Raw genomic sequence first — 72,089 nt, forward strand, 5'->3', positions numbered from 1 at the left:
AGTCAGTCCATCCACTCCCATGTTATGAGATGTAGAAAAACACATCTAGCTCGGGGGTATTTTCACATATTTAGTTTTTCTGTTGTCCCACTTCTTGGGTCCACTTGAAGAGGACTCAGTTCGGTTCATTTAAAAAGGGACATACGTAAAAAGACCTTAGTATAATTTGTGGTCAACATATTATTTCTGAACACAAGTGATTCTGTAAAGAAGCTTGCACAAATTGCTGAGGAAATAAGGAGGAGACAGGCAGGAACCACAGGTGGGAATGACAGCTGGGATTGTATTTATTGACCACTTGCTATTATTGACCACTTCTGCCAGCCTGAAGTGACTCCTGCCACGACAATTACCCATCCAATAACTATCAGAACTCTCTGACACCCTGTCCAGTTCCTGTGAGGTGTGAAAAGGACAAATACAACACTTTCCATTTGAACAAGACAAAGTATTGTTATTTGCAGGCCGATCCATAGTCCCACACCGGACAATGCAGTGATTGGGTATTTAAGGTCAAAATGACGTACTTGGTTTTCCGCAACACTTTGCCTTCCATAGGCGTGATTTATTCTTAGTTGCACGCAGGTGTCGTACTCTGTAATAGCAGATGTACAAGCTCACAATGCATCGCAATGCTTTGCATCGCAACACGGTGGGAGCATGTAGATCTGCTATTGTTGATATACATTTTAGAAAATGTATGATTATTATTTATTTATTTTTTACAATTTTTATTACCATTTGTTTTTCTTTTTACGATGACATGGCCCTAATGGGGATGCCAGGTTGAAAGTGATTCATGTAAGTGATCTATGTACACTAATTGCTAATTTATACTATGGCAGGTCATATGAAAAAAATACAATTGGGCTTAACAGATTTGAGCCGTGTGGCATTTTAAGTCTCTTCCCTGGTCTCAGACAGGCCTGTTCTGCTACAATGAAACTAACCATCTGTATCTTCACCCTGCTCTTCTCTTGGGGCTAGTGGTCTGATCTTCATAGCAATAGACTTCAGGTATACAGGACCCCATGTCCACCATGTAATACCAATATTACGCGTGTCACCAGCCCACACATAAACTCCATTGGGATTTGAATTATGACAACTAGCGTACCAGTGCCCCCCCATAAGGTCTTTAGCACAATGAACACCACCATGGGCATCCTGGTCTCGGTCTAGAGTGGAGAATCTCTGTCCATTGTGATAGCTTAGTGCGTCACCTGTGTGGAAACAGTTCAAAAAGGGAAGGTAAGTGCAGTACAACAATGTCCACATCATCATCATCATCATCATCATCGTGACATCATAATCAGTTTTTTGAATGACAATAATTGCATGTGTGGGTTTCAAGTGACTTGGGCTACTGTTGGGTGGTGTGGATTTATGGTTGTGAACTCAGTAAGACTAACAAAGAGGTAGCAAACTCAACTGTCATTTATGAGTATAACTGGGAAAGTCAAATGTGACTTAGTTGGCCACTTAGTTGGCCACCGTTACATATTAATGTTGTTATACTTTAAAAATCATTCTTTGCATGTATTTACACAGGAGATCACAAAAGGAGGGATATACTGTACGGTGTCATAACCAAAACAAACAATAATCAACAGTAAAAGACTGAGTGTTCATTTTAACTGTGTGTGCGTAAGAATGGACCCTTCATGGTCATTTTTTTAAATTGAACTCAATTTAACACTCAGGATTCTGCTGTGTCGGATTGCAGTTTGTGGAGATCACCTCTTCTACTTATCAAACATACCTGCTTCTCCATCTTTGAACAGATCAACGTGTAGCCTGTATCCATAGTCCTCTGAGTGTATGTAAAATGAGGTGTACTGGGCAAATGCACTCCTCCCACTAAAGTCCTCCATGTCCACTCTCAACTCGCATCTTCTCCGTGTAGTCAGACAGTAGATGTTCTCCAGCCCTACAATACATTAACCCATCTAGACCTGAGGCCGATTCTACAAATGCCTTCAAACACTTTCAAGATTTTTCAAAATCAGTGCGGCATGAAGTGACGCGCTGTGAGCTTGTACAGTATATCTGCTATTTTTGAATAGCCAACACAAAAATCTAAAATGTCACAGGTCCTTTCCCGGTTTTAATGGGTTAAGACATACAAGGACATGTGGCAGTTTAACAGTTTATCTTTAGCATAAAATATTTTTAACCCATGGACAATATCATACCAATGGTACATGAAATCTGTCACAACTTGTGTTGTCTTGTCTATCAGCCATTAAATATCGAGTCGTTTGTGGTTACATCTCAGGATATTTACTCAACTGTAGCTTCTCACCTAGCCAGTATTCTCCATCAGCATTGCCAAATCCTCTCTTGTAATCGTCCCAGGGTCTGTAAAATAACACGGTGCCATCCATCCGTCTTTGAAAAACCTTAGCAGTAAAACACAGAGAGGGGAAGTGAAAAACTGAAAGAGAGAGAAACAAAAGGAGGGAAATCCAGAGAAGGGACGGAAATATGATTGAATGACAAAAACTCTACTTGTCCAATAAATGAACACTGAATATTATTGCTCATTTTAACAACAGTAGGAGACAATGTGTATAATAAAATAAGTGGGTAAACTGAAGCAGTTTAATTGACACTCAAAATTCATATCAGTATTAGTATTAACCTGGCAGCCCAAGATCCTCCGACACCAAAACAAAATATGGGAGTAAGAAACTCATTACCACCCATGGATATGAAATTCCACCACACACAATCAATGCATTCAGTAAACATGTTCTGCAAGCTGAAATTACAGTGAACTAAACAAGCATCCTGAAGGACATTGAAATATTCTTACCGTCCACTTCCCTCCATCAGTGCCCATGTCACAGTAGACCTCTACAGCAGTATTAAACTTAACAGGATAGATGTTATAGACCCCACTGGGAGCACTGTTGTTGAGGTAGTGGATATCATCACAGTCCCTTGGCAGGGAATGCACAACCACGGGGGCCAGGAGACACAGGACAAATGCTACCTCATATAGTGGCTAGGATCAAAATTGGACAAAAAACGAAACAAAGAATGACGTATGCATTTTTGCTGGTCTGCCGAAAATTGCCACAATTACCAATAATTTATAACTTAGTTATAACAACAATTATGCCATAACATACATGATACCTACATTGTATAACGATACAATTAATCTCATGGTCAGGACCAATTGTTAGCTCTTCACGTTGAACTGACACAAATTAACATTACTCTATGCACAGAATTTGGTTGTACATGTTCAAATGAAGAAATCTTACATTTCTAGTCAAACATATAAATCCTCTTCCCTGAGTGAGTGAGAGAAATGCTGCTTACCATCATGGTTCAGAAATGACAGAAAGATGGTTTGTCTCCTTGGTGAGGGTCCTTTACAGGTTACATGTGGTGGTCACTATCATCCACAAATCGTAAATGTCAACATACATACTGTATTTGTGTTGAGCTTGTATCAGTTGGGGGAAAAATGTGTTTATGCCAAGTGCTGAGAAGTACACTTGTACTTTGCATCTGAGCATCAGGAGTTGGACTCATGCTCAGCCATAAGCCGTGGTTGTACGTAAATAACTGATTTACAAGAACAAGAAACAGTTACTGTTATAGAGCAACGCGGTCATTAGCTGCCCAAAAAAAGGACTAAATAGAAGAGAATACTGTACTGGTATTAAAATACAACACAATCCTTCTATGCAGTAGATGTCAACCATGTTAGTTTTATTCAGTACCATTGGTATTAACCCAGACCTGAGGCTGATTCTACAAATGCCTTCTTTTTTTTTTTAACTACATTTTTTATCCCACGATTTTGTAACCCACATTTTTTTCACCCAGTGCCAATTGCCTATGTAATCCTGGGCACTACCTACCCTCTGCCAGCCTAGGGAGAGCCCAAGCTGAAGCTCATGCCTCCTTCAATGCATGAGGAGCAAGCAGGCCGCTTCTTATCACCCGACAGGGGGGAGTTTCCCTGGTTGGACATAGCGCGTGGAAGGAACACGTTATTCCAACCAGTTCCCTTCTCCTCCATCAGGCGCCCCGGCTGACCAGGGGGTCAGCCGGGGCATTACAAATGCCTTCTAATCAGTTGTTCTCACACTTTTTTTTTTTGAAATAGCAGATGTACAAGCTCGCAAAAATAAAAAATGATAGATGCTTTCCCAGTTTTAATGGGTTAAGGGTGCCGTTTGGATCCTGGCCATGTCCCTCCGCAAGACACTGAACCCATAACTGCTCCAGGTTGGTTCTTTTCATATCATCAGTATGTGAATGGGTGAATGTAAAACTGTAAAGCATTGTAATGCAGACCATGCATGTCCATGTAAGAAATGTGTCACACAAAACATTTCATGATCCCCAGGTCAACAACAGATGCGTGGAGCTTCTAGCTGGATTACACACTCACATGCACACACACGTATACAAACATAAGTTGGTGTGTGCGTGTGCGTGCGTGCGTGTGTGTGTGTATGCGTGCGTGCGTGTGTGCACGTGTACATGTGTGTGCCAGCTTCATGAGAATTTGTTGAGTATACCATCTGGACTCGTAGGCCTTGTTTGTTCTAACTTATCATTGACCTCCGAGACATGGATTTCAGATTAAAGGACTTCATAGCACAAATTTAGGTCATACTAACATCTAAAGTTTACCAACAAGAAAATGGACACTGTTGTGTAGGTTTTGGCATATCAAACCAAGCCATGTATTCAACTTGGCTAAAACTGTCTTGATGTGGATTGAACCTGAAAGTTGTGCTGTACTGTACAGTAGATTCTGTCAGTAACTCTGTCAAGATGTGATGTACTGTACTGTATGACCCTTCCACACATACAACCATTACTCATTAGACACAATATTTCCATCTTTATGGGGTCTTCCAGAATGAAAGTGGTCTGATCTGCAGGTCTCTCTACGTGGTCCTCAGACGAGCCCTCCACCGGCATCTCCAGTCATCCGGGTTCTCCATACATTTGGCCAGCTCGTTGGTGCGTCTTTCTTTAGCACGTCCACATACTGTAGGTAGGTGTGGGACGTCCTACTGATCGACGCCTGTGTGTTGGTTCCCACAGTGCAAGCTTTCTGGCAAGGAGTTCATGTCGATAGAAATGACATCCTCCTGACTGCCATCTTCTCTGGCACACATGGTAGCTCCCAAAAAGACGTTTGTTGGTAAAGTGTTGGTCCTGTTTGTAAGGCCTGCGTCAGTGTCCAGCACTCACAGCCGTAAAGGAGAACGGACTCCACAGTAGCAGAAAAGAAACTTATCTTGATGTGTCGGGGGAGGTTGTGAGTAATCAGTCATTGTTTTGTGGATGATAAATATGAGTAAAACTTCTGACAGACTTTCAATAACCCCCTCTCAACTCAATTCAGCACTCAATGGAAGATTTCCAAACTGCACCTGAGACAAAATGAGACCCCATCTACTACTGTATTGTATACTGGTGTTGTCTTTATTTTGTGAACTTCTAGGACAAATGAGTGGAATTAACTGTAACTACAAAAAGGTGCTCCGTGGAGTGCATATCTATGCCAGGCTGAGCTCTGCCTATACCAGGGCTATCTATGAGTCGTGAGTTGCAGCCCTCGGTATCCAGGGAAGTTGTGGGGGAAATAGCTGTTCCACGACTTACAGTTCAACTTTTCACATTCATGGCAACCCCAAGGCTAGAAGTGAAAGCACTTTTTATCGTGTGCTCTACAGAGGTAATTTGGTGACAAGATCATTCATGTTCCTACAACAAACAGTGACATTTGTCGCTTTTGTGGCACCCCCTAAGGGTCTTTTGCTTTTGGCCTCTGTGGTCTTGGACTACTTGCACAAAAGGTTTGACACTGATCGGTGATCGCTCTAGTGGTTTGCAAGATTAGCATAGGATAGCATCTCTTCCAAACACACACATACACACAAACATAATCTCCGTGACCAGGAAAATGTAACCAAATGGAATTGTAAGGGTCCATTTGTACACTCTCAAGTTGAATTAACACTGAAGATTTTATAGCTGGTAAGACACTTAACCCCTAACAGCTCCCCACCCGAGTGTCTCTGAGCAGCCATTAGTTGCACGGGTGAAGTTGAAACTGGATTTCCTATGGGATTAATATAGGTCTACATTATATCATGAAAAGGCATCTCTCTTCAGCAGCTATTTCCACTAGTTCAGTGTGTCTCTGCCACCTCTCTCTGTGTATAGATCACAGCTAGTTCAAGCCAGTCCAAGCCAATCGACCAAGCTAAAGGGAATGCAAGCCATTGATCTGATCTGTAATGGACACATTGTTTTTAATTATCCCAGTGCTGGCTTTCATTGAATGATGCTGATTGGCCTTCAGTATAAGGTAAAGAGATGGTGACGTGCCCTTTGAGAACGACTGGTCTATGCACACTTAACCAACAAGTCAGACTTGTTGGTTAAGTGTGGCACTGTACATTTCCTTTCAATCCTCGATTTTTTCATTTTGGAGTAAAGAGAACGTATCATTTTTTATTCGACAAAAAGAACAGCACTGAATCAGCAGCTTGCCTAAAGGGAGGCCAGTGTGCCTCGCTAGTGCGCGTGGCACACCCCTCAGGCCTCAATACCCAGTGTTGATGGTGTGCCTGCCTTTAAACTTTGAGATGCAATGTATCAGTGGTTTGCAGAAACTTAACAGCAATGTTTCTTCTCTAGTGATTGGGTGTCTCAGATACTGTGAGCTTAAAGCGACAAATGAATCCAAATCCATTTGTTCTCAGGCCGAAACATCAGTCGAATAATAATAAAATTGTTAAACTACTCACTAAACTTTATTCTGGATTGTTTAAAACATCACTGCTAATCACAATTAACTACTACCCCTTCTCCTCCCTTTCTATCTTACACATTAAAGTCCTGAGAGTTAATTTAGTGTACGAATAGGACCTAATGGACCATTCGTACACTCCTCAGAATATATTACAGTGTACGAGTTGTCTCATCCCTGTACGCTCTCACCCTAAGTGTCCTTATCTGGCAATGTGGTGAGGACAGCCCTCTCCTATACCACTTCAATGTATGCTACAATGTATGTTACATAAACATTGTAAACTCAGAACATTAACATCGTTATCCATTTGTGCCTCCAGTGGAGGTCTTAGTGTGCACTGCTTTTATAGCTTTTAAAAAGAAGTCATTCTCATGTGTTTATGTACATTGTTTTATTGTATATTTCATAATTAAGCGATTTCAATTACCACGAGCCATTTGTGTGGGTTAGAGGTAGTACCTTCTGAATCCAGGATTGTCATTAGGAGAAACGTGTTATCTAATAGCACAGAGGATCAGCTACCCATTTATATTAAGGCTTCCCTGTCTGTATGGATTAGGTACCATGGATTTAGCTATAGCCAGTGGCAATGTAGCACAATGAAATGAGAGATTATCAATACGGCAAACACCATGCAGTCAGAGTGAACTGTGTCAACAGCAGGATTAAAACTAGTAAAAATGTAAGCATTAAAAATATATATTTCAAATTACCTTTTGTTTATGGAAGATGTAGCCAGTGTAAGATAGCCCATAATCATGTACTGTATCACTACAAAATAACATACAGTCTCTTTAAAAGGATTGCAATAGAACACGTTGAGACTAAAAATCCAGTCCTATAATGATTTTTAACCATATTAGCCCAGTCACAAAAAAACAGATCTACAAGCTCACATGAGTTGTGACTATTTTCTCTATTCTTTGTACAACAAAGTACATACTGTAGGGCTTAAGTGGTTAATTTAATTCAGTTTATACTCAGTGAATTGAGGGGGTGTGGCCCTCTGTTCACCAAATCATGTTTCACATATCATAAATAATAATACAGACTTACAATATAAGAAATACTTTAAAACTAAGCGGATATTTGCCGAAATAACACGTCATTGATTCCTTTGTCTTTAGGGAATCAATAGAAACTGCAACAAGCAAATGGACAATGTTGATGCAGCACCATAGTTAGCTGACACCTAACCTACTGTAGGTGGCATGAATACAGATGTGCAAAGCTTTTACTGGACAAACAATAGACAAATATAAAGTAACAAGGTGGTACTGTAAGTAGCCAACTACAGTATGTCATGAAATTGCACTCTAGGAAATAGTTTATACAGATTGATTAAACCACAAAGAGCTGTTTTCACAATCTAACTCCCCATCCGGTTCATTGCACAAGATGAAGTCAGAGACGTGTGTCATGTACAAAAGTATATAAGCTTTATTCTTTAAATTTGCAATCAAATGCAAAGTAGGATGAATCCTAGTGTTGTGTAGTCAGACGATTAGTGATCTCTGATCACTGAAATCTTATATACTGAATGAACAGTGACGAAAGCAGCTGCTGAAAAACACCTAATCTTTTAAAAAGTTGTAATACTATCACCGTCCCAATATGAAGGACTGCCCTAAAGTCTTTGCATTGATTCTGCAATGCTGTTATTTTTTATTATTTCTTTCAATTGTTTCCACACAGTTTTAGTCCATTCATTGAATTTAGATGTCACCGGATGTGTCAGTAAGCAGAGATCTCCGATTGCCAGCAGACCAGCTAGGAGGCAGCTGCAGTAGTCAATTCTGGAGAAGACTGAGGCGTGCATAAGGACCTGGGAAGACTCCTTTGTGAGGAAGCGTCTGATGATCCTCCAGATATTGTACAGTGCAAAGCCACAGGATCAAGAGATTGCTGCAATATTGCCTTGAAGGATAGCTGACTGTCCAGGACCACACCCAGGTTCTTGGCGATTTGAACAGGAGTCATCACCATTGGGATCCAAATGGTTGTTCAATGAGAGATGGAGAGACGGTTAAAAACAACTCATTCAAGAGCTTTGAAAAGAAAGGAAAGGAGTGATACTGGTCTGTAGTAGTAGATGTCGGAAGACTCTAGAGTCAGTTTCATGAGGAGCGGAGTAACTCTGGCTGACTTGCAAACAGATGGGAGTATTGTCCTCATGCGGGTGTCAGGCTTTCTCCCACCCATGAAAATACTGTACAGCCATCTTTAAGTTATTTAGCACACACAAACAAACGCGCACGCACACACACACGCACTCACTCACACACACCTTAAAAATACCCTGTCGTACATGTATTCGGGTAGGATAAATTGTAGAACTGTGTTCTTAAGATGTGTGTGTTCTGTGTTCGTAAATTTTAAACCACGTACTTTTAGTTGGTACATTAATTGATAGACTGTATGGGGCATTATAGTGATAGCAGCATTGTATCTTCCAACAATTCACAGTAGCATACTATATTTAAAAAAGGAAGCAAAAATATAATATACTGGATTAAAGTATTCAATTCCCATTTGATTCCATTCCCATACCTGTACTCATAGCATTGATTACTGAAGTACATTGCAAAACACAGTGATTAGTGTGTTCATTCTAAATAGGGACTAGGCTGTCGATTTGAATTATTATAATTGTGGATTAATAGTGAGCTCGTGCTGGTCTGTCAAAAAAGCGGATTACTGTTCTTGCCATAAAGTGTGAATTATTTACATAAAATGTAATTGTTCTGAGGGTATGAGATTTTATAGTGTAGCAGCACACTAACACATACAGTACCTACATAACTACACCTGTATTACAAACTATTAAACACCATAAGACTAGACTGCACATCAATATTTCCAAATAAAAAATACATCCAAGTTTAATTTCAAACAAACTTCACAAAAAATGCAATGTGAACAGTTTGTTTGTGTTTAACCTCAGTGATTACGAAAGCATCATAATAAATTAACAATATTACAATGTGATTGTCAGTTTTATTACTTAAACCCTGTTTTATACATCGGCGTACCCGAATGATGTGTTGCGCTGCGAAAATAGCCAAGAAGTACTCTTGGCTATTGCTTTTTTGTACCATTTAAACAAATATAATGACCCATTATAATTTATGCACACATATTCACAACCATTTTAACACAGATACAGTAAAATAATGATAATAATAACAGTAACAATATAATGCAATTTCTATAGAGGTTAATAAAACAAACCAAACTACTTTCAAGGGGGATTTAAATTAGCAAAGACAAGGTACTGATACACAGACATGAATGTTGTAAGGTTAAATTAATGTGGGTGGGACAGGCAGGGGATTTGGTCTTCCCCCAGAAAGTTTTTAACACAGCAGATGTAATGTCCTGTATTCTGGTGCAATTACAGGGAGTTTGATTGCCCCAAAAAATCTGGATAAATTCAGGATAAATTTCAATTTAGGATTCAAGAAGGAGACGGGGTAAAGATTCAGGAGTCTCCTGCTAAAATGAGGGGTGTTGGCAGGTATGAATTAGGTGGATCATCATCATACCCACCATTACAATTATTATGAATGCCATTATCTTCATTAGTCTCACTATGATCCTAATAAAGGTGAGAGTGATGGCAATCTTTTTAACAGAAGACTCAAATTATGGCTAAAATCATAACTATATTAGATTATGTGTTTCATTCTAGTGATTTAAATCCCTGTATTCTGATTTGTTTATAGATTACACAGTATATATATTTTTTAATTTTGTTTAGAAAAGCCTTCTGTGAACAGGTGTGTAAAATTTGCACTTGTGCCAGAACACAGCAATGCATCTGGTCTGTCCAATGTGTCCATGTCAAATATATATGAATGACTCTACCTGATGAGTATTGTGTTCTGTATCTCGGCTACATTGAAAATGAGGGCCTGTCCCTAAACTGTACTCAGAGTTGAAATAAAGGCTATGATGAAATAAATAAACATACCGATAATAAGGACTATTGCTCACTGGCTGAACTCACTCACCCACAACAAGCAGTGCTTTGGTATTGAGCTTGTATCATAGCAGACCACAAGGGGGCAATCTTTAACAGCATTAAACACATGCAATAATGGAGACTTGTCTATGACAGCAGACTGTCTCTAGATATAATACTCACTTTAAAGCTTTCTTTGACCCAGTGCCACTGTCCATCGCTGAATGATCAATTGATGAGAATCCTAATATACTATGATCCTGGCCAAAAGAAAGTCAGAGAGTGACCAGTAATTATTAAGCATTATGATACTTGACCTTATAAATCATTATGTATATATATATATATATGTATATTGCATACACATCATACATTATTAAATAGCATGATGAGTATATATGAGTTCTCATAACTATAACTATACTGTGTTATAAGCAGATGATAATGCATTATAAGTATGTTTATAACATTATATATATAGGATTAATAGGAAGTGTTACCATATCATAACAGGTGATTTACAACATTCACCTTAACCATTGTATAATTTATGTTGTATATAGCATTTATTTGGCCAATTATTGATGGTTTTGCATCGAATGGGATGTCTTTCTATGCTGCATAGTACTGTATCTATGGTACTTTTTACTTGCCCAATAACATGTATCTTAACTGCTGCCTTTGGTACTGAATTTCCCTCACAGGAAGAACAAAGGTCTTATCTTATCTTACCATTCTGACGGCAAAGGATTCTGGGGCGCAACGAGCTAACACCTGTCACAAGCTTAGAGGAGACTATTGTGAACCTTCAATAAATAAGTAGAATAATTATTAGAATATTAAATCCCTTTGAGTTGCAGATGACCGTGTTCTAATCTGAGTATCTGACACAAGGTGCTTTACCTCTTCTCCCAATTTTCATGTCTCTCTGTTCACTGTATCTATCTGAATTAAAGCATTACATGCCCAAAATACATCTAAACAAACATGACGAACCAGTAGCAGCACAAAAATCAAAGTTAAACAAAACACAAAGGTCTCAACGTTTGCAGTAATTTTCCTCTCCCATTCCAAGTCTTTACAAACATCTGTTTCCTGAAGTCCACTTCTAAACTGGCCATTCCTTTGCCCAAAGAATCTCTTTGCTGGTCTCTGTGTCTCTGTGTCAAACACGTCGATTTTGTAGTAGTTCCCGGAGTCGTCTTGGCCCCCAAATACAAACATCTTTGTCCCAATGATGGTGGCAGAGTGATCTACTGAAACAGGTGCCAGAATGGCTCTGGTGATAATTAAAGACAAGACCATTGTGGCGGTGTCCAACTTGTAGATGTCATTACTGCATCCAATTTTGTTTTTCTTTTTAACAGATTTCTCAATAGACATACTATCTGCAAGTCAGCGTCTCAGAGTGCTTTAAAAACAAACAATCCTCTCTGTCGATTTACTCCGGCATACCCCAGTTGTCATGCTCATATAGAGTGTATTTGGGATGGCATGTGCCTCTGTTGGGACATAGGGGATTGTTTTTTACAGGGATGCAGGTTATTGTCTACTCTACATTGTTTTTTACAAGGATGCAGGTTATTGTCTACTCTACATTGACCCCACCAGAGAGGTCCTGAGGCAGCCGGATACTGTGACCATTTTTTGATGACCTTACAGAGTCCGACAGGGAAACACGGTGATGGTAACTGAGAATATAACTTAACTTAACCTGTCCTTTTCTCTGGAAATGTAACCACTTAAACCCTATACACTTCCGTTGACTGGGCCCCCAAAGGGGTCTATACCTCGTCCCCTACTATTTTTCCATAACACCAAATCTCTTCACAGAAAATAGCCAATTTACAAGCGCACGAGGCGTCGCAATGCGATGTGTTGTGAGCTTGTGTTCATCAAATGTTCACCTATCCATGTGACATACAGTATGCGGTAAAACAATATTTTGCTAAACATTATACTTAAATATGTCTGTCCGTCTTTCAACAGCAAAGAGTTTGTCCTAAATACCAGCTGGCTGTATTTGCATATATGCAAGCTCTTATAGCTCACCATTTAAAATGATGTACTACAAAATTAAAGAATCTTATTTATTTAAATATATTTAAAAGTATGCAATGATTCCCTTTTTCTGTGATTTCTCTGATTTAAAGTTGAATGAAGAATACAAACAAAAAATGAACACATGTTTGTTAACTGCTCTACTGTACATGACTATGGAATGTGTATTATCCATTTTGTTTCATTGTGTTGGTAATTCACCATGACTTTTGGCCTGGTAGAATTCAGCATTAACAGTCCATATAGACATAAGGCATTAATTACAACACATTTTGGTTTGTCGTCAGGGGATAAAACCTGGTTAAAATATTGAGTCATTAATGCATGATGAACACAATATTAATGAAGATGTACTGTACATAACATTTAGAGCTGTATATTCACCTGTTCATTTCATTACTGGTGTGTTACTGAGGCTTTTAACAAATCATACAATGTGATTGTCAGTTTTACATTATATTTGACATAAAGCATGGTATCTCGATCCTTTTTATATCAGGATTTAGAGTTTCTGTGTAGCCTAGTACCTGTCTAGGCTCTCCTGATGTAATTAGCAGTTGTAACTAACAGGACACTCTCACAACAAACATTCTTGTGACACCATACAGTAACTGTAAATTAAGGAAGTAAAGTTGATAAAGTATGTTTGCAGTTCTCATGGACACAGCTTATGAATTTCATTAGAAAACGGTGGATCATCCACATGCACGTTTGCAGTTTTGGGTGGTAATAACGCGTGTTTATTTGTTATTTTGAGCACAATCGAAAAGGATTTACATATTTATATTGCTGTCAACTTTTCAGAAACCCTTTTAGTGAGATTTGATCATATAAGCGTATTTGAAGCAAGTAGCGTGAGCCTCACTCTCAATGTGTGAGAGTTGGCCCCACTTTAAGGAAGTGTTCTCATCGGCTCTTGAGCAGGGGGAAAATACATGACAAATATTCTAACACAACTTCCTCATGAACAATTAAATACAGTAAAAAATATGCTGTGTAATGATTCCCTTTTTCTGTGAATATTCCCATGATTTTCCAGATTTAAAGGTGAATGAAGATTACAAACAAAAAATTAACGCGTGTTTGTTAACTGCTGTACAGTACATGGCTATGGAATATGTATTAACCATTTAGTTTCATTGTCTTACGGCCTGGCGAGAGAGTATGTTTTGCACCCTGTCCGTCCGTCCGTCCGTGGCCAGCTAATCTCTGGCACCGTTGGCTTGATCGCAGCGAAACTGTGCACACACACTCCCTGGATGCCGCTTTTTGCAAAACATTTTTTTTGACAGTACTCCTACATATTTTGTCCAAACGTCACACGAATCGGTACACAGTATCTCTATAGTCATTAAACGAAACGCGTCTTTCAGATTTTTCATATTCCATCCTGATTGGCTAAAATGGCTTCCAAAGTTTGCAGGAGTGCTCCGTTTTGAACAAAATGCCTCAAATCATGAACACAGCATGCAATTTCCATGAAATGTTGCACACAGATTCTCACTAGGCAGAGGAAGACATTTTTCAAATCAGCCTCATGGTGGGGCTATAATAGGCCGATTTGTGCTTTTACCTACAACTGCACCGATCTGTGTAAAACTTTATATGTGCACTCCTAGAGGCCAAAGAAAAAAAAGAAGTCAGGTTTTACTACAGTCCATATAGACATATAGTAAGACATTAATGACAACATTTTGATTGTCGTCAGGGGATAAAACCTGGTTAAACTTAATTAATTAATTAAAGAGTCATTAATGCCTGATGAACACAATGTTAATGTGGTAGTGGTTAAAGTAGCCTATTTAATTGTATTAATGTTTTTGAAGGCCTGTATTAAACTGTTACTATGCTCTTGAGAATGCTACTGTGTCATTCACTGATGTCGCTCTCTTAACAACCAATATAACTACAGAATTCCTGAACCACCACAACCAGTCCACAGCTCTGAGTTTCTGCTGATCACTACAGGTAACACATAATCACGTTGCTCACTCTCTTTGTATCTTAAAGCTGATATGTTCAGCTTCTTTTCTATCTTTGCAACCATCCTCTGTTGTTCACTTCCTCATGCATTGATACAGAGGGCGACCTGTCACCATTCTAAATGTAAAAATGTGTGAGAGTTGGCAACTTGGCACCACTTTAAGGAAGTGTTCTCATCGGCTTTAGAACAGGGGGAAAATACATGACAAGTATCCGAACACAACTTCCTCATGAACTTTAAATCACCTCACAAAACAGACGATCTACAAGCTCACAACGCCTCACACTGCGAGGCGTTGTGAGCTTGTAGATCGTCTGTTTTTGCCAAAGAGGTTCGGTGTAGAGGGGGAAAAAAGAGCAGACCAAGTACAGAGTGAAAGGTTAAGATTACTTAAGACTATTAGGTTTTAAGTGGTTGAATGTCTGAAAATACACATTAACATGAATCCAACATTTTAATGATGATAGTGCTGTCCAACAAGTCTATCTATGAAATACACAATGTTATACAATGTAGTGGGGGGTCCCTGCTTCATCTCTCTCTCTCTCAGCTAGGGGGTCCTTGGCCTGAAAAACGACTTGTGATCTAAAGTGTGCTCATGACCTGGTGCTGCAACCGTTAACACTTAACAGGTTTCCCACCAGCGGACTATTTCCCTAACGCGCGACATAAGAGGTCGAGGTAGGTTGTTGCACGTTGACGACGGTGACGTTGGGGTTGTTCTTGCGGTATTTGACCTCATGGGCCATCTGACAATAGGAGCAGCAGACACAGCAGCAGGACGCCATGATGTCTTTGCAGAGAGTACCCTATGGGAACCACATAGAATCAATTACACTCTAATAAAACACACCGTGGGTTGCTAAACTATTAGGCTTTCTTCTTCTTCAATTCATTTTAAGATTAATTAAGATTTCAATGTATGACAAGTATATATATATATATATATATATATATATATATATATATATATATATATATATATATATATATATATATATATATATATATATATATATAAGAGAGAGAGAGAGAGAGAGAGAGAGAGAGAGAGAGAGAGAGAGAGAGAGAGAGAGAGTTGATTATTTCTCCCTTTCAATAATACCATTTGGTATACTATTCTATAACCTTTTTATCGTCACCTTTACAACGAGGTATAACTTGTAAGGATTGTGCAATCGTGGAATGAGCAACACAACTACACGTGTGGGTAGCACGCCCCCCCCCCCCCCCCCCCCCCCCCCCCCCAAGAAAAAAGCCGAAATCCCCAATATGCTTCTGATGGTAATCGCTCTCGTTTTGAGCGACCTGCCAGCACACACCTGCTGAGAGGTGTGTGCCAGTCACCAGTGTGTAGCTGGCACCTGAGCATGGGTCTTGCAACTATGTTGAGTTTGTGTATGCTCCAAGCAGCAACACTACCCCCATGGAAAGAGTACCATTGTACAAATCTTGCCTGTACATCTCTGGAAGAAAGCCTACGGTTCCTCAGTGAAGCAAGGGTGAGGAATCTCATCTTCCTGGGGTGTTGTCTTCCTTTGACTTCACCAGTCTCACGGAACTCCTATGTTTGGAAATGGTACTAGGGCTGACACCAAATAATGCTGCCACTCTGCGTAACGGAACACCAGCTTCCACTTGCCCTATTGCAATGTTTGCACGACAAACGTGGCATCTTTCCATGGGGGAAGCAGTGTTGCTGCTTGGAGCGTACACAAACTCAACAAAGTTTGCAGGACCCATGCTCAGGTGCCAGTCACACACCTGTGACTGGCACCAGAGTGACTGGCAGGTCACTCAAAACAAAAGCGATTATCAACAGAAGCATATTGGGGGATTTTGACACATTTATTGGGGGGCGCTACCTACACGTTTAGCCGTGTTGCTCATTCCACAATTGCAAAATCCTTACAAGCTGTACCTCGTTGTAAAGGTGACCAATAAACGATAAAGAAATGATATAAAATACAATACTAATTGGTATTATTAAAGGGGAGAAATAATCAATGTTAAGTTTGCCTTTTTGTAGGCAGTTTATATATATTTATATATATCTGCATACATACTGTACTACATGTATTATAGTGCACCACCAGACCTTGATTCTGTATTTGTGTCGTATGGCAACCCGAAGCGACAGTGCAGCAGGAGCCACACACAGAGGGAGCCCAAACAAGGCTGCCACCACACCCGGTGTGCACATGTCACATAAGGGGAGACAATTAGCATGTCCCAATTCTGACGAGGTCTTGCAGGCAGCGCAAGGACAGCAAAATAATCCCAGACAACCTGAAAAACACACAAACATCTCTTTACACATTCAGTAAACATGCTGATACTGTACATTGGTCTATTTCTTAATGTATATATAATATAAGCTTCAAAACTTGTTGAAGCTGCAATGTGAAACTTATTTTAATGAATATTCAAAGTTATTTTAATCAATCTTTATGGTAGGGTATGTTAAGCAGTGCGGTGGAAAGTAACTAAGTACATTTACTAAGTTCTGTACTTACGTACTATTTTTAGGTATTTCTAATTTACATGTATTTTTAATTTACATGTATTTTTAATTTACAAGCTCACAACACTTTTGAAAACTTGTGAAATGGGCCCTTCTGCATACTGAGTACTTGTACTTTTGGTACTTTAAGTACATTTTGATGCCAATACATTTGCACTTTAACTCAAGTACATTTTTAATACCGAACTTGTACTTGTAAGAGACTATTTCTGCAGGGTATTGATACTTTTACTAAAACATCTTTCTTCCACCGTCCACTGTTAACTAGTACATCTGCAATGGTTGAGGTTAACTCCCTATATATACTCATTCCCTTCCGAAATGTAGACCCTGGTGTCGGAGAAGACACCTGCTGGTTGACGATTCTACATGTCTCCTAAATCTCAACAGTTTTCTGAAAAACGTATGTTTCTATACCAGTGGTGCTCAATCTTTTTCATGTCAAGGACCCCCAATATTATGTATTGGGCCGCGGACCCCCATCAAAATAAGTTGTTCCAGGGACCCCCCAGAGGCAACGATTTGAGTTAAAAATTGTTCGCTTTGAAAATATATATATTCAAAGATTTACACACATTTTCACGATTTTTCAAAAATAGCAGATCTACAAGCTAATAGCCCAAAGTGTAAATTAATGCTGTTTAGCTCAAATCTAAAAATGACACAGTTCCAGGTCTTAATGGGTTAAGCCTGGAACCAAGCCAGTGAATCATGACCATAAAACATTTGATTCTGTGTCAAAAATTTGAATATGTAATTATATCACGTTTAATATCTACCCTTTATTTGGCAGTTTTCACAGAATCAAATGGTCATGATTCACCAGGAGCCTTAAAATAATGAATATAAATATTTTCGGAAATCTCTATGGGAAACATGACTGGGCTTTCGATCTGTGGAACCGCAACATGGCCGCCACTGCTATGCCCTATAAGGAAATAAGCCTCTTGGCTTTGCAGTAGGAAAGGGTTCTCTCATGCAGGAGACCCGAGTTTGAATCCTGTAGAAGTTATGGATTGCAGCTTTGATCCAAATCCAATTCAAAATTCCATTCAATGCAACAACGAATTGTCTGTTTCAGAAGACTGTCCCCAGAATATATTACACATACTATGATTACAGCTAATAAGAAATATGAAGTTCTGATATTGATACTGACAAGAATTGCAGTCAGAACAGCAGCCCAAGAGCCCAGCAGTCCAGTCCGTTTCTCTGGATTCCATCGCAAACAGTCAACCTGCAAATACAAAACATAGAATAGAGCAATAAAACACAGTGAAGTGTCTCAAGCCTGTTTCAACAATCTTCAAATGCTACATGTAGTCAGTAACTCACAAACGTTCTGCCCAGTAAGCCATCATCTGTTTGTCGTTTTCTATGCATATATTTACACAACACGTTTTTTTATTTCCGTTTCTGCTAAGCAGCAAGCTAGATAGGCTTCAACTAATTTGGTTAGGTCTTATTTGCAGTGCAAACGCGAAATGGAATGAGGCTAGTCTCTCTAGAATGACGATAGTCTTTCTAGAGTCTAGAACATGTCTGCAAAATGTTATGGGCCACTCTCTAAATTACATTTGGCATAATCTCGCAAACTTCTGATAGCAGATTCTGCACTACAATTTGAGTCATTCTAAAATGTATATTCCACTGTCTAATCTAATAGTATCTAATAGTATCTATCTTTCATGAAAACTTGTGAAATGGGCCCTTCTGCATAATGAGTAGTTGTACTTTTGGTACTTTAAGAACATTTTGATGCCAATACTTTTGTACTTTTACTCAATGAAATTTTGAATACCAAACAGACTATTTCTGCAAAAGGGTATTGATACTTTTACTAAAACATTTGTCTTCCACCGTCCACTGTCAACTAGTAGATCTGCAATGGTTGAGGTTCCCTATATACTCCTCCATTCCGAAACCTCGGAGACACCAGGGATATTCAACAGAGAGTTGAATGTCCAATGACATTTCTCCTATGCTTTATTCTTAGTTGCATGAATTTGATGAGTTATAAATGTAATCATTTCCAATGATAGTTGAATGGCGCAAGAGATAATATGTGTCTTGTGTACACAAGTGATGCACCGATTAAGCCATTCAAACCGGGTAAGCGTCTGTGTCATTTTAGATTTGAGCTATATGAGTGTGTGTCACGATTTAAAAAAAAAAGCAGATATACAAGCTCATAGTGTGTCACTTTGCGCCGCACTATGAGCTTGTATTGAAATTTGAAAATGAAGAAGGTTTATTTAATGCTGCCATGGAATTCCAGTTTCCCTTAAAGCGATGAGTACATTCTAATTTAGAGTGGCTAAAGTAAAAGAGCACACCCCTTTTCTTTTTCTGCATACAGTACAGAAGTAAATAAAATTAGCTAAGACACTTGTAAAACCAAAGATGTTGATTACCTTGCAGCAGCAGATTACAATACCATCCAGCAGAAGGGAGAAAATTAAGTGAGTTGAGTTTCTCAGGTGCGTTGCACTATACATTAAGTACCCACCCATCTAGCACAAACATGCTGCCAAACCTGAACTTAATATCTTAAGATCTGCCATATTCTTTTTTCTGCCTTACCTATAAAGTTGTAGTTTGAAATTGTGTCATTTGAATTGTGCGTGGACGGATTATACCAGTGGCAGTCCACTTTATGTGGATTATGCGGTCGACATGCGCTGACATTTTGCACCTTAATCCCATGTACATCGCACTGACTTTTGTCTGTTTTTGTTGTGTTTTCTAGTACCTTAACTAACGTCCCCAAGCGAGTAGATGTCATTTCCTGTCTTCTTGGGAGTTTGATCAGGCTTGCTGTACTAGCATTGGAAAATGATGGGTACATTTTGAAATTTCATCCATTAAAAAGCTAAAACTAGGCCTACAAAAATGTATTTGATGACTGAAGCAAATAAAGACCCATCTTTAATAATAACCATATATAATGATAACCACCATTACTTAAAAATGAATATCTCTATGATTGCATGCACTGACCTGCAGTATGTGCGGTATTATTATAAGGGGAGAAATAATCGATGTTAAGTTTCCGAACTTTTTATTTTAATATTACACACGCACGCGCACGCACGCGCACGCACACATGCACACACACACACACACACACACACACACGCACACACGCACACACGCACACACGCACACACGCACACACGCACACACACACATACCATGAACCAAGTTATCCTAGAATATATTTGGCGCCATGAGAGGCTTCTCAGATACCTGCGCATGTCAGAGCACATCTGCAGACACCAACTTATTTGCAAACATACTGTACGCAAATTGCAGCCTTCACTGACTACAGTATGTACAAGATAAGCATTTCCTTTTATGCTATCCTCATATAGCCTATAGATCTATAACAGATACATTCTCAGATTATTACTTCACGCAGGAAGGGGTCGAACGCCCGATGGGCATTTTTTTCTAGTTTCAACAAAGCAAAACAGAACAGAATGTCAGCAGCACTTTTCCATTTAAAGTGATGCCATTGACACTTGTTCACATACAATACTCTAGTAAAAATAGCACTACACCCCTGATTAGCATACATAATAATAATAATACCTTATAATAATACCTTTAGCACGAGAACGTTTAGTCCATGGGCCAGACCAGAAGTCAGGGACACGAAAGGTGGCAAAATCTATTTGGCACCATTTTGTTTGTAGGGTCCATATAAGTACTTTGAAACATGATAGCCTTTTCAAATGAGCAGCTTTAATACTTTTTTAGGATATTCATTGTTTTGCCATTATCTCCCCACATTATCGGTAGTAGTCCTGTACCTGGCGGCCTGGCCTATAGACCCGTTCGCAATTTGGTGGTAGGAGAATTTCTCACTTGGTGATGTTGACCGTGAAACCTGCTGGTGGCGCTATAACAGGCCAATGTGAACAGGGTGGCATTTCTTCCTCGGCCTAGTGGGAATGTGCGTGTGAAATTTCACGGAAATCGCAAGCTGCGTGCATAGAAGGCATGCTCAGCCTGCAGTTGGTCTCTGTGTCAAACACATCGATATTGTAGTAGTTCCTGGAGTCGTCTTGGCCCCCAAATACAAACATCTTTCTCCCAATGATGGTGGCAGAGTGATCTACTGAAACAGGTGCCAGAATGGCTCTGGTGATAATTAAAGACCAGACCATTGTGGCGGTGTCCAACTTGTAGATGTCATTACTGCACCCTATTTTGTTTTTCTTTTTAACAGATTTAGACATACTATCTGCAAGTCAGCGCCTCAGAGTGCTTTCAAAACAAACAATCCTCTCTGTCGATTTACTCCTGCATACCCCAGTTGTCATGATCATATAGTGTGTATTTGGGATGGCATGTGCCTCTGTTGGCACTTGGCATAGGGGATTGTTTTTACAGGGATGCAGGTTACTGTCTACACCCCACCAGAGAGGTCCTGAGGCAGCCGGATACTGTGACCATTTTATGATGACCTTACAGAGACCGACAGGGGAAGGACGGTGATGGTAACTGAGAATATAACTTGACCTATGACCTTTTCTCTGGAAATGTAACCGCTTAAACCCCTACACTTCCGTTGACTGGGCCCCCAAAGGGGTCTATACTTCGTCCCCTACAATTTTTCCATAATACCAAATCTCTTCACAGAAAAGAGCCAATTTACAAGCGCATGAGGTGTCGCAATGCGATGTGAGCTTGTGTTCCCAAAATAACAGTGTTCACCACCTATCCATGTGACATACAGTATGCGGTAAAACAATATTTTGCTAAACATTATACTTAAATATGTCTGTCCATTTTGAGGTAGATAGTTTTTCGTCTACCTTGCTGTAAATTCTGGATGCTGCCAATGAAAGACTTGAACAAAGCATTTAGGGGCAGTAGCGATACAAACACATGTTTGTTAACTGCTCTACAGTACATGACTATGGAATATGTATTATCCTTTTTGTTTCATTGTGTTTGTTATTCACCATGACTGTTGGCCTGGTAGAATTCATCTTTTACTAACAGTCCATATACTAGACGTAAGACATTAATTACAACACTTTTTTGATTGTCGTCAGGGGATAAAAACCTGGTTAAAATATTGATTAATTAATGCATGATGAACACAATATTAATGATGAAGATGTACATAACATTTAGAGCTGTATATATATTCACCTGTTTCATTACTGGTGTGTTACTGAGGCTTTTAACAAATCATACAATGTGATTGTCAGTTTTACATTATATTTGACATATAGCATGTTATCTCAATTCTCTATCATGTTTTAGAGTTTCTGTGTAGCCTAGTACCTGTCTTGGCTCTCCTGATGTAAATAGCAGTTGTAACAGTACACTCTCAAAACAAACATTCCTGTGACACCACACATACAGTAACTGTAAATTAAGGAAATAATTTTGATATGTTGATAAAGTATATTTGCATTTCTCATGGACACAGCTTATGAATTTCATTACAAAACGGTGGTTCATCCATACATATTTATAGGACTGTCAACTTTTCAGAAAACCTTTTAGTGAGATTTGATCATAAGCGTATGTCACCATTCTAAATGTCAAACATGCAAAGAAAAAACATGAGAATGTGTGAAGACTGTAATTTGCGTGAGCCTCACTCTCAATGTGTGAGAGTTGGCACCACTTTAAGGAAGTGTTCTCATCTGCTTTAGAGCAGGGGGAAAATGCCTGACAAATATCCAAACACAACTTCCTCATGAACTTTAAATCGCTATTCGTTATTCATTACAACAAAATTGAATAATCTTTTTTTATTTATTTAGAGTAGCCAATTATTTTTCACCCCATTTAGTTATGCCAATTGATTCCTCCCCACACACACATGTCTGTGTTGTCACTGCTGTTGTATCCTACTGGCTCACCTGCCAGTGAGGAGCCCCCACGAGGAGGACGTAGACCCTTCACCCTACTCCTCCCGCCCAACACTCCCCACTGACAGGTGCCGCCCCAGGCCGCAGGAGTACGTGCAATGACAATTATCACTCTCCCCGCCCTCCGTAGGTGTGGGCAGGGACTTTTACCATTGCGCCACCCGAGCGCCCTATAAAATAATAATAATAATAATAATTGAATAATCTTCACTGGATTAAATACATTTAAAAGTATGCTGTGTAATGATTACCTTTTTTCTGTGATTTCTCTGATTTAAAGTTGAATGAAGATTACAAATAAAAAATGAGCACGTGTTTGTTAACTGCTCTACAGTACATGACTATGGAATATGTATTATTAATTTTGTTTCATTGCGTTTGTTATTCACCATGACTGTTGGCCTGGTAGAATTCAGCTTTTACTACAGTCCATATAGACATAAGACATTAATTACGACACATTTTTGATTGTCGTCAGGGGATAAAACCTGGTTAAAATATTGTCATTCATGCATGATGAACACAATATTAATGATGAAGATGTACATAACATTTAGAGCTGTACTGTATATTCACCTGTTAATTTCATTACCTTTTATTTTTATTTATAATTTTTATTTTATGAAAACCGTTTTGCCAAATGACTTTAGCTATACTTTAAAGACAATAAAATACAGATTTGCTAACATACTGTAGCACTCAGTGGTTAAAGTAGCCTATTTAATTGTATTAATGTTTTTGAAGGCCTGTATTAATCTGTTGCTATGTCCTTGATCATGTAACTGTGTTGCTCACTGATGTTGTTGCTCTCTTAACAACCAATATAACCACATAATTCCTGAACCACCAAAACCAGTCCACAGCTCTCAGTTTCTGCTGATCACTGCAGGAAACAAATAATCACGTTGCTCTCCCTCTTTGTATCCCTTAGCTGACATGTTTAGCTTCTTGTCTTTCTTTGCAACCATCCTCTGTTCACTTCCTCATGCACTGATACAGAGGGAGATTCCAAAATTACTATGGGTGGTAATGGGGAAACATTTTGGGCATCCACCCTTTCCCAAAACTTTGGAAAAAGGTGCTAGATAAATGTGGTAAAAAGTATAAAAGTGGTTCCCAGACAATATTGTACAAAACTTCAATGTTCGTTGTCGTATGCACTCAAAGAGTGAGTTACATGTGTACATACAACTGTCATGACATGATGTGCCGTGGGTCTCTCAACCCCCCCCAGAAATGAAACATATATATATATATTGTTCTTTTCAGGTGGATATGGCAATGTACTTGAATTTGTGGCTTCACTGTTAAAGATTTTGCTGGGACAGTGAGATATGAAATCTCATAACATACGGTTGAGCGCAAGCTAAAAAATAAATACATCAGTGTTACTACAGTATTCTCAGTATTAAATTAATGGTTGAGTATAAAAATGCGTATAAGGTTAGAACACTGTTCTGTTCACATGTACTGCACGTTACATTTTACAACTGCTTAAACATGTTTGTAGTTTTGGGTGGTAACAACACTGTGTTGATTGTTATTTTCATCACAATCAAAACATATTTGCATATTAAAAGGAAGTGTTCTCAGTGGCTTTAGAGCAAGGACAAAATATATGACATAATATTCAAACATAACTTCCTCATGAATCAGACAACCATAATTAACCATAACCATCATTTGTTTCAACACCCACAATGCCTCAACCAAAGCCCCAAGTCAGACTGGCTTTCTAAGGCTCCTAGTCAATCAAGCCAATAGGAAACAGGGGAGACACATTCCATACATTCCACCCAAGCCTGCTGCACCAAGCGCCACACCTTGGCTCTCCCCTTGCAGCCAAAACGAGATGAGTTTTTTGATATGTCACCTTCATTCTGTCTGTCTGATTTTATTTTGATTGGCACTGTGTGACTGTACAGAATTTACCATGTAAACCATGTAAAGTATATCAACACAGAGCAACACTGGACAAATACATCAATGTGACATCCAATACCTGCTGTGGCCAAAACTGTACTTTATGACTCCAAAGAATGAAGCAAATATTGATTAGCATAGAGAAGTCTATATTAAGATCAATCCATTTGGATCTATACTGTTTGATTGTAATCCACTGAAAGGAAAAACATCCACTAATTCAGGAAACGGTCTGATTTCTAAACGTTGAGAATTTGTCTTTCAGAAAAATGATGTCTCCAATTATGTTGGTATTTCCATTCTCTGAAATTCTACTCCAGTGCCATTTTAGACACAATGGCCAATGTCATGTATCTGAACTGTGTGAGTGGTGTGTTACTGAGGCTTTTAACAAATCATATAATGTGATTGTCAGTTTTACATTATATTTGACATTCTAACATATTATCTCGATCCTTTTTCTATAAGGTTTTAGAGTTTCTGTGTAACCTAGTACCTGTCTAGGCTCTCCTGATGTACTTAGCAGTTGTAACTAACAGGACACTCTCAAAACAAACATTCTTGTGACACCATACAGTAACTGTAAATTAAGGAAATCATTTCTAAAGTTGATAAAGTATGTTTGCATTTCTCATGGACACAGCTTATGAATTTCATTAGAAAACGGTGGTTCATCCACATGCACGTTTGCAGTTTTGGGTGGTAACAACTCTGTGTTTATTTGTTGTTTTGAGCACAATCGAAAAGTATTACATATTTATATTGCTGTCAACTTTTCAGAAAACCTTTTGGTGAGATTTGATCATATAACGTGTCACCATTCTAAATGTCAAAAATGCAAAGAGAGCGTGTGAAGAATGTTATTAGCGTGAGCCTCACTCTCAATGTGTGAGAGTTGGCACAACTTTAAGGAAGTGTTTTCATCGGCTTTAGAGCAGGGGGAAAATACATGACAAATATTCGAACACAACTTCCTCATGAACCTTAAGTCACAGGTCATTCATTACAACACAATTGAATAATCTTAACTGAATTAAATACAGTAAAGACTATGCTGTGTAATGATTCCCTTTTTCTGTGAATTTTCCCATGATTTTCCAGATTTAAAGGTGAATGAAGATTACAAAAAAAACATGTGTTTGTTAACTGCTGTACAGTACATGGCTATGGAATATGTATTAACCATTTAGTTTCATGTTTTTGTTTGTTATTCACCATGACTGCTGGCCTGGTAGAAGTCAGGTTTTACTACAGTCCATATAGACATAAGACATTAATTACAACATTTTGATTGTCATCGGGGGATAAAATCTGGTTCAACCTGCTGGTAGTGAGGATGAAGCAGGATCTAGCTCGATAGGCGCCGTTGCAGTTGTCTCTTGCAGGCAGAATAAATGGCATTAAGATAAATATTCTCCCCAAATGTTGTTTTTCCAATGTATCCCAATTTGTATCCCTAAGTCAAGAGTTTGCGCCCTAAGTCAGACTGGCTTTCTAAGGCTCCAAGCCAATCAAGCCAATAGGAAACAGGTAAGACACATTCCTTACCTTGGCTCTCCCCTTGCAGCCAAAACAAGCTGAGTTTTTCGATATGTCAGCTTCTGTCTGTCTGAATTTATTTTGACTGGCACTGTGTGACTGTACAGAATTTACCATGTAAACCATGTAAAGTATCAACACAGAGCAACACTGGACAAATACATCAATGTGACATCCAATACCTGCTGTTGCCAAAACTCTATGTATGACTCCAAAGTATGAAGCAAATATTGATTAGTCTATATTAAGATCAATCAATTTGGATCTATACTGTTTTATTGTAATCCACTGAAAGGAAAAACATCCACTAATTCAGAAAACGGTCTGATTTCTAAATGTTGAGAATTTGTCTGGGATGCATAGCAAGTGCTACCAAATTATGTCTCCAATTATGTTGGTATTTCCATTCTCAAAAACCTTTCAAAAATGCAAAGAAAAAACACAAGAGCGTGTGAAGAATGTAATTTGCATGAGTCTCACTCTCAATGTGTGAGTTAGCACCACTTTAACCCTTTGGTGTCTCACATTTTGTTTTATAATGCAATTTGAATGGGTCCTGGGGTGTCCTGGCCAACTTTAGAGGTTAAGTGTCGGTTTTAGAGCAGACTCAGGTTACATGGAGAAGAGTGACATCTTTCACATTGATCTACTATTGATAGAAACATTTTGGATAGTCTAGATTTTGAAAAGTATTAAAGTACTTAATGTACTTTACAGTGGTACAATGGATATAATACTGTTTCAGGTCCCCATGAGATCAAGGTTTTCTGACTTAAAAGCACCTTTAATTTCCCCATACGTAATTTTACCACAGCTTTTTATCTCTCTGCTGCCCCTAGTGTCTATCCTTATAGCAGCCTATAGAGTGCCAAAAATGGGTGGACAGATTCATCTGATGCATGATGACAACTGTAGTATTTATCTTACCAGTCTCAGCACATAGAAAAACGAGGAAGTATTTTCCTTTATCAAAAGTGAAACATGTACCTTTGCATGCCATCCAGATTTCTTAGAGGTATAAATACAGGTTGCAGTGCTTATACCCTCATCTTCATTTACAAGTCTCACTCAGCCATGGTCTCAAGAGCTGGAACATTCCTAGTTCTTTCTTTCCTCCATGTCTGCTTCACTGCTCCTCTCCCTCATCCCACCTTTCAACAATGCCGTGCCGCAGCAAACCTTCCTTCCATCGCCATGTCAGTCCTTCCTGGAGGAGGCTGGGACAACCTGAGGAACCTAGACATGGGTCGGGTGCTGGACGTCAGCTACACCAAGTGCCAGACCACCGAGGACGGCTTCTACTTCATTCCAGACACAGTGTTTGTCATTCCCCAGAAAGTGACACATGTTGACACCTATGCAGAGATCATCAGTTCCTATCTGAAGCAAAGAAGTTCTACATCTGCCTCCATCAACATAGAAGGATCTTACAGCAATGGATTTCATTCAGTGAATGGAAAATTCTCTGCTGACTATGAGAGGGTGAAAACCAACCAAATCAATAGCAAGTCTGAGACGGTCAGAGTACAAGTGAGTTCATCTTCTATGTATTTTTATATGATCTTGCAAATGTGAAAAATTGTGTACTTACTAATTCACATTTTCCCTTTCTCCCATACTTTCACCTTCCTAGATACGGAACAACCTTTACACAGTAAAGACGTATCCTGATTTCAACCTGGACTTCAATTTTGTTCGACAAATAGAGGACATTGCAGATGCCATTGCAAATAGCCAAAGCAGACTTGCCACTTATCTGTCAGAGAAGATGGTGGCTGACTATGGAACTCATGTGATAACTAGTGTTGATGCTGGGGCTAGCTTAATGAAAGAGGACTACTTAATCTCTTCTGCCATCACAAGCAGTGACTCCACCAAGACTTCTATCAAAGCATCATTTGGTTATAAGTTTTTAAGAATGCTTTCAGTTGATGCATCTGTTGAGTACACTGGAGAGTCATCTAACACTAACAGTTATGACGAGAAAATCACTACCTCCTATATTGAGGGCTATGGAGGTTTACCCTTCTACCCTGGCATGAGCATTAAAGATTGGCAAGAAAGCACCAGAAATAACCTTGTTGGCATTGACCGGTCCGGTCTGCCACTACAATATGCAATAAATACCAACAACTTGCCTAATCTGCCAGAGCCAATCGTTAACAAGGTGGCTCTCTCCCTGCAACAGGCCATAGAGCGCTACTATAAGGTTAACACCCACCCAGGCTGTGTCCATATTAACTCGTCAAACTTTAACTTTCAGGCTAATGTTGATGACAACTCTTGTGATACAGGGACAGAAACAGAATTCAATTTTGGTGGGGGCTACATAACGTGTGAGACAAATGCAAGTCAACTCTGCCAGGACCTGGCTCAGACAAACCCAGATACAGGTAACTACTCTTGCCGCGAACCCTACCAGGCACAGTTATTACGCACTGAGGTGAAAGAGGAAGGCTATTATGTAAAGCATTGTGAAGTAGTATTCTACTCCTGTGGATTTTTGGGTTTTTTCTCATGCAAAAGGGACGAATGTTGGAATGTTTACCATGTCCGATTGGCTAAAGTCAATATATACTGGTGCTACTTCAATGGTCCTTCAGATATCAAAGGGTATTTGTTTGGAGGTCTCTATGGCAACTACTTTGACAATCCTATCACCAAAACTAAGAGCTGTCCTGAACACTTCACTGCATTTAAATTACTGGTTAATGATGTGATGATCTGTGTGAGTAAGACTGGTGATGACATACATAACGTGACGTTTGGAGGTTTTTTCAGTTGCGAGTCCCCTAACCCCTTGGCAGGAGGTCAACAGCGCTGTCCTCCCACATACAGCCAGCATCAAGCCACAATCAGTGACGGCTGTGAGATTCTCTTCTGTGTCCGGTCAAATGTCTTCCGAGGTAGTGAGTCACTGCCTCTCCGTCGGCCTCCTTTCAGCAATCCTCCTAACATAGGCTCCATATCCAACAACAGAATTAAGGTGATGGCAGAAGAGAACCAAACTTGGATCAAAGTTGGTCCGTCGAAAACTTGGACAAGGGCTACAGCAAGCGATGTTCAGGATGTGGCCAGGAAGTATGCCACAGATTCTGCTGATGAATCTGGGGTGAAGGCAGGTATAGGGCTTGGGGTAATAGCTTTAATCAGCTTCATAATTGCAGGTGTGGTGCTGACTGTCAGATGGAAGAAGGGTTTGCCGTTGTGTAAAAAAAGCAGCCGTGGGGGGGATATTCACAGTCAGGCAGAGATTATGACAGGAGCAGAGGAGATTGTACTGTAAATGATATGGAACAACCTTGAAAGCAATAAGCTCATCTACAGACCTTTAACTCTATAAATTGAAGAAACCGCAAATTGAACTATAATTTGAAAGATCATTTTTGTTTAAGATCATAAAGTGAACTTTCTTATTTTCTAAGATGTGATAATTATGTAACTCATGTATGCCATTGATACTGTATAGGAAGTGCTTGGTTATAAATGTCATTCAGATATTAGAGGGTAATTTACATTATTAAGTGACAAGTAGGCTAGGGTATTAATCACTTGCTACTGCCACTACAATAATTCTATAAATTTATTATTTGCCATTTTCTTTTTAAATACATTTTAATATTGTATTTCTATCTGTAACTATTTTTGTAATTGGTGTTGAATTGTGTAGGTATTTCAAATATGTGCAAAAAAAAATCAATGTTATAGTTTCGGTGTGACAATAAAATATAAATAAACATAAATAAATAAACTATCTTGTTTTTTATTTGGTTCAATTTCATTTATTTGTTGTAATTTAACAAAATGTATGTTTAAAGGTGCTGTAAGTGAACTTTTTTTGGTTAAAACAAAAGTTTTGATAAAAAAGTTAAAGCTCTATTCTGATCATTGCTATAGAAGAGTGTTTGTTCAGTAACAGGGGTCCCCCCGTCTCTCTATAGCTCTTTAGTAAACAGAAAATAAAATTTCAGATGGAATTTTAGTTACTAGTTACACTGCAGAGTGCAGATATAAATTATTACATTATAAAACCATACATTAACCACTTTAGCCCTATTTTATACCTAGGCTCTTTGAAAATAGCCGATCTACAAGCTCACAACGCCTCGCATTGCAAAGCGTTGTGAGCTTGTAGATCTGCTATTTTCAAACATTTTTGTACTTTTACTTTTGGTACTTTAAGTACATTTTGATACCAATACTTTAGTACTTTTACTCAAGTATTCTTTTTTTTTATCCGGACTTACTTGTAACAGAGTACTTCTACATTGCAGTATTGATACTTTTACTTAAGTAAAACATTTGAGTACTTTTTCCACCACTGAGTGTGACCCATGTTATTAGAACATAACAGTGTGCCATTACTTATTACCTTCATTATCTCACTATCTCCACAATAAGGACAATAATTGACTGACTGAAGTCACTTACCCCCACAACAAGCAGTGGTTTGGTGTTGAGCGGTGTCATGATGCCAGCTGTCCTGTGCTGCTGAGCTGAGCACAGTATTCCACCTTCAGCTATCCAAATAATCCCTCTGTTGGAGAAGCATTCTTTTATCATAGCACACCACAAGAGGGCACTCTTTAACAGCATTAGACACTGCAATAATGAAAACTCATTGTCTACCACAGAAGACTTTCTCTAAAAGATAAAGTTAAAAATAAGAAATAATAATATTCACGTGAAAGCTTTGATCCAGTGTCACAGTCCATCACTGAATGATCAAATGACAATTACTAAGTCAACCCCATTTACTGTACATGACAAAACAGGTTGTGAACCACACAAAGCATATTCTAGGTCGAACATTCAGCAAAAAATAGCAGATCTACAAGCTCACAACACGTCACAACACGATACATTGTGAGCTTGTACAGTATGCTGCCAACGAAAGACTTTAACAAAGGATATAGAGACAGTAGCTATTCTGGGACTCTGCCGAAGTACAGTGGATTGTACACCTAATCTGAGTGAATGCTCAGATTCAGTGAGAGTTCCTTTTCGTTCAACAGCAAAGAGTTTGTCCCAAATACCAGCTGGCTGCATTTGCAGCAATGCAAGCTCGTATAGCTCACCTTTTAAAATGATGTACTGGTCAGATTAGAATATTCATTCTATGTTTAGGCATCTGCTTATCCATGTGATCAGAATGATGCCTTACAGTATATGTTTGTTCTGGAGGCTTGCAATTCATGCCACTCATGCATAGTGACTGGCTCCTCCCTCCTAATGTATAAACATAGATTGCATCATGTAGCTCCTTATGATTTCTCCAGGTCTGAGGGGTCATGAACGACAGAAACAGAATAGAAGTTTACGTATAAGAATTGAGTTACAGTATGGTTTCAACAATGAGTCATTGTTGTCTCAGTTCTGTACAGTGAAATAACAAAACCACTGTGTCTTTTCCAACTATGGTCATTTGGATGTGACACTGAGGCATAGTAAACATGCTGTATTTACTGTAGATAAAAGTTAAAATAATATTTTATACAGTAGATGTTAATGGTTACAGAGTAGGATGCTTCAATCATTCTTACTCCTTCAGTGAGAGAACAGTGGTTCTCTAAGTGGGGTCCGGGGACCCCCAGGGGGTTGTACACTCTCTGACTTATGGGGTCCATGTCGTAAAGAATACCAAAATGGGGGATCTTTAAATTAAAAAGTTTGAGAACCACAGAATGATTGAAATGAAATCTTCACCATCACAATCCTGACAGTAGAACAGGGTGCCATCTGGAGCTACTGGTTGAAACATGACTTTGAACTCTATGAAAGACAGGTAGTGTGTGGAAGGGGTGGGGGGGACCGGGGGCCATGAAGTCTAAGTGTGTGGATGCAATTACAATTTAGACATTTAGATGAAAGTGTTGGCATATATTCAAGTAATGAAAATAAAGCAATACAGTACAGTACCTTTGTTATAACAGGTGAGCCAACATCTCCCAGTAAACCTAAAGTAGGAACTTCAGAAGCATCAGTGGATGTTTAGAGGGGAAAACAGGTACTGTAGACTGTACTTTCAAGGTCAGAAAGGGCGTCCAGGGGGCGACCGCTGGCCTAGCAGTCCAGGCTCATACCACAAACATACAGTATAGGCTCTAATGCAGCCAGACAGCGCGTTCGAATCCCGATCACGACGGCCTTTGCTGTGTGTCACTCCCCGTCTCTCTCTGCCTGTTTCCTGTCAATCTCCACTGTGTGTACTATCAATAAAGGCAGAATTGCCCAAAAACATATCTTTAAAAAAAGAAATGGTGTCTAGGAGAAGCTAAAGGTTCTGCAAATGTCTGCCAATAGGTCAAGAAGGATGATGACTGAGGAGTGTGAGGCAGCCTGGGCAGTGTGGAGTGCCTCTGTGACAGTGAGAAATGCTGGAATAATAAAAACAAATATAGCTGCAAGCAGCGATAATACGGGGCCAGTGAATAGAGAGAGAGAGACATGGAAACGGAATAGATTGAAGAGAGAGAGAGTGACATGGAAACAATAGATTGATGAGAGAGAGAGATGGAAACATAATGGTTTGATTGGACATCTCAACCTACTGCCATTAACAGGATTCGAACTCTCAACCTTCAGACTAATAGGCTGCAACACTACCTATAGTGCTATAGCTTTGTCCAGGCTGATATTGTCTGTTGAAGATCATAAACTCTTGCCTTCTTTCATGAACCAAGCCCCTGTTTCACTAACACTAAGATCACTCGTTCACAAGCCATTTACCAATCTAGAAATTGTACATCTCCTCAGAACCAAAACTAATGAAAGTAGCCGATCTACAAGCTCACAAACCATGAAAAGTTGTGAGATTGTAGATCAGCTATTTTCAGAATGAAGTATGTCATACGTAAAAAACGTACTCTCAAATAAGCATTTCAGGTTATCTTTACCATTTGCACATGTATTCATTGATACAGTCATGTTGTTTGCAATTCAACTTAAATTAAGTCTACATCAAGTGAGGCTTGAACTGGCGACCTTGAGATTGTGAGGCATTCATTTAAGGGAGACGCCATTGGCCCAACAGACAAGTAACTGTGAAAAAGGAGATCACACAGATGATACAGTTTCACGCAAATAGCTGAAAAATCCTGGGTTTAAGTGTTTTTCAAACTGCTCAAAATTGCGGACAATCTAAGGGCGGAGCTTAATGGTCAAATCGATACGTGTGTTCCTCATGAGTCAAGGCACATGTGTAAGCAAGTTTCACGACTTTCGGCCAAACGAGGCATGACTTATGCCTGTTTAAAGTCTGCAGTTTCAAAAAATTGCTATAGCGCCCCCTTTTGGCCAATTGGAGTAAGATTGGTTTCAGTGATATTTGGAATGACCCTGTACATTTCTGCAAAGTTTCAAAGAAATGTGAGTCTGCATGTATGTTTTAGGCACAGATGAATAATTTTCATAAAACTGTAATAGTTAAAATCTATCTCCTCCTGGGATTTTTGAGCAATCTGCACGAAACGTTTAGCACTTGAACCTTGGACCACTGCCTACAAAAATTTCCAACGGATTTTCCATAAGTGAAAAAATGCAGAAGTTAGGAGCCAATGACTGTTTTTCATATAATTCAAAATGGTGGGAGATCTAAAGGTCAGAGGTCAAAAGTCAGAGGGTGAAAGTTGTTCAGCATGAGGAGACGCATATGTGTATCCAAGTTTCATGGCTGTAGGTCAAACAGGGCATGAGTTGTACCTGGTCAAAGTTGGCATTTTCAATTGAGTGCTATAGCGCCACCTTTGGACGAAAGATTGTGAGAATTATTTTTTGATCGTTTTTCATGACCATCTACCATATGGCCGAGTTTCGTAAAAAGCGACAGCGCGGTTCAGCCAGAACTGCGAAAAGTGGCAGAAGAAGAAGAAGTGACAGAATACTGCCAATAACAATACGTGTCCAGAGCAGAGCTCTGGCCCCGTAATGATAAACTTTATTTGTATAGCACTTTTTATTAGAGTTACAAAGCGCTTCACACAGCATTAACTATAAAAAACAACATAAAAAATGCGTGAGAAACATAATAAAAGACCACGAAAGGATACGAGAGTGCAAGAAATATAAAAACAACAATATAGCTGCAAGCAGCGATAATACGGGGCCAGTGAGAGAGAGACAGACAGACATGGAAACTGGAGAGAGAGAGACTGGAGAGAGAGAGAGAGAGAGAGAGAGAGAGAGAGAGAGACACATGGAAACGGAATAGATTGAAGAGAGACATGGAAACGGAATAGATTGATGAGAGAGAGAGAGATGGAAACAGAATGGATAGATTGGACATCTCAACCTATTGCCATTAACAGGAATCGAACTCTCAACCTTCGGACTAGGATAAGGATAATTCCTTTTAACAGGTCGTTCATGAAAGTCCTTGTGGTCTTGTTTCCAATGAGAACCTGTGAGCAATTAGGGATTAAGAGTCTTGCTCAGGGACAAATTTCATTTCATCGACGCATATGCTGGGATGGCCTGGAATCGAACCTGGGGCAACCAGGGCCTCTGGTTCCCTAGGCGTGCTCACTAACCACCCAGCTATGGCCGCCCCATGATAGGCTGATAGGCTGCAACACTACCTATAGTGCTATAGCTTTGTCCAGGCTGATGTTTTCTGTTGAAGATCATAAACTCTTGCCTTCTGTCATGAACCAAGCCAACACTAAGATCACTCGTTCACAAACCATTTACCAATAGAGAAATTGTATGTCTCCTCGCTACCGAAAACAGTGAAAGCAGCCGATCTACAAGCTCAGAAACACGTTGCTATCTGAAAAGTTTTGAGATTGTAGATCGACTATTTTCAGAATGAAGTATGTCATACATTGAGAAATCGTACTCTCAAATAAGCATTTCAGGTTATCTTTACCATGCACATGTATTCATTGATACAGTCATGTTGTTTGCAATTCAACTTAAATTAAGTCTGCATCAAGTGAGGCTTGAACTGGCGATCTTGAGATTGTGAGGCACTCATTTAAGGGAGACGCCATTGGACCAACAGACAAGGAACTATGAAAAAGGAGATTACACAGATGATACAGTTTCACGCAAATAGCTGAAAAATCCTGGGTTTAAGTGTTTTTCAAACTGCTCAAAATTGCGGACAATCTACGGGCGGAGCTTACTGGTCAAAGCGATAGATGTGTTCCTCATGAGTCAAGGCACATGTGTAAGCAAGTTTCACGACTTTTGGCCAAACGAGGCATGACTTATGCCTGTTTAAAGTCTGCCTTTTCAAAAAATTGCTATAGCGCCCCCTTTTGGCCAATTGGAATGAAATTGGTTTCAGTGATATTTGGAATGACCCTGTACATTTCTGCAAAGTTTCAAAGAAATGTGAGTCTGCATGTATGTTTAAGGCACAGATGAATAATTTTCATAAAACTGTAATAGTTAAAATCTATCTCCTCCTGGGATTTTTGAGCAATCTGCACGAAACGTTTAACACTTGAACTTTGGACCACTGCCTACAAAAATTTCCAACGGATTTTCCATAAGTGAAAAAATGCAGAAGTTAGGAGCCAATGACTGTTTTTCATATAATTCAAAATGGTGGGAGATCTAAAGGTCAGAGGTCAAAAGTCAGACCACGAAAGTTGTCGGGCATGAAGAGACGCATGTGTGTATCGAAGTTTCATGGTTGTAGGTCAAACAGGGCATGAGTTGTACCTGTTCAAAGTTGGCACTTTCAATTGAGTGCTATAGCGCCACCCTTTGACGAATGAGTGTGAGAATTATTTCTTGGTAGTTTTTCATGAGCATCTACCATATGGCCGAGTTTCGTAAAAAGCGTATGCACGGTTAAGCCAGAACTGGCAAAAACAAGTATTTTTCAAACTGCTCAAAATTACGGAAAATCTAAGGGCGGAGCTTAATGGTCAAATCGATACGTGTGTTCCTCATGAGTCAAGGCACATGTGTAAGCAAGTTTCACGACTTTCGGCCAAACGAGGCATGACTTATGCCTGTTTAAAGTCTGCCTTTTCAAAAAATTGCTATAGCGCCCCCTTTTGGCCAATTGGAGTAAGATTGGTTTCAGTGATATTTGGAATGACCCTGTACATTTCTGCAAAGTTTCAAAGAAATGTGAGTCTGCATGTATGTTTTAGGCACAGATGAATAATTTTCTTTAAACTGTAATAGTTAAAATCTATCTCCTCCTGGGATTTTTGAGCAATCTGCACGAAACGTTTAGCACTTGAACCTTGGACCACTGCCTACAAAAATTTCCAACGGATTTTCCATAAGTGAAAAAATGCAGAAGTTAGGAGCCAATGACTGTTTTTCATATAATTCAAAATGGTGGGAGATCTAAAGGTCAGAGGTCAAAAGTCAGAGGGTGAAAGTTCTTCAGCATGAGGAGACGCGTATGTGTATCCAAGTTTCATGGCTGTAGGTCAAACAGGGCATGAGTTGTACCTGGTCAAAGTTGGCATTTTCAATTGAGTGCTATAGCGCCACCTTTGGACGAAAGATTGTGAGAATTATTTTTTGATCGTTTTTCATGACCATCTACCATATGGCCGAGTTTCATAAAAAGCGACAGCGCGGTTCAGCCAGAACTGCGAAAAGTGGCAGAAGAAGAAGAAGTGACAGAATACTGCCAATAACAATACGTGTCCAGAGCAGAGCTCTGGCCCCGTAATAAAAATGTTGTGGAATGGGCAAGTTTCAATTCTGACTGGTTGGGATCCAAAAGGTTTTCCTGTGAGACATGGAGGGAGAGCTTGTTAGAAACAACTCATTCAAGAGTTTTGGAAAGGAAGGAAAGGACAGACAGTGGTCCATAGTTCTTGACATCAGAGGGGTCAAGGGTGGATGACACAAGTTTCAGTACCTCATCTGAAGATAGAGGAGTGAAGGATTACAGACGGTTGGACCGGTTGAATGACACGAGTATCAGTACCTCATCTGGAGATAGAAGAGTGAAGGAAGACAAGCCTGATATCATTGCCTCGTATCTCCATAGAGGGTCATGCAAAAGTAAAAAACACATGTCGCATCGTGACACGTTGTGAGCTTGTAGCTATTTTCACTATTTTTGAATCATTTTAAAAGTGAAAGTGGTTAAGTGTGTCTGTGGGTTTTATAAATATCGAACCAATGAAAAGTATTAACAAGAGCTTTTGACTAAATAATAATTACATTGGATTCACTGGAACACATTCTTTTTTTACCCCCATTTCCTGAAAAGTAACAGTTTTAGACATACAAGGTTTCCACCCGACAGCGACAATATGTTAGTTTGAAGTGTTGAGTTAATGGACTGATTAGTGGGAAGTTGGTAGAAAGAGCTGCTGATATGATCAACCTTCTTATCAAAGTAGGTGATGAAAGCTTCAGCTGAGAGGTGTGGGGGAAGAACCATTAGTTGGGCAAATGGGCATCCATCGCCTGATTGGCCCCTGTTGGGCCACTTCATTTGAACTGCTCTTCTCTCAGAGGGTTTAGATAAGCAAGGAGTAGTGGAGACAGGCGTACCGGCTTGGAAGAGAGAGAGAGCAGTGACACACAAAGACAGATGAAAACGAATGATGAGATGCAGTGAAGAAAGGAACCACCAGCTGGAAACCTGGAAATCACATTGAGTAATAGAGAGGGAGTTGATGGAGGAAGTACACACACTGTTTACCTTTTGCCAGTCGATCGTCTGTCTGTCTGTCTGTCTGTCTGTCTGTCTGTCTGTCTGTTTATGAGGTGTCACTCAATCTTCTGGCACAGATGGCCTCTATAGCCCATTGGGCAGAGACATAGGTGACCAATTATACAGATGGCAATGCATGTCCCTCCATTGGCACAAAGCATCTGCAAAAACTAAAATAATTCACATACACAAAGAATACAATGTGAATTCTTACTAATACTGTCCGGAAGCATGAAAAGGATGGGAAATCTGATGAAATGACGTTGAAAGGCTACAATATCATTCGATCTAATCTATTCTGACAACAATGCATCTCTGGCATTAATCAAAGTGTACAGACCAGACTTCTGTGCTGACTTCCAGAGGATTTACCCCCATTTCACTAATTCCCCTTGTCTCTGGCAATATACTGTACACTTATTACAGCCTTTCCCAGCTCTCAGTGAGGTCAACTCTTGCAGTCTACAGTATAGCCAACAGATCAGACTTTCCCACCTCCACTAGCTCAAGGTCTCATGTCAATCAGTTCATTATTGATCTTGAGCTTTTCCACACACCCCTAAAATCCTCAATTAGTCTCTGAAGTCCTGGCCAGCCAACAGGCATTAAATAGAGACATGCGAAATGTGATCTTTGTGTAGTCTCCCTGTGAAAGTCAGGAAAGAGAACGAGAGGAAAAAAATAAAGCAATAAATCATTCTTCATATAGTCCTATAGAATTACAGCTTCAACCATGTGTTGAAGTCTGCAGGTGGTCTTTTGTAATGTCTTCAATGGCCTGAATTGTTGCCCACCTGTGTGTGTCCTCTGATGGGCACATCATTATCCAGCCTCATCCATCATTAACACTATCTCTTGAAATGGCCACACCATGCCAATGTCCCAATACCACCTGACTGCCGCTCACAATCTAGGCACGAATGGTGGCATACCTAAACCTGCACAGAAAAAAAGGAATTGATGAAGGTGGGTGGATGCATAAGTGTAGTCTGGTGCAGTACAGTGGTTCTCAACGTGGGGTCTGAGGACCCCCCAGGAGTTCTTGAGGGCGTTCCAGGTCGTGCCCAGCTAAACGATTGACAGTTGTGAACCAAATGCACCCTGAGTTACAGTTGTACACTCTCAGAGTTAAATAAACACTGAGGATTTGACAGAGTAGATAAGGTCCAAGAGATACAACATTTATGAAATGGGCATCCATAGCCTAATGCTTATCAAGCTGGGGGACCTTGAAATTAAAGTGTGAGATTCACTGTCAGGTACACAAGCAGTGTTTGAATGAGCGAATTAACCAGTGAGTGAGTAAGCCTGCAAGCAAGCAAGTAAATGAATAGTGTGTCAGTAAGAACGTTAGTGTCTAGCTGTCTGGCAGACGTGACTGAGTGAATATCCAACTACAGTAGAAAGAACAAATGCAAATACCTGAAGTAAACGTTTTCCACAGATCACAGCCAGTGAGGCATTATTATGCTCACTCTCACAAAACTCAAAACTGAAAACCAATGTCTGAGCCTGCATGACTACACAACAAAGACTACAGGTACAATCTACCTGTATTTCTTGAAGTGACATTCTGTTGAACGTTGAATGGCTTGGCTACTAGGGTTCAACTCCCTTACCTTAAACTCAAGCATGATTGATAAGACTTAGAGAGGCTCAAATGCAATATGCCAGTGGCCTTGAAACTCTGGATAATGTGCAGCCATAACTGGAGATTAATGGCATGGTCACAGATGTGCGGAGGTGAATGACAGGTGATTGACCATCGCCTGCCGAGGTGAACATTTGTATCTTGTCCTGCTGAATGTGGGCAGTGTACGATATGATGATGATACAACAATCTGTGGGGTCAACGTCACACACACTTCTTCCTTCGCTTACATAGAATGGGCAAATATTCAATTTGTGCATGTGTGGCCATGCCGTAAGGTACAGACACAGACGGGTAAGCCAAAACAATTTGTCAAGCAATTAGTTTGACTAGATATAATGGAGCTGTGATAACATGTCTCACACTGAGAGCAGATGTCCTCTCCCCGTACAAGGCCACTGTACTGTAGCGGTGTGAGCCCCCATTATGGTAGTCATTAACACCAACACTGTTGGGGGGACAGACGGTGGCCTCACAAAGCAGGTCACAGAGCCCTCTCATTTGACTCCGCCATTGTTTGATGTTTGTAGAAGTGGGAGGGGATAATGTGTGCCTGTGTGATGTGATAGGGGTTAGAAATGTAAGGATATGACCGGTGGTGCACGCCGGTGGTGGAGTAAGCCATGCAAGGCACCAACCTGCTCATCAGGAGTTCAGTGTCTTGTTCAAGGACACTTCGAAATTAGGGGAATTCAGGCGCCAGAGACAGCACAGCAGTAAAAGTTAGACACAGGGCAAAGAAGTACAATAGGTATAGGTGTGTGTGTGTGTGTGTGTGTGTGTGTGTGTGTGTGTGTGTGTGTGTGTGTGTGTAATATATATATATATATATATATATATATATATATATATATATATATATATATATATACACACACTTATTTTTAAAATCAGAATAAAATATAGAAAACATCCACCAATTCTAGTGTACCGTGGCTGCCTTTGGCAGCACAAGTTGCTGTGCTGAGACCACCCACATGTTTTTTTCCAATAGTGATGTCATTGATTTTTTTTTATGAGTCACAGCATACCAACAATTGCATGTTTAGGTACTATGATATACAGTCAAAACCTTGTAAATAAAACCAAGGTTTCTCAAAAGTTATAAACTAAAAACAGTTCCCTCATCCACTTCTGCTAATCAGTATACCTTATCTTTCTGCTGTTTGGTTATGGGGCTGGCTTCCCTGATAAATGTTTCCACTTAAAATCTCAACGGGGTCTTCCAACAAACTTTTTGGAAGTATTTTTGGAAGCAGTGACAGACAGAGTCTGCTGTCAGGCAAACAAACTAAAGTTACCTCATGTATTATTGACACTATGAAATGAAGGAGTGGACCACTTTCCTTTTCTTTTTCCCCAAGACAAGGTAGCTTAAATGTTTGTCACAGCCCACACCCCTGGACGTGAGGGGGCCCAAGTGTGGTGTGCACATCTCTACTGAGGGTGGGGGTGGAGGTGGGATGGTGTTATGGTTGGACATCCAAAAACAAATCAAGTTGTGAAATCCTGTCGCTATGCGTGGCCTTTGTGTGGATGGGTGCAAACAGAGGCCAGTGGAGCAAAGGTCTTGTGAAGCATGACAACCTCTTTAGCTTCTTTTAACCACTTTCACCACGGTGTCCCCACTTTGAGCATGTCATTATAAGCAAAGAAAGTAAGTAAAATCATTAAAACAACAAAAAAAAAATCTTCAAACTTTTCAAAAATAGCAAAAAGATTGCAGGTCTACAGCTCACAAAGCTATTTTCATTATTTTCCGCAACACCATCATGCGACAAAGTATGACATACTGAAACATCAATTTGAAAGATTGCTCACCTGGAGGATATGAAATGAGTTTCCGTGGCACACGGGTGCAGCCCTTTCTTGCCCGTCCATATGCTGGAATACGGAAACACAAGCTCAGCTGCGTTTCAAATTGCCAATTTCCAAACACTATTACTTACAGGGAAATACAGAAACCACAAATGTTTTGTTTTACCTGAGAAAATTGGACGACCGTTCGTTGCACATCTCTCTCTCTACAAAACCCAGGAGAAAAAAAAACAGGCTGAGAGAGAGATGTACAAAAAGAAAATGGGACACTTAATTCTCAATTTTGATGGTATTTTTTTTACAGAAAGCTAAAGTGACCACGGTTGTCAACAGTATATTGAATCATCATGTGTAGCTCTAAATGTAGTTATCACAGCCTGCGGCAGAAGAGACAACAGAGGACACATGCTGTGGTGTATAAAAAACAACCACAACACAGAGCCATGTGAACCAGCTCAAATGTCTACTGAAGCATATCACAGATGTCTGTGGTCTGTTGTGACTTGGGAAACTAAATGCATTTACTTACGTACTGTACTTCAGTACAACTTTGAGGGACTTTTACTTTAATGGAGCATTTAAATAATTTTAGATTATTTTGATACTTTCCACTCTACTACATTTCAGTGGCTCAAATACATTTTTTTTGTTTGTTTTTTACAATTTCACAGCTTTAGTTACAAGTTACTTTGCATATTTTGATTATTCATGGAAAACATCAATTACCTGATAAATTAGCCCCATCTTTACCAACTACAACATTAAAGTGATTAATCACTAATTACTACAGTATATCATTTTACATTTGTGAAATGCCTCCTTGTGATAATGATTACTTTTTACCGTAGGTACTTTAAGTATATTTTATGTTTGTTCTTTTAGTCAAGTAAAATATTGCATACAGGACCTTCACTTCTAACAGATTTCCACATTGTGGCATTACTACTTTTACTTAAATAAAACATCTGAGTACTTCTTCCACCACTGGAAATATAGTCGGCAGAAATAGTATACCAAGTATACCATGAGTCATATGGATTATACATACCAGACCTCAGGTGTTGTCCTTTAAACTCAACTATAGTACCTCTGTATCCTATTTTGTTGTTCACTCTTTACCAGGCCTATTGTCACTCCAGAATTCAAAATGTATGTCATTCAAAATGTATGAGCACAGAGTCTCTTGTATCTGATAGAACTGAACTCTTTATAGTTGTCTTTTTTACTTCCAAAGAAACACTCTGAGCCTCCGTCTTGACAATCTGAAGCACATGTGTACATTTCAACAACAATGGTTTCATTTCAACCTGCTTTGTAAGTCTTAGAGCAGGTGAAAATCAATACAAGATGTGTTTATTTTTAGAAATACACAAAACTATGTAAAATGACTTTCAGGATGCTTCAGAGACAAGACAATCAGGGTTCAAGACAATTTGGACCAAGTTTAAGAGATCATTGATTTTGTCCTTTTCTTCTCCCGGAAAGATTATTAAGCACTTATGGATTATGTTACAGATTGCAGGGTGTTTGTTATGTGGTCTGTGGACCTCTCTGGCCCACTCATCCTTTCAGTCACAATGCTGTTTTGTCTAGCAGGAGAAAGAGCAGCAGAAATTAGATTTTGGGCTACATTAAATGGAAAACAAATTTTGAGGCTTGGCAAAAGGGAAGACGGGGCTTATTTGTAACTTGTGGGATATGAGAATAAATGGGTACTACAGTTATACCAACACTGACAAATGAAAGTCTTATCTTGTGCCCACTAGTGACTGCACCGGCATCACGTCTCCGTGGGACTGTCCAGCTGTTCCTAACAGCAGTCAGTGCAGTTCATGGTCACCAGTTCATTGTCCAGGGGACATCTGAAATTGAAGACCAGGCCAACTGGTCCTGACTTTGTGATACTGGAACAGATTAAGTTCACTGCATCCATCAGTTCACCTCAGCCTCAAAGCCTGTATACAGTATTCATCACTGCGAGACAGATGCTGCTGATGGGTGATTTCCTTGTCATTAACTATTTAAAATGTCACAACGTGTCGCGTCACAACATGTCCATTGTTTATAACAGTTGCCAGCTTCCAGTGAAGAGTTTTTCATTTACAGACCACAGAAATGAGATACGCTATGAAATGATATTGCTGGAGGGTGACAGTGAGTAAGCAGACACTGATCATATACAGTACACTAGCAAATACATAATACATTAAAGAGGAGTCTAGGTCTAGGTCTACACATTCTAAATGAATGAATCAAATTTTAACAGCCCACGGTGAATTTCCACTTGTTGTAGCTACACAAGAACCATCATTGATTACAAGATTAGAGTGGTAAGATGTTTAGGATATCATTTATCTGCTGAAGCATCCTAGACAGTGGCAATACTGTAACGTAACGGTTCAAGCTCCCACTGGCATGTTCAACAAGCACCTAAAGTGATGCAATTTAGGCATGCTTGCGCTGTCCAAGGTGCTGAACTAATAGGCTGGTAGGCCTACTGAATGCTTAAATAAAAGGCATTTTTGTCTTGCCAAGTTCAGTTCAAGACTGTACAGTATGTATAAAAATACAAGACATTTAAAAAAATGTCATATTTGAGGGGAGCTTGTAGATCTGCTACTTTGGGTGTGCAACAAAGTATACATCTGACTTCAGTGACACTGGCAACTTTATAGTTATAAAAGGAAGGTAAACACCTACTCAGTCAAGGGAGATATTAGGCTTCTGGTCTTCAGGCAGGACTACTCTGCTCCAAACACACCCCTATGAGTTGCCAACCCAATCTGGGCATCCCTCCTATAATTCCACCTGGACTCGAATTTGTTGCTTTATGCGTGAATACTTTACCCACTAGGTCTACTGCAGCCGATTATTGTGGAGCAATATCACGAAGAAAAAATTATACACCGTTCAATGATAGACGTAAGCACTTTTGTGTTGAAATGAGTCATGCTTCCAGAAATGTCTTACAATAATTATATATCACCATATTTACACAAAAGATCAATAACTAGATATAACTAATAGATATTTGGATGGGATGGCCTTTACCAGAGCAGTTGTTTGGATAGATAAGGTTATTAGCTAACCTATACTAAAGGTCAAATGAGAAAGCATTGTAAATGTCAATTTTGTTTTTCCTACCCAGTATGCAATTTGAATCAATAATTTGTTTTTACATGCGAGTTGATATTTTATTCAATGTCCTTTACATTCAATAATGTAATTTTGTCTGCAGGAGAAGTCAAGGCTTTTCCCACTGACATTTGAATGAAGCCACCAGAGGGCAACATGATGTTCCTTCCAAATGGAAGACAACCGTGAATGTGCAGTATAGGAAACCCCATTGCCTTCCATTATACATTAAAGTTCAAAGAATAAAACATATGTATTTATGCATTTTGTGGCGGTCGTAAGCTACTAGATTTTGCACAATAAATGTGATGCTCTACCAACTCCCCTGTTACCCTATTTCTGTCTCCCCCTATCTCTCTCTCTGTACTTCTCTCCCACGTCCTCTCTTCTCTCTCTCTCTGCTTCTGTCTCTCTCTACTTTCCTTCTAACTTACCTCTCTCACCCCTCTCCCCAGTCTCTGTTTCACCCCTTGGTTGCAGCACGGGGCGAGACACATCTGGCATCAGTCTTGTTTCATAAAACACTATAAAAGTCGTCATTACCTCCTTCCGTCTCTCTCCACCTCCTCTCATCTTTGTTTATCTCATCTCACCTCTCTCACCTCCGTTAAAACATTATTTTGCCATGTAGCAAAATACAGTGCTTGTATACATGTGATGCTTGTCTATAACCTATTGATGGTTACACCTTTCTGACTGCAAATGTTCTGTGATTTTCCTGTGAAATTTCACGTGTGCCAAGCCAATGTCTGTTAATGGCATCGGTGATTAGAATGACATTTTGACTGAAAAAAAAAAGTTTGCAAGTGTCAAAGCAGTGTTGAGGTAACTGGGTTAGGGTTAGGGTTAGGGTTTAAAATGTCAAAAATATGCTGGTTTTAAGTGTGCGCCCAACAATTTCTATTCTGAATAGTCAAGTATACATTGGGGCGCGTAAGCTCCATATCATCTTATTGGTATCGGCAAAATAATATTGGAAGTGAAAAGTCCTGATTTGTGTTACATTTAGTCTGGTACAGTAAGTGTGAAGCCACCCTAAACTATCATGTTATGATCATAAAAACAAGGCTTGGTGCTCAGGTGGTGCAGGGGTAAAATACCTGTCACCACCACAGAGACTAGGCGTTTGAATCAACTGTGGTGCATCCGGCTTGGCCGAGTATCCATTGTATACAAACATGGGGAATGACAGCAGGAGTAGGACAGACTGAGGCTCTATGTCCTCCTGGTGGAGGCCGGTGATACAGAAATGTGTTGGGAGGATTCATTGACATAACAAACTGTAAAAGGGGGTAAAACAATAATTTAAAAAGAAAGAAAAGCATAGCTTGTTTTTCACTTTGCCTCACAATCATATTTCTCTGTATTAAATACAATGAAGTGACAAGGAAGCCACTGCATTTATACCAAGGAGGAATACATTTTAATCATTGCATTTATACTAATAACATCGATCAGTTCAATTTCAGTTACATTAGTTTTGGCTTATGTTATGAAGATCCCAAAACATTTTGATATCCCTTGCCTCACTAATAATTGATTGGACTTGATTTTCAGTTTTGTTATATTGTAATGTAATTGTTTTAAACACATGTTGTTGTTTAAACGCAGAAGTATTGAAAATGAGGGTCTCCAACTCGATTCTTTCTGAGGTTTTTATAAAAGTTTAATGAATGTTTCCTGAAATTTTAGATTGAAATTTGGCTTTCTTGGCTTACAAAGGTGCACCTTTGTCAAATAGTGTTATAGAACCATTAGAGGTGTGTAAACTAAGCTGAAGAACCAGTAGAGAATGTCTACAGAACCATACAAGGGCTGAACTGGTTCCTTGCATGGCAGTAAATCATGATATGCACCACTGAAGAATTGCTGAAGAACCAATATTTCTGAGATGTAGTGAAGTTTAAAGTATTGAAAAATGGGCATACTCAAGTAAAGAAAAAGTACCTCAAAGTTGTACTTATGTAGAGTACTTGGGTAAATGTACTTAGTTACTTTCCGCCACTGTGCAAGTACAGTATGCCTATACCTCTGCCTAAAACGCTGTTCTCCATGCTCCACCAGGTGGGAGTAAACATCAAGAAACATAGCTGATCGCATCACAGTGAAGTTGTAGATCTGCTATTTTCAGCGCACAACACTGGCGCCAAACTATAAATTAAATATTAGTGTCTTGTGCGTTTGGCTGTGACAGATGTAAATAAAAGATCAGCTCCAACATCTTCAAATTCTACATATCAGAACAAGCTAATAAGTTAAAGCTGTACTGACAGCACACAAACAATTACTGCACCAGAATACAGTCCCAGAGATATACAGTATTATTTCTCGCTGTCAGTGGAGGATTGGCAAATCAATGCAATCGGGGAGTCCTGGACATCAGCATTAATCATACCATACAATTGTTCAATATTTTTTAAAGTTGTGTGTGTGTATACATGAATACAGTATATATATTTTTTGCCACTAATGAAATGGCCAAAATAGTGAAGTAAAGGTTTGAAAGTGGTTAAGATGTATTTTCACTAAAGTTAGAAAGACGTGAGGTGCGTAATTGTGTATGATCAGTGGTCGCATATTAAGCATCCAAAGATATTCCTCGTGTTGGAATCAGATATGACGTTCTCATATTGCACATAGGTTTTGAATGATACATTTAGTGTGTGGAACTCACAACTCAGAGCTCTAGGCAACTCATACACATTCCAGTTGTGTTAACTACACTGTGACCCTGGCCTTAACTCCCCGGCAACTTTGAACAAGAACCCAAAGGTTATGGACTGTTTTCAAATAAAGATCAGAGTTATGCACACACATGCATGGCCAAACATACACATTGGAAACTGTTTCCAACCCTTGTTCCCCATGCATTAATCCCAGATGAAACATCACTTGGCAGCAGTGAATGAACATGACGGTGACATTCTGATGAACCACGCATCCTCTTTCATCTGTCAATCCTTTCTAAAACAGCAGCAATGCAGTGGGCAGAGTATTGCTGTAAAACATCAGCATTCATAAGTACTATTGACACTACTACTATTTGAGTGCTATTGCTTGATTTATACTTTGTTGCATGACCGGGCAGTGCAACAAAGATTATGCATTTTCAAATAATAATGATTTAGCCCGCCCTCTTTAGCTCTTGCTGCAGTATTTGTCACTGTACATTTTTCACATAAGTGAAATTAGTCTTCTGCATTTAACCCATCCTAACTATTAGGAGCAGTGGGCGCTATTAATACAGCGCCCGGGGAGTCGTTAGGTGTTACGTGTCTTGCTCAGGGACACTTCAACACATAGACTGGGCGGAGCGGGGGGCGAATCGGCGACCTTCTAATTTCCAGGCGCCCTCTCTACCCACTCAGCCACTGGCTAACTGAGCCTGAACCACATTCATCTTGGCATCCATATTTTGGGTATGTCATTATAGGCAAATTATTATTATCATCATTTTTTTTTTCAAAAATAGGTGATTTGCAATCTCACAATGCATCGTGATGCGACGCGTTGTGAGCTTCTACACAGGCTATTTAGGGGGAAGATTTTGACAAGGGCTTAACCCACTCAATCTGGGACCGCATCGCTGCCATTTTAGATGTCTTTGGCTATTAAAAAATAGCAGATATACAAGCTCACAGCGCGGCACAGAGTGCCACACCATGAGCTTGTAGATATTTTTGAAAAATCGTGAAAATGTGTGCAAATCTTTGAAAATATATTTTCTAAATTGAATATTAATTTTGTCAAATATTTTGTTCCAGGGACCTCCAGAAGCAAAGATTTTTCTTAAAAACTGTTTAAAAAATATATGTATTCAAAGATTTGCACAAATGCTTGTAGATCTGCTATTTTTTGAATGGGCAAAGTATGAAATAATGGTTTTAGCTCAAATCTAAAATGACACAGATGCGTTCCCGGATTGAACGGGTTAATGAGTTAGATCATATTTATTGAGTAATGCATTCTCATGATGTTTAGTCCCACCTGGTGGAGCATGAGGAACAGTGCTTCAGGCAGAGGTACTGTACCGGAGGAGCATTTGTAGGTGGTCTGGTAGGTGGGCCTCTCCAGCTGTAAATAGTGTTCTGACACGTGTGTGACCACTCCAGTGTCTGCGACCCCTCAACCCCTGAAAGCTTAGCTTTACCACCTGGTTGGCGGAGGACTGCTCTTGATCTCACAGCACCTTCCTCAAACTGCCACACAGATCCCTCCATTCAGACTCCCTGGAAACAACTGCAAGCTCCACTTTTAACGCGCACACGTGTGTGGATATAGTGGCAAGTGCACATACACACTCACACGTGCGTGCGCGTTCCACACACACACGCACACGACAACTGAATTTCCCCCACAGGGTCAATAAAGGTTTATCTCTCTATCTACGCGCGCGCGCACGCACGCACGCACGCACGCACGCACGCACACACACACACACACACACACACACACACACACACACACACACACACACACACACACACACACACACACACACACACACACACACACACACACACACACACACACACACACACACACACACTTCAAGATTTGTTTAGTTGCATCTTATATACGAGTTCATAACACAGGAGTTATATAACAGAAATTATAAAGAACAGCGGCAATAGTACGGAATATAATGTATGTGCATTAGTCATAGCACAGTATTAGGTGCTGAAGGTGTGCATGGTTCCTATTTCTAAATATGTGTATGTGCGAATTGTGCAGTATGTGTGTATAAATATCTATTTTACATGTACGTATATAGTATGCGCATGTACACATACAAAGTTTGCATATCGTTACTGTCTGGCAGAAACCTTGTATCTCCATAATTCAACTTTTTATGTTTTTTTTGGTAAATGAATGCCCTCCTTTATCATAAAGAAGGGTTACAAAACGTTGTTTGTGCCAACTGCTGTGGACATTTTAAATAAGAAAATGTTTAAATAGTCTAATCGCCACTGCTCATGACCACTGTTGTTGTGTTAATGTGAGTGCATTTTTATATAGTATTTTAATGCACCTGTGTATTTTTGTAATGTTTTATTGTTGTAACTGACTGCCGGTGTGCCAAAGACAAATTTCCATTTTATGTCAATTTAATGGACAATAAAGTTTTCTTTATCTTTATCTTTATCATACAAGAGTGTCACACAAAACGAAAGTAGCCGATCTACAACCTCACACGTAGTGATGCAACGTGTTGAGAGCTTGTAGAGAGTGAGTGTCTCACTATTTTATTATGTTTTTAAAATAATAACAAAAAAGGAACAGTTTTGGACATACAAGGTTTCCACCCGACAGCAACGATATGTTTGTGTGTGTAGTGACACGTGCGCACACACATACACACACACACACACACACACACACATGCACGCGCACGCACGCACATACACAGAAGAAGAAAAGAGACATGCACGGAGCCTTTTAGAAAAACAGCTCCATTACAAAGGTATCTTCAGTGGAGGTCTTGCCGACTGTAATTCATTTCTGATCTCCAAGCGGATCAGGTTTCTAAGTGTTTCATCTGTCTTACTTCTATGTTCTAATTTGTTTCACAGTTTGTTTATATTTTAAATTGCTGTACAAAGAAAAAAAAAAGGAGGAAACAATTGGACATATTCAAAGTTGGAATATTTCTTCCAATTCCAACCAAAAAGAGAGAGAGAGAAGGATTCTCCACCTCGTTCCACATTCCACATGAACATCAATTTTCTAGTCTTTTTAATCCCTTAGCTTCTATCTGATGTGCTGTGTTGGGGTTCCATCGGGGCCTCTCTGTGGTCGGCTTTCTGTGTCTGAATAAGGATGAGCCATTTTCAACACACTGCAAGTGGAGTCATGTCTTTACCTCACTGTCTATGCGACTAAACAATCAGTACAACTGGCTCTAGCTGCTGCTTATTTTGGGCTTAGCCACATCTGGTGTGTGTTATGACTAAGTCAATCTCTTACCCCCAAATCAACACACAAATTCTATCTCTCAGAGTGTCTCTCCCTTTCTACAGTATCTCTCTCTTCTCTCCGTCTCCTTCCCTCTTTCTTTCTTTTTTTTTTGTTATGCAAGCGCTTAACAAAAGGTATCATTAAGACTACAAGTCTACTTGATATCCCACTTACAAGTGGGATGATGCAGTGTTCAGTTACTCTGAATAAGGGAGATAGTGACAGATGTTGAAAGGGTTTTCAAACATCAAAAAATAGGCCAGGTGCAGTAGCTTATCAGTCTGTACATCCAAAGCTATCTGGCCTGCAAGGTGGAGTAAGGCACTTGTTCTTAACGTGGGGGCCCCCTAAGGGGTCCTTGGTCGGGATGGAGTGCCCCAGTGGGTCCCCAGCTACATTTCTGACCAAATGGGCCCTTACAGATCTGTAGCTCTGAGTGTACAAATGATACATTAGAAGTTTAGAACACTTTCAAAGTTATAATTGAGGATTTTACAGCATCGATTTGGGTCCCAGAGATTAAAAGATCACACCAAATGGAGGTCCATGACCTAATGCCTATCAAACTGGTGTTGAATAGAAGTTAAAAGGTTGGCCTGGGCTGCTGGCGTAGCGGTCCCGGCACCTAGACTCTAAAGTCGCCTGACAGCGCGCGGGTTCGAGGCCCAATCCCGACGGCCTTTGCTGGATGTCACTCCCCATCTCTCTACCCATTTCCCGCCAGACTACTTTCCTATCAATAAAGACAAAAAAGCCCCCCCCCCAAAAATTACAAAAAAATGAATAAGAAGTTGAGAATCACTGGTTGAGGGTCCACGCAGGAGGAATAATTGATAAGAGTTAATTGGTTACAGTGTCTTAACTCAGTTCAGACACTGTAACAAATAAACTCCTCTATCAATTATTCCTCCTCCGTGGACCCTCAGAGCTGACCCTCCCCTCATCCACCACCCGCTGACAATTTGAGGGAGCCTCGGCGCTCACCAGCGCAAGGGCGTGCATCCCTTTGATCGGCTTTATCTCTCACTTTAGTAAGGTTAAAAAAAGATACATCAACAACAATAGGCCGAGAATGAGGCTCACTCCCACTGTCTAGCCCATTCTCTTTGTCATTATGCCCCCCCTGCTCCACATACGGTACAATACAGTGCAGAGGAGGGGGAATCCTCTGCAGTCTGGTAACATGATGACACACCAAAGGCCAGGTGAGTAAAATCCCCCTCCGCATCGGGACATGTGTCACAGTTCAGTACCTCTCCAACCTTTCTTGTGGTCTCCCGTCCCCCTTTTTTGTGTCTTGCCCTACGGCCATAACGATAAAGCCCCCATCTGCTCTGGGGACCGAGGCCTTTCTCTGTCTTGAAATAGCAGATTCCCTTTGTTTAAGCATACAGATCACGTTTCCCTTTTGACACCTCTTCTTCTTTTTTACACATGCAACAGGTAGCTATAGTTCTTCAGTTGTAAAAAAGAAAGAAATGTGTAGAAAAATACCATAGTGGTTTCTTTCCAAAGTCTTTGCCGCTGGGCACCGGTGACACCAATCCCCTTGGTGAAAACACTGCTTTTTCAGCAAGCGAAGAATGGCCTGGAGGAATGCATGAAAACACTGTGTTGATCCTCACTAGTTGGATAATTGACCCCAAGTCTGACCTATGATCCACCACCAAATAAACCATTGTTTACCATTCCACACAAAGTGAAGGTTATCTATCTATAGTATTTTCTATCTATAGTATCTATATATAGTATTTATCTATCTATCTATCTATATGTATGTATGCAACTCTTCCTCATCCAAAGTGGTTTCAGCTGGTTCTATGTGCCAACCCTCGGGAAGGAGAGGTTACATGCGTCCATACAAGCACACTCACCCATACATTACATGTCATGCGCGCACACACACACACACACACACACACACACACACACACACACACACACACACAAACTCTTGTATGTACACACACACACACACACACACAGTTAGTAACATGAACCTCCACAGCATCCCTACCCTTAGTGAGATCCCGCACCACAGGTAAAAAGGACAGCTGTAGTGTTTTCAGACATGGGCCTACATTAATGAAGTATCTTAGAAGAACAGCGCTGAGAGGTCTGCGTCCAGCTTATCTCTTAAGAAGGGGCCGTGTCCACCAAGATGTTTTTTCCCTGAGCGCAGCGTATGTTTTTAATTGTTTTCAATGGGAGCGCAGCGTATTTACGCTATGCTGGAAACACCACCAGCATGACGAGGTGCTGAGCAGATCTATTCTGCGCTGCGGGATCACGTGTGGCGTTTTTTACCTGCTTGCAGAGTTGAAATATTTTCAAGTCGGGTGTTTGGAAGCGTTTTCAGGCGAGTGCCTTGCATTTTCATCTGGGAGGAAACGCTTTGGTGGACACAGCCTAATACGCGTCATAATGAAGATCCTTATGCACATGTAGCCTACTGTTGTACTGTTGACTGTCCTGTACAAGTTACAAGTTATTTCCATTCGACTTTCATAATCCATTTATGTCATTTTACAGCCACAAACATTTCAGCCAAAACATTTGTGGCTGTAGGATAACATAAATAGATGATTAAATACAGATTATGTTCCGAGTGTGACCCTCCTTGTTTTATTATTATTGTTGAGTTGATTAGGACAAGGCACCAAACCATCAGAGTGTGGTGGTAACATAAACAAACCCATTTGAGTTTCATGCATCACCTCTCATCAACCAGTAGTGGTCCATACCTGAACCACAGGATCTAAATGTCTCAATACAATAGCGGAGTGACCACCTCCAACCACCGCAGATGTGTTAGTGACATACTCTACCATACAGACTGGTTAAAATAACATTTAACTAATTAACAAGAAATATGGATCGCGGCTTGAAAGAAATATTTGCAAACAGATGAACCACGACAAGCAACAACAGTATGAGTGCCTCTCAAGGTTCTGATATATCACTTAATAATAATAGTAATAACAGTTATGCCTAGAGCAGATGAACATCTGATAGCTGAACTTTGACCTATGAACTCGAGCTTCATTCTCCAGATAGCGCAGCAGTTAGTCAGACTCAAAACAACTGACACTATAGGTGAGTGTGGAATTACTGCTGATTGTTCTTTATCACTCACTACTCTTATGTTACAACCGGTCACTGTCCTTGTAGCTAACACCTCGGTGACAACGAGAGCAGCTTGACCCCTACATACCGCTAAAAGCTAAAATACAGGTAATTAACCTTGAATTCTAATTTTAGGTTGTTGTCAATTCATTAACATTTTGATATGAAAATAGAGTATGAAAATTAAGACTGAACTTACTGACTTCTAATATTTATTGAACTGATATAATATAATCTCATCTACATAACGTGGCCTTCGTCAGGATGTTAAAGAATGTTCAACAGGAATCATTATGAACATGATCAAGCTCAGAAAATGTCTCCATGCAATGCGTTGTGAACAAAATAGAGATCAGGGTGCAGTGTTCTTACTCTCTTCTCAATAACAAACCATACAGTACGTGCAGGTTGCTATGTTGGTTCTCATATCTAATTACTATCTAATTAGGTTGTGTCTGGCCAATACTACAATCTTCACGTTTATGCTGAGGATCCACCCATCATTCCAAACTGGGTATCACTAATGCTCTGACCTTGGCAGAGAATTAACATTGCAATCTACTTTCCCACGACCTCTCATTCCAAGGTAACTGATTAGATTATCATGGTGTTACATTCAATTGTATGTTGGTAATTGTTGCTATATTCCCACTCCTCATAAAACAAAGTCCAAGGTTGTAGATTCACCTGACCGAGCCTTCCTTTCACTGTGTGAACACTGGTGTTTGTATACTACTACAAGGAGTAAACAAACCATGTATTGTGGCAAAAAAACACACTAAACACACTTCTACTTTGGTAAAACACTGAACTTCTGGTACTGACGTTGCACCCCCTTTTGCCCAATGTCAATTGTTAGTTTTTTTTAAACACATATATCCCTTTAAATATACATATGTATAGATATGTCCCCTTAAACCTTCTATAATTAGTAAACTAATAGTTTACTATTAGTTCACTAGGTCAACTCTTAGTTGACAGGGGTCAGCTCTGTTCCTGGTCTGCTTTCTTTTCCCTCTACACCAAATCCCTTCACCAAAAATAGACCATCTACAAGCTCAGCTATTTTCTTCAAACGTAGGGATGCTAAGGTTCAAGTGGTTAATGACAGTTGCATTTAATGTGCATGCGTGTGTGCATGGGTGGGTGTGTGTGCCAGCTTTTATTGCAGTCACCTGTTCTGTCCATTTCATTACCTCAGTTGTTTTTAATGTTTCCTACACTAAGCATCTGTAACAGTGTACCTGCCAGCTAGTTTGTATTGGCTTAGCACTTTGAGAAACTTTTCTTTTCCAAAAGTGTAGCTTGAGTCGCTTGACTGCTATTACGAATTATGTAATCATGCAATTGCTAACCTACATGTGTAAATATATTTGCTGCCAGGGTACTGTACTGTATATCAAATAGAAAAGAACAACCAGCTGTAACAATACCGGCACCGCAAGGATAATGCATCCATGGCTGGGATCAAAGTGGAACTAGCTTCCCCATTTAGCCTCCCTAGTAGAAACAGGAATGACTAGATTGTTTGGTGTGTCTATTTTAGAGGCTTCTCTGTTCAGTGTGTTTTATGAGGCACTGGGTTAGGGTTAAGCCCTTTTAGTTTGTGTCATTTCACCCATTCACCCCATCATGTGGCTGAGCCAAATTTAGATCCTTTACATTAATCTGCTTTTAGAGATGAAAGCTGATAAAGCCACACACACACACACACACACACACACACACACACACACACACACACACACACACACACACACACACACACACACACACACACACACACACACACACACACACACACACACACACACACACACACACACACACACACACACACAAATTGTATGGAGGGGAGAGATTAATCTGAGAATAATCAGAACCTTGTCCTGTATTTTGACATTTTGATTATAGATCATTGCTGTCAGGCGGAAGTCTTGTATGTCCAAAATCATTAATATCCACTTTCAACCTGGTGTCTATATTTTGGGCATGTCATAGGCAAAATTATTCTAAACCATTGAGAATTTTTCAAAAGCAGTGAAAACAGCAGATCTACAAGCTCACAAGCTTGCGTTGTGATCTTGTAGATAGGCTACTTTCGCTGATTTTGAGTGAAACTGTCATTCAATGAAGCATAAAATAAGGCATTAATTTATGAAAAAAAGATAAAAAGATAAAATATGTAAATACAAGGTTCCGGCCTGACCACAATGTTGATGACCATGCTGCTCACTCTGCTGACAGAGACATCAAACCCTTTGTTCATTACTGACAGGGAGCATGACGTGTGTGTGACGTGTGTGTGTGTGTGTGTGTGTGTGTGTGTGTGTGTGTGTGTGTGTGTGTGTGTGTGTGTGTGTGTGTGTGTGTGTGTGTGTGTGTGTGTGTGGTTGATGTGTTTGACACATCAGGTGGAACACCGCTGCAGTGCTGAAAGTCGGTACATGATAAAAGTCGCTACATGATAGAAGTGTTTGTTTCTTTCAATTAACCTGGTTGTGTGTATAGGTCTGGAAGTGCATTTTGCCGTTAAGTGTTAGCAGAGGAAGTATGGAGTTAACAAGTCTCACTGCAGAGCCTACCAGATGCTCTGATCTCCGCACATACCGGGCTGGATTAGAACCGGAGCAGAAACAGGATCTGAGCCTCCTCCTGTCCCTCCCTATAACCTCCAACCCCTCCTCAAAGACATCCTCGGCACTTCCTCCTCCAATTAGTGTGACCTTGTTACGTTGGGGACAGCGAAACGTTGTGAAAGTGAAGACACCAGCTCCTCGCACCACACTTTTAGCAAGCAGGCCAGCAAGCCAGCAAGCCTTAAGGCTAGAGGTTATCATCAAAATAGCACTGCTCAGCTCTGTAAATTGATAGTGCATAAAGCAAATGGACAACAAGCAACGTAATCATTTCCCTTCCCCGGGGAGCGTTTCATCTCTGCTCAGCGAGCGCGCTCAGCACTCAAGCCACCCCTATTTGTTTAGTAACAGCAGTCGGGACGGGCCCGGCGGACGCTCTTTGAATGATCCAAACCGTAAAGCCAGCGTGGGCTCTGACACAGTGCCACCTCGGGGAGGAGCAACGATATCCCACATGTCTCCTCGTCGATGAGGGGGGCGTCACTGACAGCTGCTGAAGGTCAAGGGTCAAAGTCATCCCAGGTAGGCTATCAGCAGCCAGGCATGCAGGCTGTCCAGTGGGAGTAGTGAAGGCTGACAGAGGGCTAAACTAAAAGGGCCCAGGGACTCTATCAGCCTAACCACAGACGCCGGGCTACGTACACAGGCACAATGTTGCGAGCGAGTATGTGTGTATGGAGAGAGATAGAGAGAGAGAGAGAGGGGGGAGAGAGAGGGGGGGCGGGGCTCTGATGAAGGCTTTGGGATATGGAACATGGCCCACTGAACATGTCATAGACTCTACACACACACACACACACACACACACACACACACACACTAGTATACACACACCCTCCGGGAATCAATCGGGCATGGAATTCTTGCTTTCGTTCCTAGTTTGGTCATGCAGACAGCTGGGCACAGAGGCTCCTGGAAGTATTCAGGGTTTTGGGCAGTAGCCAAGCTATCTCCAGTGCATCTCATATAGAGCTGCATCTACATAACCCACCTGTCCACTCGTTCACACTATATAGTCATTCAAAACTATTTTGTGAATGACTAAACGTATCTTCAAACTTCATTCAATTTACATTATTAGACTTACTGATGTAAATAAAAAAATTGTCAGTGATTATACATATTCACAACTTTGTCCCACCCACAACCCCTTTAACCCTAATATGTACAGTAATTGACTGGAGCACCCCCGGGGGTCTGTACTTGGCCCCTTCCTTTTTTCCAATACACCATATATCTTCACCAAAAAATAGTCTTTCTAAGCTCACAACGTATTTGCGCCGAATGTTTTGCCTATTATGACATGTCCAGAAAAGGGAAGTTGAATTAAAGCCTCATTTATACTTGTCACACATATGTGTTGATCAGTTGATTTACAGCAAGCTGTACTGTTGTACGATGAAATATTAATTAGGCCTTAGAACCTTGAATTCATCATTGCCACCTGCCAAGAGACGTCATTGGTAGAGAGATTAACCTATTCCCTTTTAGAGCATGAGGTGATAATTTGCCCTTGACCAATAATGAGCTCTTCAGACATCATGCCGCCACACCATGCTGTGCTAACTGTAATAAATGGCCATGCCGACCTGTTGCACTGACCCTGAGAAGGAAGCAGAGTTATCTTCACTTTATAATCACAAGAGCCCATAAGTGCTGCATATCAGACTATATAGAAGGAAGAGCCAGCCGTTACACCTCTTTAAAGCGGAATACAGAGAAATAGCATTGATAAAGTGTAGTCTATGACTACACAAGACTATGAAGATATACTGTAAAAAAGGTCACTGGGCCTTGACTTGAGTCTCTTCTGTACATTTTACCTCTATGTTTGAGAGATTTAACCTTCCTCACTTCCTTGCTTCTATTAATAACGGTGTCATAGTCTTGCCTGCACTTTGATACTATGTGAGCTCATTTACACACACACTGACACTCACACACACACATGCACGCGCGCAAGCAAGCCTGCAGGCACGCGCGCACGCACACACGCACCTGTACTCGTAGTGTTTAAAGCCTTGATAGTCCTGCAAGATCTATGTGCAAACAAATCCTACCAAAATACTCGTGAGCGTTTTGAGCAATGACAGGATCAGATAGAAATGCTACACTGAATGCCACAATGCCGGAGCACCTGGCCACGGGCCAAATCTTGAATTTCAATGCGTCCTAATGGATCAGATGAAAGCTATGTGAATACTCCAATGTTTGTACCGACTACCTGCTCCCTGTCTTTCCCTGTCTGTGCCAAGGGTGATCCAGAACTATGCCTGCTGGCAGCTGAGCATTAGCGTGGCACAGAACCTGCCCTCTGTGGTATCAGCGCTCCACCACATACAGGAGACAGGACACTAGGCCCCCATGTCCTGAGTGGTCAGCTTACGAGCCAACAGGACTACGGTGTGGCATCTGACTTCCTTGCAGCCACATCAAACAGACAATGACAGGCCGGAATCTGGGCAGCGCTAGATTGGCCGTGTAGTTCACTCACAGGCTGTCCGTCATGCCTCGCCGTGGGCTTAAGGTTTCAAAAGTGCAGCTCTCAAGAGTGGTCAGCTGTTGATGTCCGTGTATGCAAACTGCTGAAGTGACAATTATACTGACTTGTTGAACGTACTGTGAAAAATGTAAATACAAAATATGTGCAGTTTCTCCTACTGTATGTTTCAGTCAACTAAAAGAATACAATTTATTCTTGGACAATTACTTATTAGCAGTAAGAGCAATAGAGTGAAGAAATCACAGACCAACATAAAAATTCTTCAAACGTCACCAATTAATTATTTTGATAATCTAACTTTGAGAGAATGTAACTGACTGAGTTCAACAAGTCAAATACAAAAAGTTAAATAACTGAATAAAATAAATAAACCTATAAGGCATAATATATCCTTTTTTATTTGAAACCCCCAATTAATGTATTTTTGATGTTATTAATAATTACTTCTGAGAACAAAGAAATATAACCTTCACTTAGATACAGTCCAAGAGTTGTAGATTGCAAACCTCCTTTGCCTGCCTAAACTTAAAGATAGAGTTCTGATTACGTCAAATATCTATGTTTAACTTACTGGGCTTATTAAAATCTTAAGCCCAGTCCACAGTATACCAATGATTCCTGATGCAACAAAAGCGTTGCAATGCATTGCAGAGAGAAATTGCAACGGTCTGAATTGGCCCTTTGCAGGTCTGGTTTGGGATTCTGTTTCAAGTGGTTCAAGTAGCAACTCGTTGCATTGGGAAACATTGGTGTGAACTGGGCTTTAGATATTAAACCTTGTTGGAAATCATCTTCAAAATCCCTGTTCAAGCAAATAAAATGCATTCAATGCCAGCTAAGGATTCCCAACGATATATGCAAAGAACTACCTGTTATCCCGCAGATTAGGAGATTTGATTTAAAGGGATATTTCACTTTCAAAAAAACTTTGGGTCATGTTATCGTCTACTCAGGCTTTTGTGAACCCCCCCAGACAGTTTTTTAGTTGCTTGATTCAGTATTTATATATTTGATATACATTTTATCAGACACGCCCTCTTCCTATACAAACCCATTGTAACTTCAAACTCCATTTTAACCATGTTAGATTCATCAAATACACCCGTCCTTGTTTCTGGTGACTGATATTGTCCTTCTAATACGTGAGGAGACCGTGTTTTTTCAATTACTTTTTTCATTTATTTTCAATATTTTTTGGGGAAAATGAAAAAATATTAAATACAATTGAATCAAAAAAACACGGTCCCCTCACGTATTAGGAGGGCAGGATGAGTCACCAGAACCAAGGACGGGTGTTTTTGACGAATCTAACATGTTAAAAATGGAGTTTGAAGTTATAATGGGTTTGTATAGGAAGGGGGCGTGTCTGATAAAATTAATATCAAATATATAAATACTGAATCAAGCAACTTAAAAACTGTCTGGGGGGCTCACAAAAGCTAGAGTAGACGATAAAATGACACAAAGTTTTTTTGAAAGTGAAATATCCCTTTAAGCATCATAAAATGCCTACTCCACTGTATTTGAGGAAAATTGCAATGGCTGCATTCATGACAGATGCAGGATAGGAATATGAATGGGCATTTCTGATTTATGTACATACTGTACCACAGTAAATCTGTCAAATTCTTTGATATACAGTTCACTTAACCTAACATATCTAACTCCGCCAGATTGCTTATGATAATAAATTGATGATATTGACCTTGGGAAAAGTGATGGAGACATTATTGTTACTAGGAAGGAAACAACTAGCTTACTACTAATAACTACACTAGTCTGTGTAATGTCAGATATCACGTGAGAACATACGGTTCAATCCGGAGGTATACTGAAACGAAGCATTTAGAAATTGTGTGAATTCCGTATGTTAGCCGGATAATCCTGCTAAACATGTTGACCTTTTCTGGAATCCTACAGATCACTGGGGTGATTATTGGAAACTGAGAGCGAGAGAAGACATGAATAGAGCCATGTGACTCTGACATTAAACACAATGTGTGAGATAAACAATTATTGAATATTTTCACATACTCCAGTAAACATAATTTGAATGTTTGGATTGAGGGGCTGTTATATGACCTTTGTCTGATAATGTGTTGCATAACAATACAGTATGTGGTCTAATAATGGCATGGCTCCCATGTGGATCTCGGACTTCATGTTGCCAGTCTATGATGTCAGTCATAGTTATGACTCATTTATGATATTATGTCTCTCAATGTTGTGCAAGGTTTCAGTCTGATCCAAACACCATTGACTTCCTTTATTATAAGATTAAAGAAGGAGAAAAAAAAATAATAAAAAATGTGTCGAGGTACTCTTATACTGACACTGTGAAAAAGAAATGTGTTGCTGATTGGTTCGGTGGTTTTCTAGATTAGCCCCAGACAAACAGACAAACAGACACAAACAAAAACAAAAATGATTTGAGAACATTTGTAACTCAAATCTTTTCCTCTGGGGGGGGTCTCTGGAACAAAATATTTTGAGATGGGGGTCCACGGCCCAATACATATCAATTTGGGGGTCCTTGGCATGAAAACATTTGAGAACCACTGCTCTACACACAGTCAGTTCTTGCAGAATGCCTGTCATTAAAAATGAAGGTGCTCATCCCAGCCGTGACACAGCTAATGAAACAAGGGCCTTCTGTCTCAGTGACTAGCGTCTTCCTCACACCCCATGTGGTGGTGATTCATTCAGCTTACTCATGTTACTGCACCAAACAAATTAATATTTCATATAGCTACTTGAGTATTCCGTCTGGGGGAGGTACGACCCCCATGATGCCCCCCATCCCATCCATCCCTCAGTCTGTGCTGTGTTGTCGCATAAAAGAACCCTCTGAAAGGGTTCTATTTTTGGTGACCACTACCTCCTCCACTCTGTCCCCATCAGACATCCATGGGGGGGGGGGGGCAGTGCGCAGTTTGGTGTCACCACTCTGAGAACACTCCGTAACAATGCTGCCTCTGTCTGTCTCTGCACCAAACAGGCCATCTTCCTCTTGCTTCAGAGACCAGATGCAATGACTTAATTTATGAACTCTAATATCTGAGTTATACTAATATTAATCCATTAAGACTGGGAAAGCATCTGTGTCATTTTAGATTTTAGCTTTGGCTATTATGGAAAAATCTTGACAATTTGTGCAAATCTTTAATTATATTTATTTTTAATTCCAATATTTGCTTCTGGGGGTCCCTGGAACAAGATATTTTGAGATGGGGGTCCGCGGCCAAATACATATCATTTTGGGTGTCCTTGACATGGTTGGAGCACCACTGATATATCAACCAAACAACAACGATGATATGTAGTTGGCCGCAGACCCCCCCCCCCCCATCTCAAAATACTTAATTCCAGGGACCCCCAGAAGCAAAGATTTGAGTTACAAATGTTCGCTTAAAAATATATATATTCAAAGATTTGCACAAATTTAAGATTTTTCAAAAATAGCAGATATACAAGCTCATAGTGTGAGCTTGTATATCTACTATTTTTGAATAGCCAAAGTATAAAATAATGGTTATAGCTAAAAAACTAAAATGACACAGATGCGTTTCCGGATTGAATGGATTAATTTCTGAACTAATATCTGAATTATACTAACTAGACCATACCCGGTCGACGCATCCGTGGGGGGATATGCGCACATGATCTGGCAACCCGGGAGGCGACATTATTTGACACATAAACGCTAATAAGAAGCTGAGATTTGATGAAATTGAAAAACGGGCTTCACAGTTAAGTTCAGATGGTAATGGTCAATGGCTGTGTGCAAAATCAGAGCAATTGGTCCAGCCACTGAGGAGAACCGGGTAGCTTCACTCACCTACCACTACAGACAGAGGTTACTAGAATTATAAACTGCTCAAAAAAAGTTCGGAAACTTAACTTCGGTCAATTGTATCTCCACTTTAATAAAACCAATTGGTATTGTGTTTTATATCATTTTTATTGTTGATTAGTCACCTTTACAAGGAGGTACAGCTTGTAAGGATCGGGCATTCGTGGAATGAGCAACACAGCTAAACGTGTGGGTAGCGCCTCCAAAAAATGTGCCAAAATCACCCAATATGCTTCTGTTGGTAATCGCTCTTGTTTTGAGCAACCTGCCAGCACACACCTGCTGAGAGGTGTGTGCCAGTAGTCACAGGTGTGTGACTGCCTCACAGGTGAGTGACTGGCACCTGAACATGGGTTTTGCAACTTTGTTAAGTTGGAGTGTGTATGCTCCAAGCAGGAGCATACACACTGCCCCCATGGAAAGATGCCACGTTTGTCCCTTCAGGATGAGGCCTGTGCAATAGGGCAAGTGAATCAGAGTGACAGCATTATTTGGTGTCAGCCCAGGTACCATTTGCAAACTTAGGACCAAGTTCTGTGAGACTGGTGAAGTCAACAAGGAAGACAACAACCCAAGACCCCTTGCTTAACTGAGGAACCATAGATTAACAGGCCAGATTTGCACAACGGAACCAAAGACAGACGTCAAAGTTGCAGGACCCATGCTCAGGTGCCAGTCACACCTGTGACTGGCACACACCTGCCTGCAAATGGTACCAGGGCTGACATCAAATAATGCGTAATCTGCGTAACAGAACATCAGCTTCACTTGCCCTATTGCACGGGCCTTATCCTGAAGGGACAAACGTGGCATCTTTCCATGGGGGCAGTGTTGCTGCTTGGAGCATACACACTCCAACTCAACAAAGTTGCAGAACCCATGTTCAGGTGCCAGTCACTCACCTGTGAGGCAGTCACACACCTGTGACTACTGGCACACACCTCTCAGCAGGTGTGTGCTGGCAGGTTGCTCAAAACAAGAGCGATTACCAACAGAAGCATATTGGGTGATTTTGGCACATTTTTTGGAGGCGCTACCCACACGTTTAGCTGTGTTGCTCATTCCACGAATGCCCGATCCTTACAAGCTGTACCTCCTTGTAAAGGTGACTAATCAACGATAAAAATGATATAAAACACAATACCAATTGGTATTATTATAGGGGAGATATAATTGGCCGAAGTTAAGTTTCCGAACTTTTTTTGAGCAGTTTAGTAGGATATTAAGCAGTAGCTCAGGAGGTAGGGGGGCCACTTGGGAAACAGAAGGTTCCCGTTTCAATCCCCGGCTCTTCCTGGCTACGTGTCGGATTGTCCTTGAACAAGACACTTAACCCAAACTGCCCCCGCTGAGCAGGTTGTGTGAATAGGTGAATGAAATGCACATTGTAGGGGGCGGCAGTGGCTCAGGAGATAGAGCAACAGGTTCCCAGTTCGATCCCAGGCTCCCCCAGAGTTAGTGTCGAAGTGTCCTTGAGCAACACGCTGAAGCCCTAATTGCCCCCGCTGAGCAGGTTGGTGCTCTGCATGGTTGCCGTCGGTGTATAAATGTGTGTGTGATTGGGTGAATGTAATGCACCTTGGATAAAGGCGCAATATAAATGTACCATTTGCTATTTAAAGCGCTTTGGAAAGAGGCGCTTTTTAAATGCACCATTTACAATTTTGAGTATTTGATCATGAATTGGAGCGCCTTTATTCTATATTTCTATTTCTATATATTTTCTTTATGTTAGATATTAATTCATGCATTGTATGACACCATGTTGTGGATTATATTGCTTTTTGTTTATTGTCATACAGTATGTACCTACAGAATTTAGAGTCGCAACAGTGTGTCACTCAGAAGTAGCCATGTCTTGAATGTATGATTATTTTGTTTTGTCTTTTAGCTTTGCTAGAGGGAGGGCTCTAAGGATGTCTGTTGGCCAGACAGTTGGTTGGTCGGTCCAACACTTTGGTCCCAAACAAGATATCTCGAAAACTACTGGATTGCCATGGATTTTGCTGTGCACCTTCATGCTCCCCGGGGGATAAACCCTTTTGCTTTTGGTCTTCCCATGCCTTTCCTCTACAGTCACCCTCCGGCCAAAATGTTCACCTTGCTCAAAAGATTATCTCAAAATATAAAGGCTGGCTCACCATGAAACATGCCGAGTGCATGTCCTGTATGATCGCCTGAGGATGAACCAAACTGATTTTGGTGACTTCATGGCATTTCTTCTAGCACCACCGTAGGCCAGCATTTCCATTTACACACAAGTCATTTCATAATCGAATGACTGGATTGCCATGAAACCTGTTGAGGACATTCACGCTCCCCAGAGGATTAACCCTAACCATTTAAGTCACCACATGACCTTTCTTCACCACATGACCCTTCTCCACCCTCAGGCAGATTGTTGTGAAATTTGTGCAGCACATTCATGCGCTGCAGAGAAATAGCTATTTTTTATTTTGGTTTCCCTATGACCATGTTCTCTAGTGCCTCCCTCCGGTCAAACATCACAGTTTAGCCCCCCTATTGGCATGTTCAAAGGATGGCAATGTTGATTGCTCAGTCAGTTGACCATTTGGTTGGTTGTGGGACCCAGAGGGTGGTGTTTGGCTCCCATTGATGTCACTCGGCCCTTCCACCCACGTACAGTATGTGGGGCTACTATCAGTGTTTTTCATACATTTTGAACTGCTAGTGATTTAACAATACCATACAGTGTAGCTATTAACCAGAAGGGATCAAGGGAAGCAGCCTTCTAACTATGCTTTAATTTATTGAGATTTACATCCTGAACCAGATTTTTACAGTCCCCAAGTTCAGGCGATACATCAAAGCAAAGGAATACTGAGTCATAACATACGTTAAGAATATTATCGCTGTCCATGACAGCTACTGTAAGTGCTAACATCAGTAGATTGAGGAGCAGAACTTAAGTTTCAATAAGATAAAAGCATTTGGCTATTTTGATTATAAAAGTGTAATATTCATTGGTGTAAATAATGAACTTCAAGTATAGTTCTTTTCCTTTTTTTTCTTTCGCAGAATTGAATATCATATACTGTAATGCAGTGGTTCTCAAACTTTTTCAAGTCAAGGACCCCTAAATTTCACATTTGGCCACGGACACTCATCTTTAAATATTTTGTGCCAGGGACCAACCAGAAGCAAAGATTTGCGTTTGATTTGATTCGATTTTGGTAAAAGAAATACGAGTAAACACAACAATATAATATATAATATAACTTAAACCCAGGATATACACATAAAAACGGATAAAATGATTGTGATGCTGTATTAAATTTTTTGGGCTGGGGACCCCCTGGAACCCCACCAAGGACCCCTAGGGGTCCCCGGATCCCACTTTGAGAACCGATGCTGTAATGAATTACAACTGTCGGTTTAGGGCCAGCTGCAAACAACAAAGTGACCATCAAACAAAACAAAACAAAAACGTTCAGTTGCGCATCAAGAGTCCAAGTGAGTAAGATATCTTCTGTGTGGATACTGGATAGGGTGATGTAATCACAGGAAGTGGTCTACAAATCAGTTTTAGTTTATGTGAAATCGAGCCAAGTAGAGCAGACCCCCAGAACCAGGTCTTCTCCGGAGGGGACAGACCTCTCTGATTCTACCCGGTGGCTGCGGAACTCTCAACTCCACCCACACAAAAATGCTTTCAATGTCAGCACTTTAAATCACCTTAAAGACCCACAAAAGGCTTGTAATAGGAATGTCTCCGCAGTCATATGAGTCCGACTTTTATTGCAACCCATCAATCTCTGTGTGAGTCATGTATTCATGAGCTTGTTGATATAAATATTGTTTTCAGAATAGTTGATAGAAACACAGACGAGACAGGAAATCAATTTGTGAGATTGCCATTTCACTTTAGCGTCCAACTGTGTGTGAATGATGATGCTTTCAGTGTCGGCATTTGTATAACACAATATGTAGTATATAATCTATTCCAAAACATTGAAAGAGCTACTGTATGTATCATGCCAAATGAATCTCAGTCTAATAAACAATAAGTGCAAGAAATAGTGGTAACAAAACAAGACTATTTGTAGCAACCAACAAGTTAGTTGTAAAGTACTGAAGTAGCCCCTAGCCAGTAGCCTAGTCAAGATCATAACCTGGTCAAGATCATAACCTGTGTGACCAAATTAAACAAGACTAAGGGCCCCATTTCGCAGTGAATGGATGAATCGACCATCTCTGGAGGCGACGTGTCATGTTTTTTTCCACACCTGCACTTGTTATTTCGGGAACTTGCCGCGTGCCAGTGTGGTAGGAGAGGTGCAGTAAGGGGTGTGTTGTTTGCTAATTAACGCCACACAGGTCTACCGGCATATTGCGAGGCGTGTGCATGTCCATTGCTATTTTGGCTCACTTTATGTTCTGCTTGTCCGTTTCACTTTGGTATGAATCAGTCAAGCTGGAAGAACTAATATTTTATCATGTTTTTTTAATGCATTCTATATGTGACAATGGTTATACACTTGTATCCATCAAAATTGTTGTGCTGTGCACAGGGAATCTTGAAGGTATAAAATACTTAATGGTTTCTCCTTCATAAAAGGCTCGACTATAGATTATTATTACACTTTCTGCCAGGTTCTGTTTGGCTCATGTCGGACATCATTGAACCAATTTCTTAAGGTGCTTAGTGTCTGTATTGTTTAGAACAGGGAGCAAACATGAACGTGGATGGAGAGTTCCGCAGACTGTCTGCAGACCTTTGCCTTTCATAGTCCTGTGTATACAAGGGATACTCAGAGTGTACCAGGCCCATTTTATAGACATTTCTAATGGACAGGTCACACAGACAGGTATGCAAGGAAGGACACAATAAATGACCGCCACTTGGACCTCCTAGGCAGATGTCTACTCACAGTCTGCAAGTATGACTGTGCTGAACCTGGGAAGACGTCCACAGGTCATTTTGAAGACATCCATCCATGTAGTTCATTTGGCAAATATGAATTGGGCTTATGAACTGCACTTTACACTGAGAAATACTTCCCATAGGACCAGTGTCAGACATCTTACATGCATTTGCTATTTCCTACCAAAATCTTTTTACATAATCTGCTCATGGTGGGCTGTTTGAGTTTTTCTTTTTTGACAATTCTACACCTAAAGGACATTACTTTGCTCTTGGGTGAAATTACATTTCAGAGGCTATTCTGCCTTGACACTATGAACATTTCCAGTACACCAATGCACTGAGCACAATGTCCAATGTTCACGGAATCGCGATAATTTGATTGGACATGAATTAAGACACCTGCAACACACCCACAGATAATATTCCCACATCCGAACTAACCTCTTATTCTCTTCCTAACCAACCTCTTATTTGAGAGAATTGATTTTAAATATGAACAGAAAGTAAAAGATAATAGTCAACACTATGGTAGAGCAACTGTCAGTCAAGAGAGGTTCAACATGTACTGTATGTTGAGCCTTCCACAACCAAAATTGTACAGCTAAAAACTATAACTGTAACAGAAAGCCAAGCTAAAACATATCATATGCTGCCATAAATCCATACTTTACTGTCCCTCCCATCCCTGGCCAATGCTCCAAGTGTCCTATAGACTCTTCTCCTTCCTGCCCCCCCCCCCCCCTTCAGTCAGGACTGCAGACTCACTCCCCATCTTCTGCCACAGCCTGAAAACCCATCTCTTCAGACTCCACTTCACCACTAGAACTTATTTCTTTGCGTCAGCAAATGACTAAAAATGACAACACTTTCAATTGCTGATATGAGAGAATGTCCCACTCACACTGAATTCATATCCACCCTTGCAAAAAATAAAAATCATCTTCACTTTTCTGTCGAATTTTGACAAAATATCTCACTTTTTGGACCCAGAAATGAATATATGCTCTTATCCAGAGTGACTTACAATGTGCAGTCTCCAACATTTGCATTAAAAAAATAATAATAGCTTGAATTTTGTATAGTGCCTTTCATGAACCAAGGACGTTTTACATAAAAAACAATGAACAAACAACAAACAACCAACCAAACAAAACAACAAACAACTACTTGCCATAAGCCTGAGAGAATATGTGTCTTTTCAAGGCAGCCTTAAAAGAGTCCAGAGTTGGAGGTAATAATAATTGTATTATTATTATTATATTATTAATTTAGACAGCCGTTTGTCATGATAGCTGATCTAAAGTAGCCTAACTGGCAGTTTGGTACAAAGAAATGTATAAAGCATATTGGCTAGATAATAATATACTCTGTAGTATAACGTGTTGCACGCCACAACTCGCAATGCAACTGAGCTTGTAGATCTGCTATACAATGAAACCATGCGTAAATATTTAAAAGACAAAACGCAACGGAATTCCGTGGAATCAATAAAGCTCTAATATGCACCTTTATCGATGAATAAGATAAACCATGGTAGCCATGAACTCTCATTGGATTTCCATCCCTTTAGACAGCATCAGCTTCAGCTATAGCCTAACTTAATAGAACCGTTTTGAACTGGTTAAAAAAAGAAGCTTGCTTTAGAACAGTGGTTCTCAACCTCTTCAGGCCACGACCTCCCAAATTAATCATAATGAACTGGGGACCCTGACAAGCACTTGGAATGTAGGAGTTGAGGCATTCAATTTAGTTTGACTCAGTTCCAAAGATAAGTATTGTGAAAATAGCCAATCAACAAGCTTATGGGCATTATAGGCGTTGTGAGCTTGTAGATTGGCTATTTTCAAAAATGTTGCCTCTTTCTTATATTATTTGACAATTTGGCCAATGTTTGACCTGTTAGTTTGTTGATTACTTTTGATGCCGTAGTGGTCTTTTTCTTAGCTTTTTTTTTAGGTACTAAAAAGGTCTTAAAAGTCTTAAATTGTTACTTCACTGTCATCTGGGGACCCCCCCCCCCCCCCTAAATCATGTGGGGACCCCTGGGGGTCCAGACCCACAGGTTGAGAAGCACTGCTTTAGAGGATGAAAATGTTATGTTTATAAAAACCCTCAATGTCCCCTTGCTTTGAACACAAATAGATTGAATGAATTATCCTTGAATAAACCTTATTGGATAAATACATTCTGCAGAAGATGAAAGGGGGGACTATTTAAGTGTAAATCAGGAGGATAATGGAAAAGGTTCCTCAGGTGCCACACCATGGTTTGGAGTCCTTCTTTTGTGGTCTATATACAGTTTCCCTCTAGGCTCTTCGTCATAAGACACTGGTTATTGAATGACCAACTGCTTCAAGGTATATGTGAATTAAAGTCTTATGTAATAAGCATGGAGTAGGTAGGCTACTGTAGATTAAATTGACTCAGTTCCACAGATAAGTATTGTGAAAATAGCCGATCTACAAGCTCACTCGTTGTGAGCTTGTAGATCAGCTATTTTCATGTTTGACCAATAAAGTTTGTTGATTACTTTTGATGGCGTAGTGGTCTTTTTGGCATTTTTTTTAATGAATTAAAACGGTCTTAAAAGTCCTTAAAAGTAACGATTTCATCTCACCCACCACACGGGTATTTACACATGTGTGCTAGTAAATAAGTGTGGTGGGCATCCTAATTTGAGATGTGTGTGTAACCCAGCAGACGGAAGGAACCCGACACTGCTGCGCGCAGCGCGGGGAGATCAGAAACATGCATCGGCAACAGAACATCTCCAAATCGCTTTCCGCATACTGAAATCTAACCCGAGGACATCAGGAGTGTGACATAATCCTCAAGACATCTCAAAACTGCGAGCCTCCGAGTGGATCGAGCGCCAAGAGTGGCTTGCAGAGATGTGTGTGTGTGTGTGTGTGTGTGTGTGTGTGTGTGTGTGTGTGTGTGTGTGTGTGTGTGTGTGTGTGTGTGTGTGGGTGGGTGGGTGGGTGGGTGTGTGTGTGTGTGTGTGTGTGTTAACTTCAGTTACTTTGCTGTTTGGTCTCGCAGAGGTCGAGAAAATAGAGGCGAACACCAACACCAAAAACGTTCGCCCCAAAACACAGTCGCCCCGGGGAAAATCCGGCGACCCTTGGAACGGTCACCACCTGGTGTTCGTAAACGTAACCGTGCCTAAAACAAAATCTTTAGAAGCTTATTCCTAAACGTAACCTCAATAAAATGGTGCCAAAACCTAACCTTATTCCTAATCTTAACCTCAGTGAAACTATTCCTAACCCTACATTTATGTCTAGCCTTGGCTTATCCTCAGTAAAAACAAATACAAGAATATAAGAACAGATGGGGGCGGGCGGTCCGCGAGAAAAAAAATGGGGGCGAGCGTGTTTTGGGGCGAGTCTTCCAGTTAACACACCAACTGCTCTAAACGTCAGCGCGCGTTTAACTATAAATCTCTCCAAAGCGCCCTCTGCTCCCGGTGCGGTGTGTAATGCAGCTGCACATCTGTCCTGTCCTGCCATTCCAGAGTGAGGAGACTAACGACACCACTTAACTTGGGGGGAGAAAATGGAGAATAAATACTCCCCCGTCTTTTGGTCACGATATCAAGGTCATGAATATTGGCGATTATGAAAATAGCGCAATCGCATTTGACGACCGCAAATACGCGCTGGATAAAACCGGCGCGTCGTTTATTTTTGATATTTTTTTCCAGAAGACAAGAAGATATTATAGCTTTGTCGCGCTGTTGAAAAGAGATATTGTACGATCTGTCGCCGTGCGCCTCGCTTTGGCGACCCGCACTTCTTGGAGACGCTGATGTCTTCATTTGACTCCTGTGAGTTGGAGATGGTGGAACTCTCTCGGATTTCCAACGTGGAAACATAGCATCCAATTAATCAGAGACTGTGTGTGTGTGCCACCGGAGAGCAACAGTAGCCCACAGCACTGTGTCCATTCTCTATTCAACAGCACTGTGTCCATTCTGTCCGCGTACCTTTGGACTCCACGGTGGGGGAACTGAGAGACGCGTGCTTTTCGTGCGCCGTAGCAGAGTAATGAGAAACACATATAGTGTTGCATTTGGCATTCTTGCCTTTGGACATTATTGTCAATGAATTTGAAACTGTGGAAGAAAACCCTCCCTGGCTGTTTCAGCGAGAGACCATCCAAAAGCCCTCGGATAATA

General features: G+C 40.3%; 3 protein-coding genes across 6 annotated transcripts in view; 1 reads left to right on the forward strand and 2 right to left on the reverse strand.

Annotated features, from left to right (window-relative positions):
* The window catches only part of LOC311037863 (microfibril-associated glycoprotein 4-like), a gene marked incomplete at both ends in the record, with an annotated part of 9,474 nt that extends 4,518 nt beyond the window's left edge, over positions 1–4,956 (reverse strand). The window contains 5 exons of the mRNA XM_084047157.1: positions 1,118–1,223; positions 1,763–1,930; positions 2,306–2,402; positions 2,819–3,010; positions 4,927–4,956. Of these exons, the coding sequence (XP_083903283.1) occupies positions 1,118–1,223; positions 1,763–1,930; positions 2,306–2,402; positions 2,819–3,010; positions 4,927–4,956 (593 nt within the window). The remainder of the gene's footprint in view (positions 1–1,117; positions 1,224–1,762; positions 1,931–2,305; positions 2,403–2,818; positions 3,011–4,926) is intronic.
* A 10,169-nt stretch (positions 4,957–15,125) lies between these two features.
* Positions 15,126–31,216, reverse strand: LOC311038321 (cornifelin homolog B-like). 4 transcript variants are annotated; one of them, XM_084047773.1, is made up of 4 exons: positions 31,126–31,216; positions 18,495–18,572; positions 16,910–17,100; positions 15,126–15,620 (listed from the first exon to the last, which is right to left on the reverse strand). In XM_084047773.1, exons 2-4 carry the CDS (start codon positions 18,556–18,558, stop codon positions 15,468–15,470), a joined length of 408 nt encoding a protein of 135 aa, XP_083903899.1. In that variant the 5' UTR covers positions 18,559–18,572; positions 31,126–31,216; the 3' UTR covers positions 15,126–15,467. The 4 variants fall into 4 exon arrangements, with proteins under 4 accessions (XP_083903899.1, XP_083903901.1, XP_083903898.1 ...); XM_084047775.1 differs by lacking the exon at positions 31,126–31,216 and adding an exon at positions 26,477–26,537; XM_084047772.1 differs by lacking the exon at positions 31,126–31,216 and adding an exon at positions 19,750–19,796.
* Positions 27,683–30,445, forward strand: LOC311038311 (macrophage-expressed gene 1 protein-like). The gene is made up of 2 exons (XM_084047750.1): positions 27,683–28,224; positions 28,328–30,445. The coding sequence occupies exons 1-2, from the start codon at positions 27,688–27,690 to the stop codon at positions 29,978–29,980; spliced, it is 2,190 nt and encodes a 729-aa protein (XP_083903876.1). The 5' UTR covers positions 27,683–27,687; the 3' UTR covers positions 29,981–30,445.
* Positions 31,217–72,089: the final 40,873 nt, after the last annotated feature.

The sequence above is a fragment of the Gymnoscopelus microlampas genome (genome assembly GCF_963454915.1).
Source record: "Gymnoscopelus microlampas genome assembly, chromosome: 21".
Classification (NCBI taxonomy): Eukaryota; Metazoa; Chordata; class Actinopteri; order Myctophiformes; family Myctophidae; genus Gymnoscopelus; species Gymnoscopelus microlampas.

What these genes read in the sequence shown, in the direction of transcription:
- LOC311038321 (XM_084047773.1), bottom strand. Translation starts at nt 18,558, where the DNA reads ATGGAATCCAGAGAAACGGACTGGACTGCTGGGCTCTTGGGCTGCTGT. An exon ending in CTGTTCTGACTGCAATTCTT is followed by an intron (nt 17,101 to 18,494) that starts GTCAGTATCAAT and finishes TGTGTTTTTCAG; the next exon opens with GTTGTCTGGGATTATTTTGC. An exon ending in GACACAAATACAGAATCAAG is followed by an intron (nt 15,621 to 16,909) that starts GTCTGGTGGTGC and finishes TGGTTCCCATAG; the next exon opens with GGTACTCTCTGCAAAGACAT.
- LOC311038311 (XM_084047750.1), top strand. Translation starts at nt 27,688, where the DNA reads ATGCCATCCAGATTTCTTAGAGGTATAAATACAGGTTGCAGTGCTTAT. An exon ending in CTGAGACGGTCAGAGTACAA is followed by an intron (nt 28,225 to 28,327) that starts GTGAGTTCATCT and finishes TCACCTTCCTAG; the next exon opens with ATACGGAACAACCTTTACAC.